Genomic DNA, 71,352 nt, shown 5'->3' with positions numbered 1-71,352 from the left:
AGAAGAAGAAGAAGAAGAAGAAGAAGAAGAAGAAGAAGAAGAAGAAGAAGAAGAAGAAGAAGAAGGGAGACTGAGAAGCAGCAGGAACACTGTGTGGGAATCCACAAAGCTACTAAAGTGTAGGACCTTGGCATGCAGGCCAGTTTCCTGAAAGAACACTGATTTGGTCAGTGGTTTTCTAAGCCCTAAGGATACATGAGGATGTCTGAGGGACAGCCTGGGAGATATATGGGTCTCCCCTACATCCTACTTCAATGAAGCCAGCTCTCTGCTTACCTGTCTCACATGCTGGGTTCCTAGACAATATTTATTTTTTGAAATTAAAAAATAGAGGACAGTGAAATAGTTTCATTCTGATATCTACCCAATAGAATTGGAACCAAAATGGAGTAGATAGGCTGTTTAGCTTCAACCAATCAAGACTCGTTTCTAAAACTGATGAAGAAGCTAAACCATTTACATCAGGCTGAAAAGGAAAGGTTTGCACTCAACAGAGCCCAACTACAGATGTTCCAAGGATGAATGAGGAACTCAGAATGCAGAAACTGCCACTGTCTAATGAACTAGTAACAGTAGCCACTCAGGGCTGACCAGCCATTAGATGTATACAATATGCCTACAAAACCAAACAGACTTACACTAGCTGCCCCTTTCTAGAGAAGGCAAACAAAAGCCCAGAAAGAGAGAGCTATGTTCACCCTAGTAAGTATCTAGACACCTAGTGACGTTGTTTCCCACTCGTGGAAAAAACTCAAAAAAAGATATATGAGCTGGTCTCAAAGGGTAATGAGCTGCTAATATCAACATCATGGAACGCAAAGAGAAAATTACAGAGAGGTATTTCTCACAACAGCCAGAAAATAGAAGCAACCCAGGGGCCATCAGTATACAAATAGACAAACAGAACAGGAAGTACGCATACAAGGGGCTATCTTCCAGCCTTAAAAAGGAAGGCCATTGGTACAAGCTACAAGGTAGAAGGAAAGAAATCAAACAAAGGGACAATTATGTGATCCCACTAAAAGGGTGTACCCACAATGGTCAGATTCCTAGAGACAGGAAGTAGATTGGAGGTTGCCAGGAGTTGGGGAGGGGGAGGAGCAGGTGGGTGCTGTGTAAAAGTTGGAGTTTCATATGAGAAGGTAAGAAGGCTCTATAGGTGGATGGTGCTGACTCTTACATCCTTTACGACTCTTCATTTTATGCTTAAAATGGCTGGAGGTGGTAAATGCTGTTATGTATGTTCTCCCCAACCTGTGCTGGCTAGTTTAATATCAACTAGGGGACACAGGCTAGAGTCATCTGAAAGGGGGAGCCCTCACTTAATAAAATGGCTCCAGGAGATCAGACTGTAAGCAGACACACCTAAGGGCATTTTCTTAATTACTGATTGATGGGAGAGGGCCCATTGTGGGTGGTGCCACCCCTGGGCTGGTGGTCCTGGGTTCTATAAGAGAATAAGCTGAGCAAGCCAGTAAACAGTGTTATTCTATGGCTTCTGATTCAACTCCTGCCCCCAGGGTTCCTGCCTTGCTTGAGTTCCTGTCCTGACTTCCCTCAGGAATGAACTGTGACCTGGAAGTATAAACAGAATAAACTCTTAATTCCTCGAGTTGTGTTTGGTTATGATGTTTCATCAAAACAATGGAAACCCTAAGATACCCCACCTCTCTGTCTCTGTCTCTCTGTCTCTGTCTGTCTGGCTCTCTCTCACGCTAATGATGTATTGTTGATGAATATGAACCTAGTTCAGCCAGACCAACTATGGGCCTTTTCAGTATGTATGGGTCCCAACAAGAGGGATCCTGGGAACAATATGGATCTTAGCACATCAAACAAATCAATGTGCAAAATGGTGGGTTTCATAGCAGCATCCTGACTCAGTATATCACATACTTTGACCCTATTTTTTCCCATTACCATCTCCCGTTCCTCCTCCACTCTCACTCACCTCCTTTCTCTTCCCAAATATCTCCCTTCTATTTTCATGTATATGCTATGTATGTATGACGTAGCTTCTATTCATGACAGAAAATGTGCGGCATTTGTCGGACTCTGGTTTATTTCATTTAATACAATGGTCACCAGTTGCATCCATTTTCCTGTAAATAGCCTAATTTTACTCTTTTTTGTGACTGAGCAAAACTTCGTTGTGTCTATATGCCACACTTTCTGCATCCATTCACCTGTCAAAGGGCACCTAGATTAACTCCACAGCCTGCCTACTGTGAATCACGCTGCGGTAAACACAGATGCGCAAGAATCTTCCGTGGCATGCTGACTTGCAGTCCTTTGTGTATATTGCCAGCAGGGGTACAGCTGGGTCTAGCGGTTGTTTCAGTTTCAGATTTTTGAGGAACTTTTATCTTTATTTCCACAATGGTCGTACTAGTTTGCATTCCCGAGTTCCCTCACGCCATCTTTGCCGCCATGCTCATTGTTTGATCTGCCTTTCTCTGGTTGCTGAGAATGTCAGACTGGTAAATTTTTTTCATATATGTGTTGGTCATTTCAACTTCATTTTTGAGAAGCATCAATTCATTTTATTTTCCCTTTTTGTCCCATTGGAGGGGACAGCTAATGTTTATTTTTTATTTGTTTAATATATTGTAAATACTAACCCCAATAAATATATAGCTGCCAAGGATTTTCTCCCACTCTGTAGGCTGTCTCTTCACTTTGCTGTTTTCCTTGATGGTAAAGATTTGATGGATGTTAGAATTGATCTCACGTGTTCATAATTGAGTTGTAGGATATATGTGAGTGTGTGTGTGTGTGTGTGTGTGTGTGTGTGTGTGTGTGTGTGTATTTGGTGGTATCAGAGCTGGTGTCAATTTGCAATGGCAGACAAAGGAGGTAAAAAAAACACCTTTTCCTCTAGTTTGTGTTACATTCCAAACAAGAAACACACCCAGACATGGAAATCAACACCCTAAAATTACCTGGCTGAGGTTTAGGTACTATTAATACCTTGATGAATAAGCTCTGGTGGGAATTTGCTGGGCTCCTCTACCTTGACCCCAGCTTCACACTGTCCTCCCCCGAGTCTTTTGATTTTCAGGGAAGGTGAGCTCCACCTAGGACCTTGGGAAAGGTAAACAATCTCTAGTGGTTTTCTAATTTAACCCTTCTTGTTGTACACATAAGGGGACTCATGGAAGAAGTGACTGGCCCAAGGCCACATTTCTTAGTTCAGGCCACATTAGCACTTGCATAGAGCAGTGTCCTAATTACCCAACTGAACCTTCGTTCCATTTCCCCAACTCAAATCATTCTCTTAAGGATTCTGTCTAGACAGAATTAAGTGACCTTCCTTCTGTGTGTCCCAGTGACTTCACTTCCATCATACAAATTTCCAGGTTCCCCCATTGTTAACCTAAGGGTGCAGTGGCCTCATTTTCTCACATCCTCCCTTCTCGTGTTGTTCATGTTCACAGAACTGCAGCTTTCAAACCAGAGAAGGATGAAGTGGTTGTGATGTATTAGCCAAAGCTGACACACTGTGACTGATGGACCATGCCTGCCCCCTGACTGCTTTTGTAAATACAGTATGACTGGCACACATCCTTGCCCGTCATCTATGGCTGCTTTTACAGTTCAACAGCAGAGCTGAGAAACCGTAAGACTGTGTGACACACAGAGCTGAAAATACCACCTGACCATTCTCAGAGAACACTTGCTGATCCGGAAGGTCAGAGGAGTGAAGGCCATACATGCTTTATATTTGGACCTTAAGAGGCACCTGTTAAATATTTCTGAATGAAGGAGGAGGAAGAGAGAGAGGGAAAGATAAATGTTCCTTCAGCAGAAAAGCTGGGGTAAGAATGCTGTGGAAGCAGAGCAGAGCTCTGAGTAGGGGCTTCTAGGAAAGCACTGCAGGGACTGGAGTCATATGCTGCCAGGGTGGAAACCAGGATATAGTCCAGTCTTTGATGCTTGCCTGGTGTGATAATTAACCTTCACTGTCAACAGGACTAAAATTAGAGGCACTTACCTGGGTATATCTTTGAGGGTGCTTCTAGAAGAAAGCACACCCCACATAGGGCAGCACCTTCTCATGTGCCAGAATCCAGAACTGATATAAAGGACAAGGCTGCTGGGTGCCAGCATTCAGCTTTCTCTGCTGTTGGTCTGCTGGTCTGCTCTTGCTGCCACAGCCGCTACCCACTGCTCCCAACAAGCCCCTACCACCATGATGCACTGTGCCCTCTGAAACTTACATCCAAACTCCCTTCCTCTCTTAAGTTCCTCTTTGTCAGATATCTGGCCTCCAAAAGAAACCATGTCTCCTCAGGCAGAGGAGCAAGAAAAGGAAGAAGTTAACTTGTAGGGTCCAGAGGCTTTCCTCTCGTCCTAGCCAAGAAACAAAGCCCCTGGACCTGCCTGTAACCCAGCCACGCACATATTTGACTCTGTGGGTTTGAATCCAAGCCAAGCCTTGAGAAAGCTGTTTAGGTTGCACCGTGAAAACACTGAGAGGTTAACCACATTGCTACACACATCACATCGAAACTAGCCCCTGCCCTAAGCCAAATTCCTGACTCTCTCAGAACGGCATGCCCCACCCCCGGGCTGCAGACATAGAAAAGTAGAAAAATCTTCTTTGTCCCTCTGTCTATCCCAAGGGCCACTGCAGTGTCCCCTTAGGAGTGCTTTGGGTTCAACTCCCTGACTTGGTGCATCTTTCTTTGGTACCCCAACTGATCCCTTTCAGGAATTCCCCTGCCACCGTTGGGGGGCGGCAGTGAGCAGATGGAATGTAACTGCCTCTGGCTGGGGTGACACTGCTAAGGTTTCTACGGGATGGGGGCGTGGCGGGGGGAACCCTGCTAGGAGTAAGCCAAGGGCTGTAGAAGAAAAAGCAACCTTGAGACTATCTATTTACCCATTAATCTCTCACAGATGGGAAGATGTGTGTTGTATACTATATATGTTTTGGAAACAAAAAAGGAGAAATGGGTGTTTATTTGGTGTGGGAAGTTATAGGAACCGAGCATGTCCAAAGCACTTAACTTAAAAATGCTAGAAGGCTGCAGTGGCTCTAGGCACATACTCAGGTCCATGAGTCATTAACCGTCTGACAGAGGTCAGAAAACTACAGGTATGAGCCAAAGCCTGCCCGAGGCCTGGCTTTACAAATGAAATGTAATGAAACAGTCTCACCTATTCGCTTGCACTTCTGCCTGTTTGTATGCTGCAACAGAGAGGCCATAAGGCCACAAGCCCTAAACTATTTCCTCTCTGGCTTTTAACAGCAAACATTACTGGTTTAGTCAGGCAGGCAAAATCAAACCTAAGCTAAATGTGTCCTAAATGATGGAAAGCACCTGAATAAATGGTCTCTAGGTTCAGAGTATGACCAGGTCAGACAGTCTGGCCTTGAGGTTTCAGACAAAGTGGTAAATTAAACAAATAGAAGTCAGCGAATTTAAGTTCAATAGAGCCAATCCATGTATTCAAGGCAACATCTAGGAAACCCCAGAGCCACATCTGGACTCCAGCTAGTATGGGAAGGTGGAATGGTCCTCTGGACCCGGGGTCATGGAGTAGTATAAAGTGGGCTACAAGTCAGCCCCACGGGTTCACTGGATGGCTCCTAAGGTGTGGCCAACTGGGAGCTGCAGCCAGTTTCAAGTTGGGGATGTTAGAAAGAAGTCTAAGTTATGAGGTGAAAGATCTGGGTCAGCTGGGAGAGGTTTGAAGAAAATGGCAGCTGTGTGGCCTCTGCCATGAAGGAACATTAGGAAAGATGACAGAGACCCTGGGCCAGAAAAAGAGAGAAATGACCCAAAAAGGAAGCTCAAGAAGGCAGTAAAGAGACAGGATATTAAAAGAAGGATGACAGATCTGATTTTTTCTAACTTAGTAAGATGAGCCATGCTGGACACAGCTCAGTAAGGTGACAGAGAACAAAGAGAATCCAGTTCTCCATTATTCATTAGTTCATTCAGCACTATGTATACAGTTCTGTGCAGGGCATTAAGGATAGGTGCAGCAATTTCCCAAAGAGTCTGGCGTGGGGGCTGGCTTATGACATAGTGTGTGTGCTTTGGAGGGCAGGATAGGAGGGATCCCAAGAGTCTTGTTGGAGTTGTCCAGGCAGATAAGAGGAAGAGGACAAAAGAGTATTCCTGGAAGAAGAACAGTGTTCAAATCAGGCAAGTGGGGACAAAGAAATCTGGGGCAGATAGGGAGTTTTGGAGAGCCATGCAATCAGCAAGTGTCCATAGCTACTGGTCCTGACATTTTCTCTCTCCCTACCCCTCACTCTCTGTGAGTGTGTGTGTGTGTGTGTGTGTGTGTGTGTGTGTGTGTGTATGTCTGTATGTCTCTCCCTCTTTTTCTGTGTCTGTGTCTCTGAGTATGACTATATGTCTCTCTGTCTCTGTGTATGTCTGAGTCTCTTTGTCTCTCTGTCTCTGTTTCTCTCTCTCTCATATACACACACAGGACAAGAAAGAAAAAAAGTACCCATTGAATGATTTTTAAGCAGGAAGATGATCTGCTGAAGATTTTCAGGAAGCATGCTCCCTGGAGGAAGATGAGGCTGGAGGGAGCAGACAGAAGTAGCGCCCGCCCCTTTCCTGGGTCCTCTTGATAACGTCACACCTTCAGAGAAACTTTCTGCTTTCCACTTCTCTTAACATAACCCCATCCCCCTCCCTTCATCAGCGTACATTTCTCCACAGTGTGCATCCCTTCCAAACATCGTACCCGTGGATTTATTGTGCTTCTACCCTGTCTGCCTGCACTCACCAGAAACTGTGCTTTGTTCCAGCTGTGACTTTAATGCCCAGAAGAACAACTGACACACAGGAAAATTTCAAGACAAAAAGAGTAACAAAATTCCTATCTTTTTAAGAAATGAGAGCCTGGGGCTGGAGAGATGGCTCAGCGGTTTAGAGCAGTGGTTTCTCTTGCAGAGGACACCGGTTCAATTCCCAGAGCACATACAGTGGATCAAAACCATCTGTAACTCCAGTTCCAGGAAATTCAACACTCTTTTTTGCCCTCCACAGGCACCAGGCACACACACGGTGTACAACCACACAGGCAGGCAAAAACAAATCATATATATATATATAATATCTATTATACATATAATATATAATTTGAGCAAAAAATAGAAAATAAATAGAAAGCTTGCTGGGCTGCCAATGGGCAGAATAGACTTGAACTCTCACGGCAGGCACTTAGGAGACAGTATTTCAAAGACGGTTTTGCCTATAGTACCGGGTGGACAGAGCACTTTTGCGGGGGTGCACAACAAACCTGGAGGGTTCACCCTTACCAGCTGCCCAACGCGCTTCCAGGTTAGTAAAGTCCACCTTCCTCCCCTGAGCTCTGGCTCACAGGCCAGTGACTGTGGCTTAGGGAGGTCTGCAGCTCCAAAGAAAATAAAGCATTTAATTGAGATAAACAGGCTTCTCTGGGCAGATCCCATGGGGAACCTTCCTGGTTCGCCTGCAAGCTAGTGACATTACCAAGAAAAGAGAATTTACCACCTGCCATATTTTTTCTATAGTCTCCTAAGCATATAGATTCAGAACATTTTTTTTTGGTATTGAGAGCATTTAAAGAAAGGTATGCATGCATGTATGTATATATGTATATATATATACATGTTATTATTATTATTGTTGTTATAAATTAGAATTTGTTGACGCTATAGCTCAGCGGTAACAGCTAGAGGCCCGAGTTCAATAGAGTTACCAAAAGGGAGAAGAAATATGAGAAGGAGGAAGAGGGGGAGGAGAAGGAGAGCAAGAAAGAAAGGAATGAATAAATTAATTAAGAAATTAATTATTTAATAAGAAAAATATAAATAGCAAGTAATACTCTATGGTGGCCAGGTTTACTTGCATGGCTTGATTGCATTCATTCACTGGCTCTATAGGCTTGTTGGTTGGTTAGTTGGTGGGTTGGTGGGTTGGTTGGTGGGTGGGTGAGTGGGTAAGTGTGTTGGTGGGTGGGTGGGTGGGTTGGTTGGTTGGTTGGTTAGTGGGTTGGTTGGTGCTACTGGGAATTGAACCCAGAACCTTGCTATGCAAGTGTTCTACCGCTACGATACATCCCTAGCCTTAGCTCTATAGACTTCTTCAGGACTCACATATGGCCAAAGGATTGACCTCAGTATTAGAGATATACCAGTTAATAAGACTGACCTCCACAGCACTAAGCTGAGGTAATAGAGAAGAATAAGTAATAGAGATGGGCAAACTGATGGCTGTTGCGTTCAGGAGGTGCTGGCAGGAGCAATGGGTACACTGATAATGCAGTTGACTCAGCTCCTAAGACCAGGTTCCAGACTGTGCCGGCTGCCTCTACCACTCCTTTAGCTGGGTGGCTGTGATCCCCAAAACAAGAACAAAGAAATACACTAGAGCTGGCGAGACGGCCAAGTGGGTAACGGCATTTGTCACCAAACATGGGGGAAAGAAGTTGTCCCCTAACCTCCACATGTACTGTCCGCCCCTCCTCCCCCCCCCCAAAAAAAAAACAAATTAATATGTAATTTGAAAGAAGGAAACAAGAGCCACTTTCCTCACAAAAGTATTCAAGAAAGATGATGTGTGTGCAGGGACAACCAAAGGCACAGTGTCGGGGTGACCTTCCAGTGTCCTGAACGCATGCGAGGTACCAGGTTCACAAGGTGCAGGCTGACTCACGCCGCCCATTGTTTTTCTGGGACACACTCTAAGAGGGTGTGTGGCCTCTCAGAATGGGAGGTGGGCACAGAGAGGTGTAACCCGTGAGCGGTCAGTCTGCATTGCTGGACATCCTAACGTACCACTGGCCTCAAGCATCCTAAGACGGGAGGTCACAGCCGGAACTAGGTGGCTCCCAGGGGTTCTAGAGACTCTGGAGCAAAGCTGCCCGAGGCGATTGAAAATCAATGTAATTTCCCTGCAAACTCCGCCCATTTCCTCAGTCGACCTAAAAGAAATCCAGGGTGAAGCTGGCGCTCCGCTAGAGCGGTTTTGAAACTGAAGATTGGATTTTTTTTTATCTTATCACACTCACTTTATTAACTTCAAAACCGATTTGCCTTGGCTCCCAAGTAGAATCAGTTCATTAATATACTCGCTGATCACTTGCGTAGATACGCACCGTAAAACTAAGCAATGAAAACATCAACAATCTGATCAGAATATTAATCATTAGGTAGATGATAAGCAGATATATAGTTAATAAATAATTAGATATAAATATAATATAAAAACAATATAGATACAAATAAAATATAATATAGTATATAGTATAAAATAATATAGATATAATATAAAAATAATATAGATATAAATAATGAGAATACCAAAGACATGTCACATAGTAAGTGTAAACTTGGATAAGTCCTAAGAATTTTGGAGTTTATTGTCAGCTTCCTCAGAGTCACCTGGGAAGAGAACAGCATTTGAGGGATCATGCAGGCTAGATCTCTTGTCTGCACAATAGCTATCTTTATTATTGATTGATGTGAGCAGAGCCAGCCCACTGTGCATGGACCTGTTCCTCCAGCAGGTGGTCTTGGGCTAGGTAGGGTAGATAGCAAGCCAGTAAGCATTGTTCCTCCATGGTCTGTGCTTCAGGTTCCTGCTTTGACTTCCCACAATGATGGACTGTAACCTGCAAGTGGAAACAAGCCCTTTCCTCCCCAAGCTGCTTTTGGTCATGGTGTTTATCACAGCAAGAGAAAAGGACACGCGCAAACTGAAAAGATCCCATTAGAGAAGACTAGTTTATTGAGCACCTCATGTGTGGGGTCTTTTGCGCCAGACTTTCAGACACGGCACTGCTCCTGTCACTGCAGAGTTCTTTCAGCAACCCTGCAGGTGGACCCCCACGTATCGCACAAAATGCAGCACCAGAGAGAAAAAGCAACTTGCCCAAAGCTGTGAGCTAGCCAGACGGCTTGCTTCATCAAAACCCTTGTTCCCAGTTACCCCTCCCACGATGCTTCCCGGCTCTGAGCTGTCTTTGTGATTCTTGGGCCTCTGTTTGTGTGAGAACATCTTAGAAATTCCGAGAATTAGCCTCAAACCATGGTCACTCAGGTAGAACTTGAAATTGCTGTTTAGTCATCCCTGTTCTGGCCGCCTTCAGGTTGCCAGGTGAAAGTGGGGTCACTTGGGAGATGTGAAAGGGCTTTCTCTTCTGCATCCACTCCCTCCCCGACAGCACAGAGATGTTTGGGGGCTTGGCCAGGCTCCAAAAGAACACTAAGCAAGTTGGTCTGGGGCCAGGACCATCTATAGTACATTGTATCCTACAATACGCCCCTCCTGCCCACTTCCTTCTGCTTCCTGCAGCTAGCTCCCACTCCCTGTGAACGCTCCTCCCACTGTTTATTCTACCTCCCAGCTCCAAGCTGGGCAGGGTCTGCACAGGAGCTTGGCCCAAGGTGGCCTTGACATTGCCAAGAAGGAAGGCAATGTCCTCCCACAACCTCAGCTCTCTCCCTGCCCCTCCCTCTGGCTCTCAGCCCTCTCAGGCTGGGAGACCAACTTCCAGAGACTTCTCTCTTTGTGGACAGGTTCAAAAGCTAGGTCCTTGACCACTGGCTATCATAAGGAGAGAGACTGGGGGAATGGTGTGAAAGCATGCATATCAAGCAAGTTCAGCTAGCCTTGGAAGAGGAAAGCCTCCTTCCATCACTGGAAGTTCCCTAAAGGCATTTTCTGGAGACCTAAAGGATCTTCTTGGGATCTGGGATCCAGGAAAGGAGACAGGAAAGCCCCCAGAATCATCCCCCACCTCTTCTGAGCTCTGCTTTTTCAATCCTTTGGATTTTTTATGTCTCTGTAACTGGACAGTTCAGATAGTCTCTATTAACACTGAGCTGACTCTGTTTTTCCCAACTCAGTCGAGGCAAAGCCAGGACTGAGGCTCTCAGAACAGAACGAAGTTGTTTTGTGGATGTGAATGTGATGATTAAAACTGAGTGAAAAGCCCAAGATCATAACTCAACTGTCATTCATTGGCCCTGTGTTGGGGGGATGTCCTCTGAAAGCAGAGCTTATCATAGTGGTTGGGGCCACCTACTGAACTCTCAAGGCACCTTGGATGGCAGAAGTCTTTTTTGGCTGAGGTTTGGGAGCATGGCTGAACCATGAACCCAGAACCACGCCTCCGGTATCCAGTAGCCATAGCAAGGGCTGGCTGATTCTCACAAACAACCCAGGACCAGTCAGAGTTTCAGGAAGGGAGGAGCTGGAGAAGACCCGCCCACCTATACCTGGTTCAGCTGCTCTGCCTTCTCCAAAGAGAGAGCCACTCCATCAGCGAGTGGATGTATACCTACATCCAAGTGATCAGGGCTGAGATGGAAAGGACCCTGGGGACCCAAAAGAGTATGCCTTGCATGAGAGTGCTGCCTGGTGGCCCAAAGTACCTGCCATAACAGAGCCTCAACAGCTGCCTGGTAAGCTCTGCTGGGTGAGCTCTGCTGGGGTGGGTGGGAGGGAAGGGAGGCAGGCCCGGAGTGTGCCGAGCTCTAATTCTGCCTCGGGTGGGTCTCAGAGTGTAGAGCAGTACCTCCTGTTAAAGTGCAGGAAAGTAAGCATCAAGGAAGACTAAAACCATCCAAGAACAAGAAAGGGGCCCAGACCAGAGCCCCCTGCCCCACCCTCGAGCTGTCACTGTTTGCCTCGCTGCTGCCAGACTAGACCAACGGGCGCAAGGCACACCTCCATGATTTTCTTGGGGAGGACCCAGGCCAGTAAGACCTTTCCTCAACCCACGCCTGCTTCCCCATGCATGACTCTGAACACACCGAAGTGACTGAGGGTGAGGAAACAGCGAGAGTGTGGAGGCAGCTAGGGTGTGACACTCCGGCCTCACTGTGTTTCTGTGATGAAGTGGAGGTGGGAATCCCCATCAGAATCGCCTCTGCTTCTCAGAGCCAGTCTAGAAAAAAACAAATGCCCCTGGCCTCCCAGGTGACACTCATGTCCTGAGTCTGACCTGTTCTTTGTGAGTGGTGCCAACCAGATATGGGAGGAAGAGCTTCATCTTGGTATGTTTTTGTCCTAGTGAGATTACTAACCCCTCAATGGAAGACACAGAACATAGAGGGAAATGCATGATACTTATTGTTTGTGTTTATTCCCGTTTGTCAGGTGGGAAAACTGAGCCTGAGAGGTTCACTATGTTTCAGGTTGGTCTAGCTCCAAAGCCTAGACGCTCTTCTATATAAAGAGATGAGCCAAAGAGGTCCAGCTAATGCAAAAATGAATAGGCTGCCATTACTCAAGAAATTTCCATCCACTTCTTGTGTGCAACTGCTGAAGGCTGGAGGGTTCACAAGTCAGAATCTCCAGCTACCCTCTAGCGGTCTATGATCACCACTAAGCGCTGGCTCCAGTGTGTATATCCAAGAGGGAGGCCTGAGTTTCCAAGACCAGTAAAATAGTGACTTGAAAATTGGCTGGCCAGCCACATGGGCTGGTGTCTCCCTCTGCACATTCAGCCTCAGGATCTGGGGACCTTCTTCTTCATAAAGTGTGCCCAGGCATGCCACAGTCTAGCCTCCTTCTAACTCCTCTAGCTTTGTTCTCTTCTGCTCAGTTACTTTCAATGTGTTCTGAGTTCTCTATGCCAGGCTGGAGTGAGGAAAGATGTTAGCTGTGTGAGCCCTCCCCAAGTAAAGTGGCACCAGGTGTGCCAAGTACAGAGCAAGGACTCGGGAAACGCTGGCTCTGACAGTGGCCGCTTAATTGCTAGGGGATCTGAGGTAAGTCCATCACAAATCTGAGGTTCCTCTCCTGAACCAGATAGCCAAGTTAACTAAGTGGCTGAGTGATAGGTGTGGCATCCGGGCTTCCCCGCTGCTCTTCATTCTGCACTGAGGCATGCTCAGGCCCTAGCAAAGCCAGCAGTCAGAACACAGCCACACTACATAGCCTGGGAGTCCTTGGGGGGGGGGGGGGATTCGGAGGCCCATGTTATGAATATGGTTTTTCTAATATAGACTGGTCTCCAGGTAATCCCGATTTCAGAGCAAGCTTGACGATAAAGACTAAAGGGTGCCTCAAATGTATTTGATCAAAGGTAGTTTCTTATAGATGGTGGAATAATTAAGGTATCTCCCTAAATAGGAACAGAGACAGTTCAGGGTACACTGGGGAAAACTTGCAGATACTAAGGGCTTGGGGAAAAGGCCGAGTCTGAGTAGTTTCCAGGGGCCATAGGCAAGTCCTCCATTTCTTTACCAGATTCTGGTGGCCCTGGCCTCCTACGTCCAGCCAATACAGCACAGTCTTCCAGAAACAAAAGAACATCTCTGCAATCCCCACCCTGGCCCTGTATCATCCTCTTGAGGGGAGTTGGTGGCTCATTACCCAGACATCTGCTGCCTGGGCCCCTAGGTGGTGACAGGGCATATGACTTATGGCTTGCATGCTTCTGATGGAACATGTACCTTTCTGCTCACACATCTCTGCCCCCAGCAAGCAGGACCTCTGCTGGTCATTTGTCTGGCTTATAGGAGGAGCTCATTCAATCTTTAAACTGTTAAAGAGATGGAGGGTGTACAAGCCATTCCAAGGACCCTCTTAAATTTTATGCTTGGGGGCATGAAGAGGAATAGGGACCAGGGAGAAGCACTAAAAGGAGAAAGTATGAATATTGGTTTTATAGCTGATATTTTTGATGAGTGAATGAGCTCCAGCGGCTGTGGCAAACCTCCATTTCTTTATCAGCCTTTAGGAGCCAGCGCTGCTTCACTGTGAAAAGAAGCAGGCTAGAGTACATGCCAAGATGGCCAGTGATAACTTCATAAATAGGACACGTGGCATACAAATGTTGAACATTCATGGTATGAGCTACCTTGCTGTCTTAAGTAAGGCCTAAGGAGGCAGAGCTACGGCTGACAGAGAAAAGCACGGCTGAAAGGCGTGGAAGACAGTTTCAGGGTTAAGGGAAGGATTCAGACCAGCTAGTTACATTCAAGCTGCCCCCTTACTTGCTGTGTAACCCTCAGAATGTCGCCTCTCCTCAGATCCTCAGTGCTCTCCTTTGAAAGTGAGAATAGTCTTAATTATTTCAAAGATCTGTGGAGACTGTAGAAATGCTTCGCTCAGGCGAGTGAAGGTAAAGCATCCAATAAAGAGCAGCTATTACACTTACTGTAGCCTTGGCTGTCCTGAACTCGCTTTGTAGACCAGGTCTCAAACTCACAGGGATCTGCTTCCCCAAGTGCTGGGATTAAAGGTGTGAGCCACCATGCTCTGCCCTTTTTAATTTTTTTTATGTAGAAATCTGTGTATTTGTAGATATAGACTACGTGGGTGTTAAAACAATTGTTAACAATGGAAGCACCTGAGGTATGAGGCTAATGAGAAGAAATGACAGAGGGTCTAAACACCTTTTTGTGAAACACGTCTTTTTAAATCAACTTTATTTTTTTAAAGAAATTTTAGGATTACACTAATATGGAGCCCCACGGACTTACTACTGCCCAACTCTCAGTATCTTGTACCAGAAGGACATGCCTGTTCCCATCTGCAAATCCACACTGGGGGGCTAGAGAGATGGCTCAGTGGTTAAGAGCACTGACTGCTCTTCCAGAGAACCTGGGTGTGATTCCCAACAACCACGTGCAGCTAACAGCTGTCGGTTCCAAGACGATTCTAGGCGCTTTTCTTGCCTCTGTGGGTGATGCATGCATGTGGTGCATAGATGCTCATTGTGCATAAACACACGTGAAATAAGAATAAACCTCATAAAACTATAGATTTGCACTGGCACGTGCTGGGCACTTCTGACTTATGAACAGTGCATTTTCATGTCTGTGATGAGCAGATATTGGCTTCATGAGCAGCACACTTTAATAAATAAATTGCCAAACCTGGCCCAAAGAGCTAGATCACTTCGATTCTAGAAAGCGGGAAGACTCGCCAGGGTTAGCACAGAGAAGTAGGTGCCCACAGTGGGCTACCTGGGAAGGGGCCTGAACTTGAGGCCAACGGCCTGCCATGTCACCAGCAGAGCAGGTCCTGAGGCTGCCCTGCCAGCAGCTCCTGCTCTCTGAGGGTTGTTTGGCTGCAGATCCCACACCCGAGGAAGCCAGGCCTCTGGAGCGTGCTGTTCAGCTGCACTCTGGATCACAGCAGCTGAATGGCTTCAGAGCTCCGTCTGTTGGGTGTGAGAGGTTATGGGGAAGATGAGGATCTTCAGGCCAAGGAAAGCCTAGGCTGTTGCTGGACCTGCAGGAAAGGGACAAGGCAGCCAGTTCCAGAGCCAAACTCGCCTATGGCTTTCACTGGTGTGGTGTCCTTTCCACAAACCTGTTTCCTCACTATGAGACAGGGATAAGCCTGCCCACTATGCATGGGGAAGATTAAGTAAGAACACAACCTTCCTGGAAGGCCTGGGACCCTGGATTAAATAGGTCAGGTATCTGGTTTAGTTGGTATGAATGCAGCGCTGGACAAGAACACAGTAAGGACAGTGTGGGACTCCTCAAATCTACAGACAAATATGCACCCCAGAATGGCTATGAGTGCTGTTCTCAGAGAACCACTGTTTAAACTCCACCGATAGCTGGGGTGGGTTAAAGATATTAGCCTCCCAAATGACCATGGACCTGGATGATGCCCAGGAAGCAGGTGCTAGCCTAAAAAGTGTGCAAAGAGGCTGTTCCCACTGCATGTTGGGAGAATACTGTGCCTGGCAACCCGTGGGCTGGAGGGCAGTGAACCTTTGGACTGTCCCCTCACCTTACCCCATCTGTCTCCCCAGGTGATTCCTCCTCTCTGTGTGTGAATTAGCTCCTTCAACATGAGCTGCAGCCTCTACTTGGCCTTTGTGTGTCTGAGTCTCCTCACTCAAAGGTGAGCGGTGCTACCCCAAAACGGCTCAGTGCAAACTGCCCTGGTGTGGCTACCTGATGGAATGGCTTGCAGGCATTTCCCACTGAACTTACCGAAAGCCAAAACCTAGTCCCTTCATTTCCCTGAAACACCACAACAATGAAATGTCTGTGATTCACTCTGTTCTAGAGAGTAAGTTTCTAAAATTCTCACACACTGATGGACTTGTGTGTTTTCATAAGACACTTGGTGAAAGGAAGCTGGGAAGAGGGCTCAGTGGTTAAGTGTGCTTCCTGTGCAATCATGAGGACCACAGTCCAGATTCTGATATCCATATATCAAGACTGGCATCCCACAAATGCCAGTGAATTTTGGAGCTGCCAAGCGGAGAAGAAATAGGATCTCTGGGAGGTTCTGCCTTACAGCCTAACTGAGAAAGCTTGAGCCTCAGGTTCAGGGAAAGACCCTTCCTCAAAGGAATCAGTAAAGAGAAATAGAAAAAGGCATCTGTCTGCATGTTCAGGTACACATGCCTGTGCTCACATGCACACACACACACACAACCAACCAACTAATCAGTCAATCAAAAGAAAAGCTACTTGAAGGGTTCCCAAGTTATCATGACAATTTTCTCCATAGAAAATGTGGATAAGAAAACGGAAATGAACCGAGTGGTGATGGCACATATGTTTGATCCTAGCACTTGGGAGGCAGATACAGGTGAATCTCTGTGAGTTTGAGACCAGCCAGGTCTACAGATAGAGTTCCAGGAAAGCTAGGGCCACACACGGAGAAACCCTGTTTCAAAACAAAGAAAAAAAGAAGGAAGGAAGGAAGGAAGGAAGGAAGGAAGGAAGGAAGGGAGGGAAAGAAAAAAGGAAGGAAGGAAGGAAAGAAGGAAGGAAGGAAGGAAGAGAAATGCTAGCTCACTAACAGAAAGAAAGAAACAAAGAAAGAGAAATACTAACTCACTAGCCAGAAAGTAAGAAATTTCTCATTAGAAAAGCCACCATGTGAACACACACACACACACACACACACACACACGCATAGGCACACACATGCACACATAAGGGGAAGGTTAGTCAAGTTCACGTCTATCTATGTTTATCAATATTTGAACAATATAGGCAACAAAGGTCACTCTCTTTTCCAGGTTGTGCATCCAGGGGAACCAGTTCAATGTGGAGGTCAGCCGAAGTGACAAGCTTTCCTTGCCTGGCTTTGAGAACCTCACTGCAGGATATAACAAATTTCTCAGGCCCAATTTTGGTGGTAGGTTATCCTTTCTGATCAGGACATCAGTTCAAAAGGGCAGGCATAGAGATAAAAGGCAGCAGAGGGCTTCAGCAGGCTTTACTGACTCCACCCTGCTCCAAACCTGTTTTAAGGCTTGGGAAGAATGGATAAGGATGCACGCCTGGGATTTCTCCTGCTCCCTTAAAGAAAGTACTTTACCTCTTGACTTAAAGGTTTTCGTCTCCACCACTGTGGTGGGTGCAGGGAGCCTCTGGCAACATGCGGCCCTCTCTTCCTTCTCCCTCACTTCTATGGGTCCCTGTTCCAGGAACACACCATGTTCCGCCAGCATTCCTCCACCTGGCCTTCCTGCCTGTAACCTGCCATGAATAATCCTCTCCCATCATTTCCACGTGGATCTCCTCTGGGGTCATTCGCCTGCTCAGAACATAAGCCTGTGCCCCAGCAGCCTAGCCTGAAGTCCAGGCATCCCAGGCTCTTCTCAGTCCAGCCCCTGTCTGCCTGTCGTTCTCATCTTCCAGCAATATTCTGCATTATGGCCCCAGGCACACACACCCCCACCAAGCGTCCCGAGCCTCCTGGCTTCTGTGTCTGCATAGGCTGCTCATCTGCCTTGGGTCACTCTTCCAACTTGCCTCCCTAGAAACATGACAGTTTTCCATCATGTCTTGGCGACAAGGTTACCGTCCTCTGAAAGGCTCTTTTTGATTCCTCCACAGCCCATCCCCTTGCTTTGAACACAGCTCTGAGTCACATGGTTCCCCTGTTATACTGTACCTAGCTTTATGTCCCTTTTCCCCTTCTTCTCTCTTCTGATGGTGACAGTTTCTAGTCAGATCTAGGACAGCGTGTCAATCCAAGTCCACTGGTAGTCAGATGAGGAGGCCATTGCCTCATCAAGATGTGTGTTGGTCTGTAAAGAGTAAGGGTAGAGGAGGTAGAAGGCTCTTGGGCTTTAAGGTGAGAAGCGAGAGGGGCAAGGAAGTCTGGGTAGAGGTGTCTTGGAGAGGAGTACTGATGGGAAGTACTGTTTGGGAAGGCCACAAGGAAGTTCCTGAGTAAAGCTCCCCAGCAGAGGAGTCTCTGCCTCTGGGCATCCGGGATCACCCCTGCCTCAGTGTGCTGTCCTATGCAGATTTTTGGGTGGCTGAGGTCCATACTACCACTTACCTGCACGGCCTTAGGGCAAGGTTGCTGGCAGATTCCTCTGTGCAGCCACTGGGAACCTCCGGCGATCTCACCTCAGCTCAGCTGGAGATCTGGACAATGTCTAGCCCCACAGTCAGGATCTGAGTTCTTTATGTCAAGGACTTAGAGAGCCACCACCCGCCCTGGATTCCCACACCCTCCTGCATGCTAGCAACAAGCACATGAATCTAAAGAGCTTGCTTAGATCAATTTCTCTTGCCTCCCAAACCACAAACAGCTAAGCCAGTACAATATTCTTCATGTTTGCACAATAACAGGCCAACCAGAGGAATGGATGTTGGGCAAGGAGGTTGTTCTGAAAACAGGGCTCCTAGGGTGGGCTTAAGGGAATATGAGGCCCAGTTCTACCTGAGGTAAATAGGCAGAGGCACCTCACTTAAAAGGAGAGAAAGCACAATGCCATGCCCAGTGACTTTGTGCACTCCATCTCCCAAAGGAACCTGTCTTGCTGGGCACCCTCTACGCCCATGGATGCATCCTTGCTTCCTTGTGGTATTTTTACATCCAGCTTCTTGGCCACCAAAGCCCTTGAAAGACAGAGCCTCCATCGTATTTTCCAGGGACTAAGCTGGGTAAAGCAAAGGTCATCAAATGAGCACAACACGCACTGCCCAGCAGTTGACTTTCACCTTTTCCCTGGGAAAAAGGTGCCCTCTGGTGGCACAGCTTACTTGTATAATTTCAGGGGACAGAAAAGCAAGCTGGTGATCCATGAAACAGCCAATGGTGACCAGGCCTGGACTAGACCGTGTAGGTGGAAACTAAGCCATAAAACACAGTGGGACTCAACCCCTGTGTGCTTTCCACTGTGTGGTCTTCAGAGGAGTCCAAGGGGACCCACTGTTTTTCATGCTTTCCAGCTTAGTACTCTGATGGGCTCTTGTCTTAGCCTGTTTTGTTCAGCTATAACATAATGCCTGGATCTGGGTAGTTTATAATAAACCCAAATTCATGGGCTTGTAGTTCAGTATTAAATGCTGGCATTTGGCAATGGCCCTGTCACCATCGTGTGGTAGAAGGTGTGAGGGCTGAAGAAGACAAGGGAGGGCTGAGCTTGCCCTTTCCATATAGCACCAGCTCTACTCATGAGGCTGGAACCCTCACGGCCCAATCACATCTTAGTGCTTCCACCTCTTAATACAGCTACATCAACTAAATTTCCACATGAGTTTTGGGAGTGGAAGAACAATGGGGATTGTAACAGTGGGTTACATATCATTTACCACACAGGGAAACAACACAGAACTCTCTCTGAGTTCACTCTTCATGCTGTGCTTTGCTGTGTTGAATGACAGAAAGCCACCTAGCACCACGCCCTTCCAGCTCCACCCTCAAACATTTCCCTTTTCTCATTAACCATTAACACTTATCTTTCAACTGCATTGGCTCTATAACCCCATTTCCAAATTCCGGCCTACATTCTATGGCGTGGTTTTCCTGGATTACTAATCCTTTAATTATTAGGTTGCTTTGGCTAATTCTGACCAATTAGATGATTAGGTGTTTTTTCTGGTTTCCTCACAATCCCACCTCTTTTCTTCCTGGTTCATTGCCACAGTCCCCTGGGGGCTGTCTTAGCTACTTAATGTAAGTGAGAGCTGTTGTATCCATTAACCTGGTTAGCCAAGTTGTGTCTTCCCAACTTCTGGAATTACAGAAGACAGTGGGAAGGAATGGAGGACACTGATGGTGGGGCTGTGTCAAAGCATGGAAGGTATGATGCCAGAGCTGTATGAAGGGGACCATTTCTGAGATTCCTGGAAGGAATGGGCGGGCACTTTGCATGTACTTTGCCTTGCTGTCACTGGCTAAGACACTGTCACACCAGTAATGTCATTGAAATCCCTTCATCACCCTCTTGCAGGTCAAAAAACTACAGTTCTAGAAACTTCAATAATTTATCCCTGACAGCAGAACTGGACGATTTCAGAGCTGAGATCTGAATTCACATGGTTCGCACTCCTGGGTCCTTCTTCCATACCTCCCATCTAAAGAGAAGAAATGGGCCTGGCCTGCCTGGTTGGCTTCTGAGACTGTGCTCCAGTCTCCAAAATAAAAAGAGTCCTGAGTGGAGTCTTTCAATCTCCCTAGACTCCAGGACCATGCACAGGACCAACCATGGCGACACAGTTGTGGCATTTTAAAGCTTAGGGCTCCTAAGAGCAAAGGAGGAAGGTGGGCAGGGCCAGCAGGTGCTCGGCTTTGATCAGTCTTCAGTGCCATCTTACGGTAAACTTCCTTAACGGAAGGAAAGGAGTCGTCTGTGTACAATCACATGAACAAATCTGTCCCACTCTACACAATTATGCTCCAACCCACACCCCACCCCACCCCACCCCCCCCCTCCAGGCACCACAGCAAAAGCCCACATAAGGAGCAGATACCTTACCACTAGCCTCTTTAAAATACAAACTAATGGCCAGGGAGAGGGCTCAGCAAGTGAAAGTGCTTCCTGAACAGCTGACTGCCTGAGGTCCATTCCCTGAATGAGTGTAAAGGCTGGATATAGAGACACACATCTGTAACCCAGAACTCCTGTGGCGAAGCTGGCAGTGGAGATAGGAGAGCTTTCAGAGCTCTCAGACCCGGTAACTTCAAGGTAGCTGTGCGGCACCAAAATAACGGGAGAGACCCTGCCTTAAAGCAAAGTAGAGGTGAGGACCACCAATTCCACTAGTGTGTGGCACACATTCATTTCCCTCCCCTCTCTCCCCCCAAAATAAGTAAATTAATCTTAAAATGTTTTTTAAATACCCTTTAGTTAATAATGGTGCGACCTCTCTTATGAATCATGATGTCCCTATGTATCTGCGTATATTTTTCATACCAAATGGTTGCTCCTGGGAAGATAAAATTAATTCTCATATTTTTATAGCTCAGATTATTTAAATATTTCTAATACGTGTATATTGCTTTTATAATTTTTAATAGCTTTTTGTTTCCAACCCACTAATGCAGAAACACTGGCTATGGAGTCTGCAGTGGGGCAGGGGATGGAAGCGGTGATTGGAAGGAGACCCTGTGTTTGTGTTTCTATGTAAGTCTTTCTGGTTCTTCTCCATTCTCAGGTGACCCAGTTCGGATAGCACTGACGCTGGACATAGCAAGCATCTCTAGCATCTCAGAGAGTAACATGGTAACTGTTACCCAGTGGCTGCCCCCCCCCACCCCCACTCCCTCTCCTTGCTTCCAATGATGATGTCCTCTCAAGTAACTCAGAAACAGAACGCAGATGCCTGAGTCCTGCCTCCTAAAAAAAGATAGGAGAGGACGTTTGTACACTAGGTCTTCTAGGTGCCAGGAGTGAAACAGACTCAAAGGCCAGGAAGAGAAAATAGAAAGGGAAGTTTACATTTACTGAGGAATAAAAATTGAAGAAAAGAGGCCAGGTGGGGGAGGCACACACCTTTAATCCCAGCACTGGGGAGGCAGAGCCGGGGGGAATCTCTGTGTATCTGAGGCCAGCCTGGTCTACAGAGAGGGTTTTAGGACAGCCAGAGCCACATGGAAAATCGCTGTCTCGAAAAGCCAATATATATATGGAATATATATATATGGAGTATATCAAGAAGCTGGGAGTGTTTTGGTGGTGGGGGAGAAGACTAGAGCCACTTCCTTCACATTATCTTGTTTCAGTACTTGAGTGGAACCCTTGTTTCACGTACCTCACCAAACTATATATTGAAATAAGGAATTACTAAGTGGCCCAAGTTGGCCTTGAACTCACTCTATAGCCAGGCAGGCCTTGAACTTGTGAACTTCTTATCCCAATCTTCCCAGTAGCTAGAGTAACAGATTATAGGCTGTGTCACTGGGTCTGGCTGGATCTTCCTAAGCTGTGTACATGTGCATGAATTCTATAAAAGCCAATATATGTAATTCTATAAAAGTCAATATATATATATATATATAAGTCTATAAAAGTCAATATATATATATATAGAGAGAGAGAGAGAGAGGAACTATATAAAGAATGTAGATAGATAGATAGATAGATAGATAGATAGATAGATAGATAGATAGAGGAAAAGAATAAAAACATGGTACAGACAGAAACCTGGACTTCACATGGTCATTCAGAAAAGGTGACAGCCAATGAAAATTAGCAATCTAATGACCAACTTGAGAGGACACAGGAAAGACAAAGCCAGGAGAAAGGCAATTTACCAAGGGAGCCCGTGAGGCATGATGGGTAAATTCTAGGCAACCCTGGCCACCAAAACCCCCATCAACTGTATTCTCAGGCAGTGTGAGCTGTTATGCCAAGTAGGTCAAGACCCTGAAAGTGAGCCTTGACAGTTGGAGTTTTCTAAATTAAATAATGAACTTTGTTCTTCCATTGCTGCACATAAGTATCACACCAACTTGACTCCTTTCCTTCTGTTTTTTGGGGGTCCCCCTACCCACACCCATCATTTCCATCAACGGCTTTCCCCCCTAGGACTACACGGCCACTATATACCTCCGGCAGCACTGGACAGATCCCCGGCTGGTGTTCGAAGGCAACAAGAGTTTCACTCTAGATGCCCGGCTCGTGGAGTTCCTCTGGGTACCAGACACTTACATTGTGGAGTCCAAGAAGTCCTTCCTCCATGAAGTCACGGTGGGAAACAGGCTCATCCGCCTCTTCTCCAATGGCACAGTCCTGTATGCGCTCAGGTGAGCAGGCCTATCTGGGAGACTAGGATTGGAGGAAAAGACACATTTAAGAAAGATGCATACATCCTGGGTACTTCCGACCAGAACCGAAGTGGCCAGTCTGAGCCCCCATACCTCACAACTTCCTCTCTTCTGTTTTGTTTGTTTCTTTGGGATGTTCTTGTTGTTGTTTTGGGAGGATTGGGGGTGGTGCTTGTTTGTTTTGGCTTTTTGAGACAGGGTTTCTCTGTCTAGGCTCGCTTTATACACCAGGCTGGTCTTGAACTCAGAGAGATCTGCCTGCCTCTGCCTCCCGAGTACTGGGATTAAAAGTGTGTACCACCATGCCCAGCCTAGTTCCCCTATTTTATACCCCAGGGCCATTCAGAAGGACTTCTCTCAGTATAGCCTGGCTACAGAAGCACCTTTGGGGCAGATGCTGGGTGCCAGGCAGGCCCTTGCAGGATACTAAGGGAGAGCTAAGTAAGACAGGCCCCGCCCCTGAGAGCACAGCCATGTAAACAAAGGAAGTAGTGGGTGCCAGGACCCAAGTAATGTTAGGGGTAATGTCAAAATATGCTTTCAGAGGATTGTGAGCTGAGCCTTTCAGAGTGAGGAAAGCTAGCAGAAAAAGAGGAAAGGAGGCTAGAGAGAAAGCATGAGGACCTGAGTTCAGAGTACCAAAGGCCGTGTAAAAGCTGGCATGAATCTAAACTGCAGTGCTGAGGAGTAGAGAGACAGGTGGATAGATCTAGCCTTAAGTCTAGCCTTAAGCTGCAAGCTCCAGGTTCAATGAGAGACCCAGTCTCAAAAGGGTGTGGACTGGATGGCTTCCTGAATAAAATGATTGCAACCCAGGTGTGGATTAGAGTTCTAAGTCCTACCGTTCACGCAAATGCAGGGTGGACATGACAGCCCAGCGGTACACTCAGCCTTCGGAAGACAGAGACAAGATCTCTAGAGAAAGATGTCTGGCTAAACTACCTAAATCCGTGGGATCCAGGTTTACTACGACTTACCCTGACTTAATATATAGGGAGTGATTGAGAAAGATATTCCATCTCTTGCCCCATGTACATACTCACAGGCAGGTGCCCGCACATGCTCACGCTTGTGCATCCACAGACACAAACAAATATAGACATAAATAAATAAGGTGGAAAAGTAATCGAAGAACAAATCCCAATGCCAGGAACCCACGTGAGCAGGTACACCTGACATGCACACAAACACACACCAAACACACACCGAATGAGGAAGGAGGAGGAAGGAGGGGAGGGAGAAGGAAGGAGGACCAGGAAGGAAAAAGACATGAGCAAACAGAGAAGTCTATGTAAGCAATTTGTCTTTCGTGGGGTTCAGTGTGGCCGGGAATCTCTACAGTGTGCCTCTGCATGTTTGAGACACGTTTGAACAAAGAAGCCAGGCGTGTGTCCCAAAGACCCTACCTACTTGCAGCCACAGGCCACCTCCCCAAATTGCCAGGGCCTAAAGTTTCCTCCATCTCATGGCTTCCTCTCAATGGTGGGAACAGGAAAGAGGCTCCCTCAGTGTTGCATAAGGCAGCCTACACAAATTATTTCTTGCAAGGGCTATACACACTTGGACTCCCTGAGTCCTTGGGGAGCAGATCAAGTAGGAAATATGAACGGACTAACCTTTAATCACAAGAAGAACCTAAAGTTATAGAGCAAGGACTGAGCAGCATTTCTGATCAGTAGCATTTCTAGGCATGCCTCAGCAACACTGGGTTTTACAGAGACCAGCCCAAACCCCAAATCCTCTTTCAGGAAACCTAACAGTCCTTTGTTTCTCAGTCCACGTTTTCCCAAGCTTCCATGGGAATTTGTTTGCACAATAGGTGTGTGCATATACACTGTGTGCCTGTGGTATGTGTGTTGTGTACCTACTCTGCGTTACAGCGTATACCACAATCAGCCCGGGTGAGAATTAGTAGTGGATCACAGTTGTTGGGCAACTCGCCACTAGAATCTTGTCCTAAATAGCTCTGTGAACTTAGGCGAGTTACTAGACCCTCTGAGCCTCAGGTTCCTAGACAACAAAATAAAAATGGTAGCAGTTCTCAGATCATAGGCTATTCAGAGGGTTAGTGCAGGTGACGTCCTCTGCACAGAAACTGGCTTGCAGTAAGCAATAAGCAAAGAACTGTTGTGTTTGTCTATCTCCCTTATGGGGATGTGAAGGGCCATCAAGTTGGATACTGTGCCATGAACACAGCTGCCCACTAGAGTACCCAGCACTGTACATAATAAATTGGGGACCTGGTAAAAATGTATGAATTTTAAAAAGGAATACAATGGCCTGACTTTTAAGCTCTCCACTATGAGGACCTCACTGATGTTTATTTTAGTTGAGCACCCTTAGGTGAACCCAACAGCCATGAGCTGTGTGTCCCCTGGGTTCTCTCCATCCTGATGCCATCAAGGAGACAGGAGACCAAGACTCTTGTTCGGGCTTCACCACTCAGAGCCTTGTGAGCTTAAGCCAGTCCAGTGATCACTGTTCCAGCACTACAAGGGGTTGTCATGAAGATCACACTGAAAACCAAAGTGCAAAAGCATCCCCAGGAAGAGAAGGGGGCAAAAGTCCCACTGATAACCATAAAGCTATCTGTAATTGATAGCTGACGAGAGAGGGAAAGATTCACTGTCTCCAATGAAGTGACACTGGAGTAAACCATACTCCAGAGCAGGCCTCATGCTCAGGAGTAATTGACCCATAGGAGACAGGTTCTGTGGTGGTTTATTTCATTTTGCTTTTTCTGTGTGCTTTGCTGTTGTCATTTTGGTTTGGGGTTTGGGTGTTTGTTTAAGAGAAAGAAAGACTGTCAGGTTGGGTAGGTAGGAAGTGAGCGGCATCTGGGAGTAGGTAGGGAAAGGGAAAGAATATGATCAAATTAAATTGTATGAAAAAAAATGTAATTAGAATTTTTTTAGAGCATCTCCAGAGTGGGAGAGACGGCTCAGCCCTTGAGAGAACTTGTCTCTCTGGCAGACAAATTCTCAGCACCCTCACAACCATTCCTAACTCCAGTTCCAGGCACCCAATGTCCTTGATTGACTAAAGTGAAAAACATATATTTTAAAAATGTCTTCAACACGCTGGAGAATGAGTCTGTTCTGTAATATTGTGGATGTTTTACATCTGAGCTGCCGGCATTCCAGTTTCTTCCACTCTGGATCCAGTTTTAACTGGCTCTGATGAGTGTTGTTGAGCACAGAAAAAAAAAAAAAAAAAAAAAAAAAAAAAAAACCCTCAGGAATGCTTGGATGCATGCTCCAAGCCACAGGTCCCTGTAAGAGTCTGAGAAAAAGTCCTCTTGGAGCGGCCCTCTGAAGAAACGTGAACTCAGTATCTCTTTCTCACAGCCCTCTTTCATATCCTGTTTGTTTCTTTGTTCTTTTTTTTTTTTTTTTTCTTTTTAGAATCACAACAACTGTTACATGCAACATGGATCTGTCTAAATACCCCATGGACACACAGACCTGCAAGTTGCAGCTAGAGAGCTGTGAGTATACATATCTGAAGAAAGCCCCCCCCCCCCGGGTGACCTTCCTGGGTGACTGGGTGACTTCCCATCTCTTTTTGCAGAGTACCCCATATCTGTGACTTTTCTTTCTTCATGTTGATCCACAATGGATTGAGCCATTCGGCCTGTGCTTCCTGACAGAGTCAGATTCCTCTCAAAGGCAAACTGCAACGTTGCACCTTTGGGGGAGAGCTACTGTGCATTAGTGCCAAACATCTCCGGCGATGAGTAGAGAGATGATGGAGGAAAATGCTTTAGCATAGCTGATGGTGTAGATCGCAGCCAGCGAACTGCATTCATCTGCCAAACCCTGGCCTATCACCCGCTTCCGGAAGTGCAGTTGTATTATAGAGAGCAATGCAGATTGTCTATGGCTGCTCGCTGTCACACTGTAAGAACAGAACTGAGGATTTGTGATAGAGGCTGTATGGTCCACAAAGCCTAAAATAATAACATTCTTCATCACTGCAGAATTTTTAGGAGCCTCCAAGAACTAATTCCCTGTGAAATTCCAAGGAGTGTATCCTTTCCCAGACTTACATAACCATAGAATCTTGCTTCATGACTATTTCTATTTTATAGAAAACATCTTGATGAAAATGGATCTAAGCTAGCACATGATGTCTAGAACTTACAGTATTTTATTTATGCCATCTCTCAGGCTACTCATTCTCAGGGTCTGTGATTCCAGGTGAGTTCTTGGTGAATTGTTCTATGGCTATGACCTTTGTCCTCAACCCACTCTTGCCCCACCAAAACTAAATCAACCCCAGGTCCCTATAGAAGCTGATGCAGAAATTCTGGGCCTTACCAACTCCCTTTCTATGTGTTACTAAATATGCTTCTGGCTACTCTCAGGCTACCAGAGGCCTCAGAAGCTCTCTTTTCCTAATGGAAATGCACCGTGGCCTCTAGCTACACCTTGCATTGTAGCTACGGAGGAGATAGGGAAGCTAGTTAGAAAATAACCACAGGCGGGACAGCTAGTGTGATGACCTCAATCTGACTCTGACCTGGTCCCCTTAAGCAAACCACTTTTCCATTAGCAACCATGAAAATAATAATTAATACTATGGCTCTTTTCCTGCTCAATATCATTGCATCCACATGCTAGACACGCTCACAGATAACTTCCAAACAAACCTGTAAGTGTTGTTTTTCCCACCTTTTGACCATAGAAATTGAGGCCCATTACAATTTTGCATTTTCTAAAGAGACCTGGGAATCAGAAACACTGGGGAGTAAGCCCAGCTGGACGGACAGACAGTTCCCAGGTTTCTTCTAACAGACCAGCAAAGCCCATGAGGATTTTGTTCCAGTGATCTCTTTGTGATCTGAGATATACAGTTTTCCCAGATACACCATAATGTGGTCTTAAGCAATTGTATGAGATTTCTAGGTTCTCTAGTACCCATTGAAAATTATCATTTTTCCTCCAGACTGAGGGGCCATGTGACACTTGTTTGGGATTCTCAAATCCTGCCAAATATGAAGCTGAAATACAATGTGACTATCAGACAGCAGTTCCAAGTTTTTTCCATGCCAGTTCCTTTTGGTTCCTTAGGACCAAGGCCAGTGTTTTTCCTTTCCTCTGTATCGTAAGGAAAATATTTTGACTCAGTCTAATACTTCAGTTCTACATATTTTCCCACTAACGTCTCCAGCTAGTCTAGATGGCTGATTGAGTTCCGTCTGCCTGCCCTCAGTTAGTCCATCCATTCAACAACTACATGCCTGTTTGTGTTAAACACTGTGGTGAAGGTTTGAGATACAAAAGACAAAATGATTTGCCAGCCTTCAAGAAGTGTCCCACATGACAGAGACCACAGGACTTAAAATAATCCTGAAAGAATGAATGACAACAGTAAGACGTAATGGCACCGTGGAAGCCTGGTAAGGGTCAGAGAGGCCCAGAGGGAATTGGGAATTGCTACCTGAAATCAGAGAAGGGATCAGTTCCAGCTGGCTGAGAGGGCAAAAAGCATGGCACAGTACCACAGGAACAAGAAGGAATAGAGCAAAGGTTAGCAAGAAACAAACAGAGTCAGAGCCTGGGGTGGGGGTGGAGTATCTGTCTAGCATAGGAAAGGCCCTGGCTCAGGCCGCAGCACTGAGGCAGAAAAACCAAATACTGAAAACAGTCACTGATGTGTATAAGGCAGCTGCCTCCAACACTTAAGAGAACTTATTTGGTATATGTAAAGCTTCATAAAGTGCTGTGAGTTAATGAGCACCTAAATTATAACCTGGGAATTTCTTAGAATGGAAAATGAGGGTTCACTCCAAATAGATGTAGGTCAAATCAATTCCTTGGGATTGTTAAACAATCTCCATTGTTCCTTCGTAAGCTTCTCTGAATATCCACCAGGTTTGGGCACCTGTGTTAGGGAAATAATGGCACCGGTATGACTCATTAAGGCATCAAAGTGGAAAATAACTACAGGCAAGCCTTGGGGACCACCGGGTACTCTACACATAAGGGCACAAGTGGGCAACTCCAGGAGAGAAGAGCCATTTTGAGAAAAAGCCATTTTTCAGAAGTACACATTTAATTAAAGACTTCGGCAGATTAATTACCCTGTTGAGTCAGTACATGCAAACCCTTCTTGAAGCAATGCAGCTGTTTGGTGGCAAAATGCAATTGAGGTTGTCAAAAAGAGGAGTCATCCCCATGCAGCACAATAGAAATAATTGCCCTCCATGTGTCATGGCCGGGCTCATCCCAAATCCCAGGAGCAAGGTTTGCCAGCAAACTTCAGCACTCTACGTGCACAGACACCATCCCCAAGGAACAGAGGGAGCTAACACAGAATGCTTTTAGCAGGCATTTAGGTATTTTTTAAAAAATCACATATATATCTCCACTAAAAATGAATTGACATCATCTTAATCCACCATATTCACTCAGGGCCAAGAATTGGTAATAACTAAAAACTATGACTATTCTAAGGGTGAAGCCAAGTACCCCAGTAGAAACTTGCGCTCCTTGTTTTATAGAAACGTCTTCAATCCTTCAGGATTCCAACCTAATTTCAGTGGCTAGTTTTCATTCAGTTTTGGATGACCCCGAAGGAAAACACACGACTTTACCTGGAGGTCCTCAAGGAGTTCAGGCATCATAGGATAAAGTCTACTGGATATTGGCTCCATAACGCCGCTTCTTAGCGCAGTATGGACCCCAACAGCAGGACCATAGTCTCAGTAAGCTTTGAAGCAATGGCAGGAGACGTCTGTGTTTGCCACTGCAGGTACTGGACCCGTGGGCTATGTCACCAGCTGTATGGCTTTGGCTAATGACCCTCTCTGAATCTCTGCTTTCTACTCATTGACATGGAAAAATTAATGGTACCTGGCTCAATGAATTGCCTTCTATTAATCAGGTTTATTGGTCTCTAATTTATGCACCATTAAATTCATTTTTTTTTTCCTGAGACAGTTTTCTCTGTGTATCCTTGGCTGTCCTGGAACACATTCTATAGACGAGGCTGGCCTCAGACTCAGAGATCAGCCTGCCTCTGCCTCTTGAGTGCTAGGATTAAAGCTGTGCACCACAGTTGTTGTAAATAAAATGGGTGTTGGGCTAAATACTGTTTATTATTATTTCTATAATTATTGTGGATATATTATTTTACCTGCTATCACAATTAATAAGACATGCCTGTTAACTTTTATAATTGCCTTATTTACCTTGGGCTGGGCAGATATTTTACCTACGCTGTCTCAGTAACCTCATCTTCCACCTCCCAGGCCCCATCCAATGCCATCCTCCTTAACCATCCTCATCTGGGCTACCTTCCATCCATAATCTTATAAATACTTGCTTTTATTTTTCATCTGGGCCTTTCCATGTCACTATTGGAGTCCTTCCTCCAGGCCCGGGTGGTTTCTATTCGATCCATCTGTCTGTTTCCCATGGTTCTCCTCTTCCCAAAACCCAGGAACCTTAGTCACACCTACCCTGTTCTGCTCTGCCCATGTTTTAGGCCTTTTAACCAACCAATCAGGTATAATGTCGTAGGCAGGTTTACACAACAAGGATAGGTGTATCTGGGCAGTAGCCAGATCTTGAAGGCCAGTAATTAGCATCAAAATACAAGCATCAGACCAACCTCCTACACACCAACAACAACCAACTAAATTCGCCCGTTTTTAACTTACGAGCAATTCAAAGTTTTCAGTAAACTTACCAGGTTGTGTAGCCATTGCTAGCTTGCATTGTTAGAGCATTCTCATGACCCCCAAGAAGATCCCTGGTGCTTATTGCAATCATTCCAATTTCCCACCACCAACTTCAGGTACCACTAACTTACATTTTGCTGTTATGAATTTGTCCCTCCTGAACATTTCATATAAAGTAAGGTCAATATGATATGTTCCCTTTTGCATCTGGCATTTTCCACAGAACACAGTACTCCATTCCTTCTGATTGTTCAGTACTGTTTCTTTCCAGCTTTTCAGTGGATGGACTTCTGGGTTATTCTTACATCTAGCCATTGTAAATAATGCTGCTGTGAACATTTCTATACAAGTCTTTCTGTGACTGGCACTTCATTCCTCTTAAGTACATACCTTGGAATAGAGTTCTGATTAAAATAATTATTACTCTCATCATCATTATTATTATCACTTATTATTTAGGGTTTTTTTGGTAGTCACTTTGTTTTCCAAAAGTGGCTGTATAGCTTACAGTCCTACCCATGAAGTTCCAGCCTGTCAGTATCTTCATCATTTTTCTCATCTCTTCTTTATTATTGCCGTCTTAACAACTGTGAAGTAGTCTGTGGTTTTGCTTTGCATTTTCCTAGTGACTGATGACATTGAAGCTCTTTTTTTGTGCTTATTAATGATACACACATCTGCTCAACAAGGATTGTAGAAGATGATAATGTTGCAAGGGAGTTAAAAATTGCTTACTAAGTAATAGATACTACAGTTACGATCACCATCATCCATGGGTTTTGAGATTAAGCTTTTCTGAGCAGGACACCATGCTGGCTTTTTTTTTTTTCTCTTATTTGTCTATATCTTGAGAAAGTAAAAAGACGTCTTAAAACCCGAGAGTTTTCACATGAGCAAATGACTCCTCAAGTCTAAGGTACAGTATTTCATAAGAAATATTTTAGAAGAAAATGCAAGCTCTTCTTCACACACATTAATTGATGATAAGATCCATCACAATTTTAGATATGCAAAAACAAAAGTCCATCTCAAAACTGAAGAAACACAGAAATGTCTACCTTCACAGGATTGTGAAAGCATTAGATACGTGTTGTGTGGTGAGTAAGAGACAACATGAATGGCTCATAAAAGGTAACTGTTATCAGTGCCATCAACTGATAGTAGCTAACATTTATCAAAAGCACATGTTGACAGATATTCATAAAGCAGCTGATTACATGGGTTTTCGGTTTTGCATTCATGCAAATGGGAACTATTACTAGACCACTTCCAAAGTCCCAGACAACATTACTGAAGCTCAGACTGCTCTGAAAGGCAGCATCTAACATGGGTCTCTTTGTGATACTATGCTTTATAAGTGTCACTCAGTGGTGAAGGAAGCCATTCTTATCATCCACCAGGCTTGGACAATGCTTAGCACAGAACTACTTCTGAACCAATGAAAAAATGATCCTAGCAAAGAATTTCATTCTGCAGCGCTTGAGAAACATTGCCAACTTTTACTTGGTGTATTCCTTTAGACGTAATGCCACCAGGATAGAGCTCTTTGCTACACTGAAGCATTTCCCAAACCGTCTAAGTCTGTAGCATCCATGCACTGACCCGGCTCACTCTTGCTTGCCAGGGGGGTACGATGGCAATGACGTGGAGTACTCCTGGCTGAGAGGGAATGATTCCGTGCGTGGACTTGAAAACCTGCGCCTTGCTCAGTATACCATCCAACAGTATTTCACCTTGGTCACCGTATCCCACCAGGAAACAGGTAATTCCCATCACCCAGAATAAACATTCTTAAAGAAGAGGCTGGAGAGATGGCTCGTTGGTTCAGAGTGCTGACTGCTCTTCCAGAGGACCTTGGTTCAATTCCCAGTCTCTACATTGCAGCTCACAACTGTCTGTAACTCCTGTTCCAGGAGGCCTGACACCTGCACACAGACAAACGCGCAGGCAAAACACTGGTGCACATAAAGTAAAAGTACTTAAAGAAAGGGTTGCGCCCTGAATCATAAGTAGCTTCTCCACCTCTGCTGTGGAGTGCAGGCATTCTTTAGTGGTGTGGAGTAGGGAAAGGAGATTGCCATGGGACCTAGGTTTCTGTGCACTCCTCCCTCGGGGTTGACATGGTCTCTGGGCCAGCACTGAAGCTTAGCTGATTGCCTTCCGGGATGTTCCAACTGCTCAAACGCAGCAGGTCATATGCATAACGGTCACTCATGTTTCTAATGTGTACACTGGTCACTGAAGGATGAAGTTAAGAAGGAACACCCGGGGGAAGAAGAAAGTAGTGAGACCGCATGATCACCTCATTACTGAAATCATTGCTTCATCATGTTCAGGGCTGAATCTGTGGGAGTTGGTGATTTTCAATGGGTATTTTCTAAATGGGATGATTTCACATACAAACAGTTGGCATTTTCTTCTCACTTCCTCCTGGTCGAGTTAGAAATGCTTCGTTGCAACAATATTTATATTCTTTAAAACCTTACCGTGTACTTTAGTTGAGTCTAGATGACCTAAAAAAAAATCAAATGTGTGCCAAAATAAAAGAAACTGTGCCTAGATAAAAAGAAGGGAAGGAAAACAAAAAAGAAGGGAAGGAAGGATACAGCTCTCTGTTGTTTATCTTGCCTGCCTGTAGCACGTGTGCATTGGTAATTTCATTAGTATGATCCTGGAGTGATACCTCTGAAATTAACAAAAATTAAATTATAGGGGCTGGGTGGATCACTCAATCAGTAAAATGCTTTCCTTGCAAGCATAAGGACTTGGGTTCAGTCCCCAGAACCCTCTGTGGGGGAAGGGGACAGGAACTGGGCATACACACTGCTTGTAATTCCAGCGCCAGAGAGGCAAAGATGATGAGACTCTGAGGCTCACTGGCCAGATATCTGGCCTACTTGGCAAGTTCTGGGCCAAGTAAGAGATCTCCAGTAAGAGATCTGACCCAAGATTGCCCTGTTTGCTCACACAAACACACGAACACACATGCGCATACACAAAAATTAAATTATATTTAATAGTCCCATTCTACAGTAGTCTTAAAAGCACTGGGCTGTCTTAAGTAATCTTTATTAAACAGGTATTCATTAACAACTCACCTTGTGAGCGCACCACCGAGAGACAGGGAGTTTGCTCCGTTGGGGTTCACAGTCTAGCGATCTAGCTGTTGAGAAAATCAGCTCTCGCGATGCTGCGATGCTGAAGGGATTCTGTGATAAAGGAAAGCATATGAGGAAGCAGATGAGTGTGGAGGTTAGTGAGCAGCAGCCCTGTCAGTCCCACGCCACACAGCGTTGACACCGGTGTGGAAAGCGGAGTGGCAGTTCACAGCTGGCTAGATCGCGGTCATGGAAGACAATGTGTGTGAGGTTTGGTTAAGCGCCTCACAGAGCAAATATTCTTCTGTATGGACAAACACAACTTCTTTTCTCCCGTTTGCGCTCGCAGGGAACTATACGCGACTGGTTCTGCAGTTTGAGCTCCGGAGGAACGTCTTGTATTTCATTCTGGAAACCTACGTTCCTTCCACGTTCCTGGTGGTGTTGTCCTGGGTTTCGTTTTGGATCTCTCTTGATTCCGTTCCTGCAAGAACATGCATCGGTAAGCAGCTCCCGCAGGCAGCTTCTAAGAACTGGGAGCATCGGACGCTTTTAAGAATTCTATCATTGTTTTCATTGATGGTTGTGGGACCACTAAAAGAGTTGACAGATTTCTTGAGAAATGGATCCAGAAATAGAAGGATAACGTCAGAAGGATTTTCTTTTAAAATATGTTTTGTAGTGACAGAAGAGGTCACCTTGTGATTAAACAGCCCACTGTCAGTTACTTTACGCACTGGCCATTCATCTCTAAGAGGAGACAGAGGATGACATATTGAGAAAACTGTGTCAGTTATATCTGTTCAAGATGAATAAAATCATCCCTATTCCAGAAGGTCACAGACTCTTTAAAATGAGATCTGTACTGTTCCTGAGTCCTGCCCTCATCTTGCTGGCTCCTGGGTGTAGTGAAGCAGCCAGATGATGGCTGGCAGGCAGGGTGGTTAATGGGACCCCAGCATGGAACAGTTTCTGCTTATCTTCCCAGGGGTGACAACAGTGTTATCCATGACCACGCTGATGATCGGCTCCCGCACATCCCTACCCAACACCAACTGCTTCATAAAGGCCATCGATGTGTACCTGGGGATCTGCTTCAGTTTCGTGTTTGGGGCCTTGCTGGAGTACGCAGTTGCTCACTACAGCTCCTTACAGCAGATGGCGGTCAAAGATAGGGTAAGGATTTCGAGGGCGTTGCCTCTGAGCCATCACTTGGATGGACGTGCTCCAGAGAGCTCACCAGGGTTTGGTTCCCATCCCCAGAGTAATTTACTTTGTTCTAATAAATCTTCTTCCCACCAAGGTAGGCACTTTGGAAGTCATGGTGTCCCTTGGCCAAGGTTGTTCTTTTCACTGAAGAAAATAGGATATCAAACTTTAATTCTCTGGAAGAAAACTGGCCCCGACCAGCGGGGCTTGAACGTGGATCCTAAGGGAGGAGAGTGGAAGGAATTGGGGGTGGGAGGGACAAGAAGCACAAGGAAGAAAGCCAAGTCTGTTTGTCTGATCAAGGCTTCCATAGATATCTTTGGCTCCCGGCATCTCCTCCCTTCTAAAACAATTTAAGAGGCTAGCAGGTAGGTTTTGAACATGAGGTCTTTTGCAGAAGGTGGGCATTAACCAGAGGGGGGAAGTAGTGATGTGATCCTCCCAAGGCTTTTGCAGCCTTTTTGGGTGCCTTTTTGGGGAGGAGAGGAAGACCCCATCAACACCTGAGGGCATCCCCAGCAGGTTGTGGTTAGGGGTAATCAGACACCAACCTCTATGCAATCAGGTTTGCTCCTCAGGGGACTCAGAAGCGGGCAATTGGGCCCTCCCCTTGCAATGTCATCTTGCACCCCATTACAGGTACCCAGAAAAGCATTTATCTGAGTTTCATGCTGTTCTCATGAGAGCCAAACATAAGCAGTCAAGACCTATGTGATAGACTGTCAGCAGTCTTCCTCCGGCTCAGCTAAGCCTCTGTCAGCCAAATCAAGTCTGTGATAATGAACTTGTATGGGTTTAGATGCCAGGAAGTCAATTTGCTGTTTTACAAAGCCAGTGAGTCTTTTAATGGCCCATGAGCCAAAAGATACGAGGAGAAGGAAACCCACCAAGGGTTCCAAGATTGAAGGAAGGAGGGTGGTGAGCCAGGGAGAGGTTGAAAACCAATTATGAAACCAACTTTCCTCTTGTTCTCTCTGTCTCTTTCTCTCTTCTAAGCCTCCTCTATCCTAGTCATGCTGTCCCTTACAATCCCAGTATAATCTGTGTAAAAGCAGCACTCTTCCTTAAGGGCAGCACATAAGCAGTCATCTTGACTGGAGGGGTCTTCTTTGACATCATTATCATAGTCAGGAGTAAACTCCTCATCCACTTGTTGCACCGGGCATCCCAGTAGCCATCAAGCTGCATCCTTTTCCTGTGAAAGAAACACAGACAGCTCCTCGTCCCCATATGAGTACAGGGTCGGGTCTATGCCATTGATTTGTTAAAGGATTTCTCCATTTTACTTTAGCAAAAGTTTTTTGGCTTTTGTATGCCAAAATCTATCTGTTGCAGATTTACCATGCTTATCCAAATTTTTTAGAAAACTTAGGTATCCAAGGGAGTGGCTCCCCCTTCTTTGTTTTTTGCAAGTAAATCTTAATTGTTCAGTAGGCACACTCTAGCATGCCTTGTCCTTGAGAATTGCAAGGTATTTCAGTTATGTGAGAAACCTGAAAGTGTTGACAAATCTTTTTAAAAGATTTGTTAGTATATCCTGCTCCATTGTCAGTTTTAAATTGCTTAGGAACTTGTAGAACATTAAAAGCCTGTAGACAATGAGCAATAACAATTTTTTTGCAGTTTCTCCTGGTTGAGGAGTGGCAAAAATAAATCAAGAATAGGTATCAATGCAAACATGTACCTATTTTAATTTTTTAAATTTAGGAATTATGAGTAATGTCCTTTTGCCAAATCTGATTTGGAACCAATCCTTTAGGACTGACTCCCAAATGAGAAACAGGCTGAAATTGAGGACAAGTACTGCAAGCCTTGACTATACTACATGCCTGTTTCTTAGTCAACCCATATTTAAGTCTCAAGGTTTGACTATTAAAATGATGCATGTTATGGGCATCTTGGGCTCTTTAACTGTAAACAATAAACTTTGGTGGCTTTATCTGCCAATGCATTTCCTTTTAGACAGGGGACCTGGCAAATTAAAATGAGCCCTCAAATGTCATATACAAAAAGGAAAAGTTTCTTTTTTGTATCAAGTTTTGAATGTGTAAAAATAAAATTCCAGCAGGAGAAAATATCTGGATTTGACCTGCAGTCTCTAACCTAGGAAAAGACAGAGCTACATATGCACTATCTGTAAAAAAAAAAAAAAAAATGTTTAAAGACTATTTATTAAAACTTTGAAACTCAGCCAATACTGTAGATAACTCTGCTATTTGTGCAGATGTGCTAGACACTTGAAAAGACATTGTTTTTCATTATAAGCACAGGCAGCAACACCAAATCTCACTATAGATGGTTCTGAGCCACCATGTGGTTGCTGGGGATTGAACTCAGGATCTGAGAAAGAAGAGCCAGTGCTCTTAACCTCTGAGCCATCACCAGCTCTCTGTTTGTGACTCTGTTATAATAAGCTTACATATGTTAAAATGCCATATTTATTAGATCTTTTACAAGTCTGAGAGCCAGCATATTTGAGTTACTCTCTGTCTACCTTTATTATCTGCTCTAAACTGCATCCTATAAAACAGGATGTTATAATCTCTAATTTTAGCATATATATATATATTTTAATGTATGTTTTAGAACCAAATTTTAGGTAGATCTACATAGACAAACTTTATGGTTATCCATTTTAAATTTAACCTTAAAGAAAAAAACAACCTAAACAAAAGGACTAGGTAAAACTCAATCTTGTACTCAACTATAATCTTTAGCATAACTTTAAATCTGCTCTTTTTAAAGTAAAATCAAAGCAAAACTTTTAATTAAACATAATTTGTAAAGGGGCTAGCAAATCTTATTAATCCTATAATATTTTATTAAAACTTAACAGCAAAAAATTAAAGGACAAAAGTTTTATTTAGCATTAAACAGAGAACTAAACTTAGCCTGCAGCCTTTAGCAAAAATGGACTATTCTGGCCATACCAGATCAATAGGACAGAAAGAAACAGCATTAAATCATTTATTTAGGTAATGTCAGCCAGGCATAATTTTGACCTCCCCCAAAGGGTTGAGAAACTGTTTTTAAGTTTTTTGTTAGACTCTCCAAGGGTTATTATTTTAAAATATCTGATAAATTTTAAAATGTTTTATAGAATTTAACTCTGATGGTCCAAGACCAAACTTAAAGGTGTTGATTTAAATTGTCTCATATCCAAAAATATTAATATCATCAGTCAGATTTTAAAATATCATCAATTGAATTCCAGAGATAAACATATACACATATAGAGACACAGCTAAGGAACACAGAAATCTGAAATTGTCCCCTTGGAGTAACCAGAATACCCAGATACCAGGATTTGACTGGCCTGGAAGGAGTGGACTTCCTCATGATTCCTCTCCACAGCTCCCAGATGGAGAGCAGGCTCTAGCAGCCTTCTTTCTACACAGAATAGGGTCCCAGATTAGGGGAGCAATTTAGGGCTCTTTTTCCGGGAACTGGGGTGTCACCCAAATTTCCTTGATCAGATTGGAAACTCTCCAAGTTTTTTAAAAACAGAGACCAAAACAGACAGCCGGCACACAAACACAAAACACAGAGACAAAGACAAAAATCAACCGCAGTACCTGCTTTTTAAACATTTAAATATATATACAGAGCATAACCATGATTTTAAAAGTCAGAACTAGAAAAACTCAGAATTTATCAGTGAACACAATTTAATCTTTAAAACTAGAAGTGGCTCCATCCCTCTGGTTTCTGTCCTAGGTCTGGCTGAAGCTGACACTGGCTGAAGCCTGTGGGAAGGGGCGGGGTAAACTGCCCCTCGGCTGAGCAGTCCTGCTCACCTCTGCAGCTAGCAGAGGCAGGTCTTAGGCCAATTTTGAGGGTTTGGGTGAGCAAGCGAGAGTTCTCATCCACCCATTTCTCCGCAAGCCATCCAAGCCTAGCCCGCAATAGAGGAGTGGGAAGGAGACAAGTAGTGTTCCGTTCCTCCTGCTCACCTCGCTAAGGCTCTGCTCGGCACCTTCTGCCCCGGCCCACTTGGGGGCCTTTTTTTCTTTGTTTTGGGCAGAAGGGAAGCAGCGCAGGGAAACAGGCTATGGGACTTAGCAGTTTCTTCCCCTGACTCTGTTTTATCCTCACTATCTAGCTCCTAAATAATTTTCTGCTCTCAAATTACAGAAATCTGTTTGAGCTCCTTTATGAACACTTGAAATAACCTTAGAAGTACCTCTCTCTCTCTCTCTCTCTCTCTCTCTCTTTTTGACTGCTCTAATTTTACAAGTAACTTTTTAGCTTTTGAGATTCCCTTTTGTTTACCCTTACTCCTTGCGCCTTGAGGGACTCCTTCAGTCCCTGTAAGAATAAATCTTGTTTACTCAAATCTTGTCCCATGACTCGTCGTTCTGACTTACCTCTCAGATCAAGCTCACAGATGGGCGGCTCTGTGGAAATCTCATGTAGTTTTACTTCTCGGTGGAAACGCTGAATCCTTGTGTATTTTAGTGGCCACTTTGAAGAACGACGTTCAATCCAGATCTCCGTACCTTCAAGTCACGTTGGGCGCCAGATATGGCCCCGACCAGCGGGGCTTGAACGTGGATCCTAAGGGAGGAGAGTGGAAGGAATTGGGGGAGGGACAAGAAGCGCAAGGAAGAAAGCCAAGTCTGTTTGTCTGATCAAGGCTTCATTTATTAGAAATTTTTACCCAACTTATATAGGGAGAAGGCAGGAAAGGGGGAAGGTAATTAGCTGCTGCAGGAGACAGGAAGAGTGCTTTCATGTGTTAAATAGGGTGCCTGCAAGATAACTTAGGGATGTTTTCTCACGGATGCTCTAACAAATGGATGTCCTCACCCATGAGTTGGGGTCCTAGATAACTTTCACTAAATAGCTTTAGGTCTCCACTAAATGACCTTTGCTCACTATTTGGCTTTGGCCTAGTAAACACCTTTTGTCTCCACTAGATAGCTTTGACTCACTAATTGACTTAGGCTTCAGTAGATAGCTTAGTCTTCACTAGATAGCTTTGGCTTTGGCTTCCGTAGATAGCTTTGGCTCCCTGCAGAAAACTATTATTTATATGCAACAGGAAAGCTTAAGAGTGAGCATCTGAGGAAAAGCCCATTATCACACTGGACATGCTTACATGCTCACACACACTTCAGATTAATCTATAGTTCTACTTAATCCTTTTGATGCAATTTTATGTTCTTAAATTATACACGTAGCAGTTTATAAAAAAAAAAAAAGAAGAAGAAGAAGATGTATGGAAGAAATTAACTTGTAAACAAAAATCCCAGAGACAAGGCAACTAAAAGGTAGAGTTGGGAGTCTCACCTAAGACTCCCTTGCTCCAGTATAATGGGTTGTTTTCCCTTCACACAATACGCAACAGGCTCTCCCATTAACGATTACTCTCTACAGCCCCACTAGACCTTGAGGTCATTTGGAAACTGAGTTTGATAGACATTGGCACACTGAAGTTCATACTAACAGATAAACAAAAATGATAGGGATCTGGTTCAGAAAAGTGCCACCCTAAGCAGTGTCCTGGGACCAAGAGGGACTAACAGTGAGGATACGGGCAACCCAGAAGATCCAGTGACTTTGTCATTGTGTTTGGTTGTTGTGACCAATGCGCAAACACCGAACGTTCCAGCCAGAGGAGAATATGCATTTTATGTGTTTTCTTCCATATAGGCTTCCCTAAATAACAACACACATGAATCTAGACTTAACAAGATTGACAAATGAGGGTTGGAGAATTCCTGAGATCTCCTGCTAGTGTGTACCCCCATGCCCCCATGCCCATGCATATAACAGTAGATGCTCTGTGGAGTATATGCTGTTTTGTTTTGTTTTGTTTACATCTCTCTGAGTATCCCAAAACTCAGTGAAATGAAATCATCATTTTCCTTATTTTATTATTGAGAAAATTTCCCTCAAAGTTGTGAAGCAACTCGGCCAAGACCCTACATTCTGTATCATCAGCACCTTGTTGGATAGTGGAAATTTCTCAGGTTTTCAGGGAGCACCACTATTTCCATATGTGTAGCAAAGACCACATTATATTATCTCTCATAATCTCTTCTCTCTGGAACAGACTAGAACTTTACCAAATACCTCCTAGGTCCTTTACAAAATTTATACCACTAATCTTACCCCCTAGTCTCATGAAAGAACAATTCATGTCATTAGTATGTGGCAGACAAGGTAACTGAAGTTTCCAGTAGTTAACAGACTAAAGTTTAAGCCCAGGTCTGCTGCCTTGACAGCACACTGTTCTTCATAATATCATCTGTGTACATTGTGTCCTGTCTTCCGAGCTAACTATTGTCTATGAACCAGGGGACGGTGAAGGAATCAGAAGACGTCAAGATCACTAACATCATCAACAGCTCCATCTCCAGCTTTAAACGAAAGATCAGCTTTGCCAGCATTGAACTATCCAGTGACAATGTCAACTATAGCGACTTGACAATGAAAGCCAGCGACAAGTTCAAGTTTGTCTTCCGAGAAAAGATCGGTAGAATTGTTGATTATTTCACAATTCAAAATCCCAGCAATGTGGATCGATACTCGAAACTACTATTCCCTTTGATCTTTATGTTAGCCAATGTATTTTACTGGGCTTACTACATGTATTTTTGAGATGACATTGAACTTTTGCATGCCAGGTGTCTTTAACAGAATAACATAATGATGTTAAGGGTATTCCAGGACATGTGTATGCACTTCAGCTTAAGAAGCTACATAACGATTTTTCTAAGTTGTGTAGAAGTCCTACTGTGACAGGATTCTGTAATGGAATCATTTTAAGGCAACCCTTTTCTTCTTCAGTTTGGACAGAGCATCCCCACAGAAGATTGCAAATCTGCTCAGGGCTATTTGCTCTCTGCATCCCTGGTCTGCATTCAATGCACAAAATTGTGGGTAGAAGGGTGATTATATAGAAGGGGTTTATTTTCTAAAGAACCCATCGTGCCATTTACTAAATCGCTGCAATGTTTATAGGATATGTTCTTGCCTATTTAGTGAGAGGCATTTTCTAATTTTTGCTTCTCCTTGAAATGAAATGTAGGTTTATGTCAATTCACTGGTGATCACACCTCACCTCATCAACTCAGTGCCAGCTAAGTTCTGAGTATCATTTAATACCACAGAATTCCAATAAATCCTATTATTGAAAAATCAAATGTAAATTAGTAAAACTAGCAGATCAATAAACTGAAACATAAGTCCTTTAATATAGTTGCCCAGGCTTGAGGAACCCCAGGCCTGTATCATGGTTACACATATCTCGTTATTTTATTGTTATACACCTTAGTCCTACACTGTATAAAAACCATTTTTCTACATCAGGAAAACAGGAGGAGGTTTTGAAACTTTATTCTAGGATGCTTAATACAGAATGCTGCCGTGAAGACTTGCTGGGTCAAGTCTGTTTTCTAGCAAGCTTTACTCACATACTGGCTAGGTACCAAGTAGACCAGAGAGTGTTCTGTCCTGTGATTGTGGATCTCGCATTGGGGAGCATTTTGCCAGGGGCAGATCCCCTAAATCCTTCCAGGAGGAGCTCTCATCCTTGTGCTCCAGTGACCAGGCAGGAGTGATGTCTATCAGATAAAGAGCCATATTACCCAGATACGAGTAGCTCAGCTTAAATAGATTCCTTTCTCCAACCTTTCTAGCTACTCATTTAACCACTTGAAGCAGCTTATCCTACAAGAGCAGGAGACACTGTCCCTGAGTCCTGACTGTTTTGAACCATGGTAAGACCTGTTGCACAACCCACACGAGCTATCTTTTCTGAGTTCAGCCAGTGTCACCCTGACCCAGGAGCTGGTATGTGCCGCTCCCTCTTGCTCCTTGGGACTCGGCTATGTAATTCAGCCTCAATTATTTCAAAGGCTCTCCTCACCTTCAGCCCTTCAGCCTCCTTTTCTAAGGAATGTGCAGCTTTGCCTGTCCTTTCTAAAGCAAACCAGAAGTTTAGGTGGTCTTTCCTTTCACGTCCTTCACCTACGGGCTCTCCTTTTAATCATCATGCTACTTCCCATAATTCGGGATTTTTGAGCTTGATTGCCTGGAGCTTAACAAATATTTCTACCTTAGAACTCACTTTGCTTGTTGGAATATACTTTTAAGCTAGGTGTAGTTGCACCATTAAGAGCTCTTAGTAAAATCGCTTCATATTTTATATCTGTGTATTTTATATACATACTTAAGGGGAAGGGGTAGGAGAAGGGAAATGTGGTTGAACGATTCAATCATATTTGTATACAATTTTTTTATGAAAATGTTTAAAATGTAACTTCACTGAGGCCTCATTTAAGCAATTGAATAATGACAATTGTAAACATGTGAAACTATAAAATAAACACATCACGTGAACCACCAAGTGGTAATCGCAAAGCGATGTTGACACATCCTACAAGTAAAAGATGTGTATTACAGTGCTAATTCAGCGGCCTCACACTCCCTCCCACCTCACACAGCGTGCAACAGCCAGTCACGAGCACAAGAAGAGATAGAATTTTTAGTGTGACAGTATACTCTGGGAGAGAAACAACTTTTAGATTTTAAAACCACACTGTACTTTGGGTAGCAGGCAGCAGCACCAATTTCTTAATAATAACTGCTAGTTCCTTACATCTGTTCCAAATATTGTGCCTATTGAGAGTATTACCGGAACAGACTTTTTTTCAAGATACTAGTTACAGAACAGTGGTTCTTCTTCACCTTCCTAATGCTGCCACCCTTTAATACAGTTTCTCACCTTGTAGTGACCCCCAAACCATAAAATTATTTCATTGCTACTTCATGCTGTTACGATTCGTAACAGTAGCAAAATTAGAAATACAGGTTTGTCAGAGGGGTCGTGACCCACAGTTTGAGAACCTCCGTTTTAGATCTCTATATTAAAAAGAACTTTGTCAAATACCCAGATGAATGTTAACTGGGGGTGGGGGGGCAGTAAGAAATATTCTAAGTCATAGAAATATAATTTTAAAAAATATTTTGTTATTGAGAATATCCGAAGTCTCCACAGATGGAGTTGTGTGAATATAGGAAGGCATGCAATAACACATAAATGTCAGAAGGTTGAGAGGCGGGGAAGAGGGGAATGAAGAAATCAGCACATCAGAAGAGAGCTAGAGAGTGCTGCAGACCACAAGCTGAAAAGTAGCCATGCAAGGAGGGAAACGGGGGGGGGGGGGAACAGTGCGGTGTGAGCCTGGTACAGGCATGGACAATGACCTATGACCTAGTGCCAGGGGCAATTTGATGTCTAGGGTTGAGATATGACCTTTCTTCAAAGATGGGCCTTACTGTTTTAGGAGCAGGACTATCCTCAGCTGCTGGCACATAATGAATTTTCACTAGTTCATGATACATTTTGCTGCGAAACGCCCTTAATTCTTAAAGTATACATTTTAAGAATTTTAATGTTTTGGTAGCAGGATTTGAAATATAGTTAATATGATTTCTGTACCACACCAAGGACTTAAGAAGAACATTTTTAAAATAAATAAATTTGATCTATTTTTAACTTCAAGAATATAAATATAAGGGGCTGGAGAGGTGGCTTCTTGGCTAAGAGCATGCACTGTTCTTGCAGGGGATTCAGATTCCACCATCCATGTGGTGGCTCACAATTGGCTGTAAATCCAGTCTCAGAGCGTTTGATACCTTTTCTTGGCCTCCACAACAAATACTACATAAATGTGAAGCCACCTACAAACAGGCAGAACGCCCATATACATCAAATAAAAATCATTTTAAAGCCGGGAGTAGTGACACATGTTCTTAATCCCAAACTCAGGAGGCTGAGGCAGGCAGACCTCTGAGTTTGAGGCCAACCTAGTCTACAGAGCAAGTTCTAGGGCAAGCAGGGCTACACAGAGAAACTCTGTCTCACAAATGTTAACAATTTAAAATAATATGTATATTAATCCAGGCATGCACTGCATGCTGGATATCAGTAAGTTGGAGGCCAGCCTGGTCTACACAGCAAGTTCTAGGTCAGCCAGGGCTACATTATGAGACACACTGTGTCCAAAAATGTGTATTAAATACTATTTGTAAAGAATATATGTATCAGATTACAGTGAGTTCAATTCTGGCCTACACTTTTAAAAATAATGTATAGAGTGGGAAAAAATGTCAGAGGTCATTTAAAAAGTCCAGGGGTTTTGCACCTTGAAGCAAAAGGCTGAGTGGTTAGGCCTGTCATTATTGGGTTTTCTAGAGTGGTTTTGTAAGGGGCAGGCTGCTCTACTGTTCACCTGAGTCAGTGAACTGAATACGAGTAAACAGGCATAAATGAAAGTACAAGAAAGTCAAATTGTCTAGAAGGAAGAAAACTTGCTAGCTGAATAACAAAATACTCAGATTCGCCATCTGGAAACTTCCTTTGGGAATAAACAATAAGTAATAATAAACAATCAGCTCTTGCCTTTGATCTTGCCATCCGCCTGCCATAAGCAGATGGCTCTACTCTACCAGGTAATCTTGGGAGGTTTGTAGATACAGAGTGGTGCTTCTCAGGGATGAAAATTAAAATCTCGTACAACACATTGCTAGCATAGGAGCAAATGCTTATGAATATTCCTCGCAGCCCAGGAGACCGAGCTTCACAATTGTGATTTATTTGGGAGGACTTAGAGTGGAGTGGAGGGGCTCATGGCTTTCAATGACCATCCATCTAGTTTATCTGTAAGGGCGGCTTTCCAGGATCTAGAGAAAAGACTATTCTATTTGGAAAATTAAATATAAATTTTAAAAAAAATACCTGCATAGCTGAATGCTCATATGCATCCCTACAGCCACCAAAGGCTTACGCACTTGAAAGCACGCTGCCTATTCTTCTATAAGTGAAAACAAGCCAATAGCCAAGAGGTCTTGGACATTGGGTGGTTCACATCTTTCTGCCGTGGCCTGTTTCCTTCTGATAAGGGCAGGTGGATGATGATATTAAGATCCTCAGGAAGGTCTAGGCAAATGTCTTGCCATGAAAGCATGAGTGTCTGTATCCAATCCCCAGCACCCACACAAGAAGCCTGATGTGACCACATACTCTTATAACCCCAGCTCTGTGAAGGGTGGTGTCCACATAGGAGCATTGCCAGAGCTCTCTGGCTGCCAACCCAGCTCCTGATTCAGTGAAAGATCCTGTTTCAAGGGAATAAGCAGAGTGACGGAGCAGGACTCTAGACACACACACACACACACACACACACACACACACTATATGTGTATGTGTACACATATATGTATGTATATATATATCATGCACAAATGCACCACAATTACACACACACACACACACACACACACACACACACACACACACATACACTCACCTACATGGACATACAAACACAAAAGCCAAGCATGATGGCTGTAATCCTAGCTCTGAGCAAGTGAAGATAGCAGCTAGTCTAGCTGAGTCAGCAAACTCCACATTCAGTGAGAGACCCTGTCTCAAAAAAATAAGGTGGAAAGCAATTGAGGAAGACACCCGATATGAACCTCCGGCCAGCACATGCACACACACAAATGTATACACACAGACGTGTATACACACACACACATATATATACGTGAACATGTACATATACATACACACAACCAAAAGTATTCCCAATGAAATAAGATTTAATATTTCATTGCTAGAATATCCTTCATTCACCAGTCTCTCTTTCTGCCTTTTATGGTTTGAAACTGAAATGTTCTCTCAAAGGCTTAAGTTTTGAACACTTGTTCCCTAGTTGGTATAACTACTGTGAGAGGCTGGAAACCTTTAGAAAGTGGGACTTGGGGCTGGAGAGATTATCACAACAGTTAGGAGCACGGACTGCTCTTCCAGAGGACCCAGGTTCAAAACCCAGCCCTCACACGGCTGCTCATAACTGTCCGTAATTCCAGTTCCAGGGGATCTGACACCTTCACACCAACATACCAAGCAAAACACCAGTGCACATAAAATAAAAATTAAAAAAACGCACACACACAGAAAGTGGGACTTATCTAGAAAAAATAGGCCCCAGGGGTAGCCTTTTAAAGGTTGTGTTTGCCTCTAGTTGTAACCTGCTTTCTACTTCCTGTTTTTGTTTTTAATGTGTTTGGAAGTTGTGTGTGTGTGTACACACATCCCCTAGAACTGGAGTCACAGGCAGTTGTGAGGCACCACATGGGTGATGGGAATTGAACCCAGGTCCTCTTGAAGAGCAGTAGTGCTCTTAACTGTTGAGCCAGCCTTCAGCCTCCTGCTTTTTACTTCTTGGTGCACCTGTCACATACGGAACTCTGCCACATCCCTTCGACTCTTCCTCGTCTTCCCCACCATGAAACCCTCCAAAATCAAGAACAAAAATAAATTATCACCCCCCCCCTTAAATGGTTTCTGTCAGGTAGTAAGTCACAAAGATACACAAGTAACCAGGATACTGCCATTACTTAACAGACTTTGAAAGTATTTCTTTTACCTCTTTTCTATACAATCATGTAGAAAAGAGAGTGTAGTAAGTCTAGAGCTTAGAATGCTGTCTGTAGGATTGGCATCTTGGCTGGCATTTGGGTTTCGGGGAAGCTCCATCATTTTCTAGCCAATGAAAGCAGCTTAAGGTTACCTAAGTCACCTGCCAAAGCCAAGAGTTCCTTCCAGCAGTCTAGAATGTTGGTGCACGGTAGGCAGAAGGTGAGTGACACCAGGTACAAGTCAGGGAAACTGAGTCTTTCATGAGCATCTAAGTGCACACCATCTCCTAGTTGCCTGAATTCTATACCAGAGATACTGGCTGATTCTACTGAAAAGGGCTCTTGTTTCCTCTAATCGTCCCCCATGATACTATTCCCTTTGCTGACTTTCCCATGAATCCGTGTGTGTGTGTGTGTCTTCTAAATATACCCATCCATACAATTATATACTGAGTCTTGTAAGTTTTCATGGAGCAGTGGCTCTCAACCTTCCTAACTCCACAGCCCTTTAATACATACAGTTCCTCATGTTGTGATGACTCCTAATCACTACTTTGTAACTATAATTTTGCTACTGTTGTGAATTGTAATGTAAATATCTTATATGCAACCCCTGTGGGAGTTGCACCTCAAGAGTTGCACCTCACAGGTTGAGAACTGCTGTTCCAAAGACTCATTCACCCTGGAAATTGTGTTGAAGGCTTGGGTACATGGGCTTGAAGCCGTGCTTCCCAAATCTGGCTAACTAAAAGACCCATCAACGTAGCAACAGATCCCAATGTCTCAATGTAGGCCCCTGGGCTGCGAGATCAGGGTATTTCAAAGCTTCCAGACTTCCTCCCTCCATCTCTCTCTCCATCCCTCCCTTCCACCCTCGTTCTTCCTCTCTCCCTCCCTTCCTCTCTCCGTGTGTGTGTGTGTGTGTGTGTGTATGTGTGTATGTGTGTGAACAAATGCCAAATGCAAATGCCTCAATAGAAAGGGAAAACAGCTGGAAGAAAACTATTTTAAGAGAACTTTTCAGGGAAGAATCATACCTTGTATCTGCCACCTGGAAGACTCTAGCTGAATATATGAATAATGTATATAACAGATGGGAAGCAGGCTTTTTTTTTCTTTGTCTCATTTGAATCTTCTATGTTAGTGTCAAGAAGGAACAGGTAAATGTCTATTTCTGAAACGGCTGCAACATGACAATGTGGCATCCAGTGATAAAACTGCGATTGAAGAGTAAGACAGGTATACAAGGGTAGTGTTGCTCTTCATTACGATCCCCAGTGTTTGAGACACTGAGTTGTAAGTCAAGCAAAGGAACAGACAGACATCCCAGGCAAGCAAAAGTTAGACTCAGTGTACCCTGATGTTTGGTTTTTACAGTGGGTGGGAACAGCAATTACCTAGAATACCTTGTAGCTACCTCTTGAGGAGAGCAAGGGTACAATTCCAAAACCTACTTAAAAAAACAACAACAAAAAAAATGACAGACAAGTGTGTGTGTGTGTGTGTTTGTCTGTGTGTGTTAAATATAAATGACAAAGAGCAGTGTAGCTGAGAAGCATGCATTCTTCAGATCTATGACTAACAAAAGAGGAAACCCCCAAACACTAAGATTTTTCTCATTCATTTTTGTTTGTTTTTCAAGACAGGATTTCTCTGTGTAGTTCTGGATGTCCCGAAACTCAGTCTGGCTGGCCTCAAACTCAGAGATCTGCCTGTCTCTGCCTCCTGAGTGCTGGGATGAAAAGCTCCTTTCTCACTCTTTTGGCCTCTGGCAGTCTGATCTCAGTTCTTTCTCTGATGCATCAAAGGCAAAGGCCACACAATCTGGATTTTATTGTGCATGTTACCTTGTGAACTAATTTTCTAAATGTTACAAGATGCCTTAGCTGGGTGTGGTGGCACATGCCTGTAACCCCAGCACTCTGGGAGGCAAAAGCAGACAAATCTATATGTGAGTTTGAGGCCAGTCTGGCCTACAAAGCGAGTATAGGACAGCTAGGGCCAAACAGAGAAACTCTGTTCTCAAAATAATAATAATAATAATAATAAGTCTTAAAGTCAGTCTTTTGTGCTGGACACATTTTCATAGACAAACAAAAAAAATATGGTTATGTCCTCATAAAATCCAGGTCTGAGGCACTAATGATGAATAAACAGTTTCTAAGAGAGACTTTTTGAGAAGTAGGCAGATACGTCCCTGATGGATTTTGCTTTTCAATAACAAGTTATTGAACCAATTCACCGAAATATAGCTTGAAGAATCAAAAAACTCTCATTCATAAATCATATCGTGTCTATGGAGCAGAACAAAGGAAATGAAGAGGATGACAGTGGAAACTGATAACCACAGGTGTCACCAATAAAAGTTAGACTCAGATGCCATGGCATTTAAAGCCAGAATCCTTAGAATGCAGTAATAAAGTGAATCTTCAGAATGTAAAAGAAGTCCCGGGAGAAATTATCCTTTTAGAAGGATATGAGATGTGTACCTTTTCTGGATTTGTACATTGCTTACATCCTAACAAAACGTTCTAATCCATTTCACAGTGGGATTCAAAGGCAAATTCTCCACAAGGGAAATAGAAGTTTGTTTTTTATCTACTGTGGTAATTTAATGTAATTTATCAAGTTATTTTTTTTTCACAAAGAATTCAGCTGCATACCCTTTCACACTGATCCCAAAAGACTAATCCCAGGTTAATTTAGTGTAGGAGCCCAGAAATGAGAGTCAGGAGACCTGGATTCTGCCATTAACTTAATCTCTATTTGCCTAAGTTGCCTAATATGTCAAATAGGACAAAAACATTTACCCGTCCTATTTCACAGGGTTTTTGGTAGGATTAAAAATGACATTAAAAATATGAAGGTGAAAAAAAAATATGGAGGTGTTTTGAAAATGTGACAAAGATCATATAAACAGGTGCTGATTCATTTGACACTTGGTAACACATTATACATCACTAGAAAGTTAGACTTTAGAGATAGCTGGGACATCATGAAGTTCAATCAGCTCATTTGCCCTATTAATAAATGACGGTCAGAAATCACAAGACACAGCCCAGACGAAGTACAGCACAACCAAGTCAAGCAGCCATGCTGCCTAGACCCAGAGTTCTTTCCATTCATTCCCATCATCTCCCACAAAGGATGCCATGCCTGCGACTCATGCTTTGGCTACTCGTGCCAGGGTTATAAGACTGCAGCATATTTGTGTGAGGAAAAGCTACGGCCCCTCAAAAAGGCAGAACAATTATCAGTTACCTATGGCTCCATGCTCCTTCTCAATCTGCCAGAACTATTCTACCCCAGAAACCAGAGGTACCTCTGGACTCTTTGCCATCAAACATATCATTCTCCCCAAAGGAATTTTAAAGAGGTTTTTTGTTTTTTGTTTTAAACATAGAGGAGCCAATTTTTCACCCCTTGCCTTTAAACGAACCTACAGAGATCACAAAAGATATCTTTGACCTGGCTAAGCTGCTCTAAGAATACAGTTCACAAGAACATCCTATTCTGCTACCACAGAGGGAAAAGCCTAACAGCTCGACCCCTTTGGCACCACGCAGGTGATTGTTTTAAAGATGCTTTTGTTGTCTTCACAATGCCAGCGGTGAATCGTTTGCATTCTTAAAGGTAAGTTACATGTTCTGACACTGTAAACGGTGGTAAAAGTATTTCAAATTATCTCCCATTTGCTTACTGTTTTAAACGAGAGTACATAAACGGCAATAAAGTTATATCTTTATCAGAAAAGCATATGGTCCTTTGGCAAGCACTGTACTAACATGCCATTGTCTGCTCAAAGTTTTATAATGTTTTCCAGATAGAGCACGGGCATAAAACAAACTGTATGCAGTTTGCTGAGGGGAAATATTAAGAATGATCACCGTAATGCAGTCCATCGGTGGTTTCGCATTGTACTTCTTCTCCGATATTTTAAATAGAGTTGATGTTATGTGTCACGTAAAACAAGAGTCCAGGGCGCAACGGCACTAGTCAGTAACGATTTATTAAAAGCCAACTACATAACAAGTACCTCATCGGCCCTGTCTCTGGTTCTGACTCTGACCCTCTAAGATTGATGTTATTAACTCATTTTACAAACCCAGAAGCAACGACTTATCAAGGCTAAGTGGCTGGCTGAACGTTATGTTCAGGGGAAGTGGCAGAACTGGGATTCAAACCTGGTCTGTTTGGAATAAGGATTTCACGCAGCACATTTACTTATCTAATTCTTACAAGTCGTTAGAAAGTCTCCCAAACGTGAATCTGTCAGACAATAATGAGAGTGAGCGGAAAGCAAACAATAAGGACACACCTCCTTCTCCTTACTACCTTAGACATGCCTGCTGAACTTACCCTTCCCCCAACCGTAGCCCCTCAGGTTGGCGTGGACAAAGTGACTCTGTGAGGAACTCAAGCCTCACAGAGTGGTTCAGAGTGATTGACCTGAGTCCACTTGGGTTTAAGTCCAGGTCCTGCCCTCCGTCACACAGTTGTGTGGCCTGATTTAACCTCTTTCAGCTTTATTTCCTTCTCTGTGAACACCCTCACGGGCTTCAGTGATACAATACGTCTGATGTACACAAAGACTTGAGGTGTGCAGAACTCTCGCTGCTGCTCCAAGCGTGCTGCTGGGTGCACAGTAAATGATAGCTCTTTTCACTGGGGCTATCGTTGAGAGGCTGCTGTATAAAAATAAAAGACACATTATTGGGGAAACAAAACAAAGCTCACATGTTCTGGTTTAACTGGTTGTTGTTAGCATCTAGTGGCTTCACTCCTCTAGATTTAGGAGCATCTTAAAAACAAAAAGTGAGTATCAAGGGCCAGGTTTCTATTTTCAAAAAACAGATGCCCCTCCCTCTCTCTCTCTGCCCAGCAAACACTAAAGTCGGTCTGACAGCTTAAAACAAAACCCACTTGCTTTCTCCTGACAGTTGAAGGAGAAGATTAGCGCCGCTAAGAGTGTGAAGAGTTCCTGGAATTTCTAATTAGGGTGTCGGTTCCTAAACTGCACACCCCACGCTTTTGTATTTTTGCATAATAATCTTCTAACCCTCATTTACACCATTCCCAAACTCTTCTAAAATAAACAGATGACAACAACAACAAAAGAAAGACAAGATCTACTGAAAATAAAATAGCAGACTGACTGCATGCAAAGCCATACGTAATGGAATGGAAACCAATTTGCATGAATGTGCTGCCCAAGGAAACTCTAGGAGACTTGCAGTTCTTTTCTGTTTGTATGATTGATTTTTGGTGTTTTGAGGCAGGGTTTCTCTCTCTATGTAGTCCTGGCTGTCCTGGAACTTGGTATGTAGGCCAGGCTGGCCTTGAACTCATAGAAATCCTCCTATGTCTACCTCCCCAGTGGACAACATCAAGCCTGTCCAATGTTTTTGCATATGCCATGCTGCAGGAGAAAATGCAGATGTCCTTAATAAGAACACTTTGATTAGTTTGTTTTTGCATTACTGTAATAAAATTCCTAGAGCAGGCCAACATTCTGAAAAAACAAGGTTTGTAACTTAGGGTGGGGCTCTGACAAGGCTGGATTCGTGTCTACCAGCAGGAGCGCCTTTAAGGAAACAGATCATGTCACAAAGCAGGAAGCAAGAGGGTGACCAGGGCTTGGTCTTACGCTTATTAAAACTTGCTTTCAGGTGAGCAGCATAAGATCCCTTAATAGTTTTGAAGAATAGTTTCCCTAGTTTATCCAAAGACCTCCCATCAGCCACCACTCCTCAGAGATCCCACCTCCCAACACAGTCACACTGAAAACTTGCTTCCAGCTCATGGACTTTAGTGGCCACACTTAACCCATGTACAAACCATAGACTTTTAAATACCTTGGGATAAATGAAGAGAGGACAACATCTGGCCAGGGAAGGAGGGAGAAAAAAAAAATGAGTCAGTAGTCTGACAAGGAGCCAATGCAGAGTTTTGCATTGAAAGAGGATAAACCTACTAAAATCTGTACATCTAAAGAAACTAATCAAGAGAGAAGACCCTGACTAAAATACTCAATCCCCATCCTGAAAGGCAAAGAGGAAGGACATCAGAAGAAGAAGAAAACAGGAAACAAGCTAGGAACCTGCCACAGAGGGCCTCTGAAAGGCTCTGCCCTGCAGACTATCAAAGCAGATGTTGAGACTTATGGCCAACTGTTGGGCAGAGTGCATGAAATCTTACGTAAGAAGTGGGAAATAGTAAGATTTGGAGAGGACAGGAACTCCCCAAGGAGAGCAACAGAACCAGAAAATTTGAACACAGGGGTCTTCCCAGAGACTCATACTCCAATCAAGGACTATTCATGGAGATAACCTAGAACCCCTGCACAGATGTAGCCCAGGTCAGTTTAGTATCCAAGTGGGTTACTTAGTAATAGGAAGAGGGACTGCCTCTGACATAATCTGATTGGCCTGCTCTTTGATCACCTCCCCCTGAGGGGGAACAACCTTACCAGGCCACAGAAGATGACAATGCAGCCACTCCTGATGAGATCTGATAGGCTAAGATCAGAAGGAAGGAGAGGAGGACCTCCTCTATCAGTGAATTTGGGGAGGTGCATGCATGAATAAGGGGGAGGGAGGGTGGGATTGGGAGTGGAGGACGGAGGGGCTTATGGGGGGATACAAAGTGAATAAAGTGTAATTAATAATAAAAAATAAAAATAAATAAAAAAGAAAATTAAAACTCAGAGTTTATGAGTCTAACAGAAGTCGTTATGAAAGGTTTTGTTGAAATCACCCACAAGGTTGTGTCTCAAGAGAATTAGTTTTTGCTTAATTTTTAGCTCCCAGGGAGTCCTTTTTATGTTTTCTGTGCAGTTCAAGTCTCCTGTTTCATAGACTGCAGTGGTTCAGGTATATGAGAAAATTCTGTCAGAACTACGTTGATACTTGAAACATGCTTTGGGAAAGAGTAAGACACAATCTTTGATAGAAACATACTTGGGAAGAAATGTTTTTAAACCTTTAGATAGTAAAAAAAAAAATACTGACAAGTAACTCTTTCTTAAAGCTTAATAAGACAAAAGACACGTAAAAGCTGGAAGCCTGACTTCAAATCTTTGAAGCCTTTCACATTGGGTGAGGTACTGGACTTCGGGAGCTTGCAGGTGAACCCTGATATAGCCTGTAGAAGAATGTGAGCACAGGGCATGGAAGGGCTCAACACTTAATACTTCAGGCTTTGAAAAGTGGTACCATGGCGTGGAGAGGTTCTGAGCAGGTAGAAACACATACTACTCTTCCAGAGGACCTAAGTTCAATTTCCAGTACCTACTTCGGACTGCTCATAAACCACCTATAGGTCCAGTTCCAAGGAGTTCTAACACCCTGGCCTCCATAGGCACCTGCACTCAAATGCACAAAATGCCTCCCAACACACTCATATACATAATTTTTAAAGACCTGTAAGTGATACCACCTGTACTTAGTAGCACAGTCATAAATCAAACTTCTTCCCTCCCCCCTTTTTCCTCCAAATGACCTAGGAGTTTGCTAGCACTGTCCTAACGAAGTTCCATAGGTGGGGTGATGAACAGGAAGTTATTGTCCCACACTTTGGTTCATTAGCTATGATGGTTAATACTGATTTACAACTTGATAGGATCTAGGGTTACCTAGGAAACCAGCTCTGGGCGTACCCCTGGGGAGTTATCTAGGTGAGGCTAGTCTCTGAGGAAGTGTGCAAGGTGTCATCTAGATGGGGTTAATTGAGGCAGGAAGACTGAGCGTGGACGCAGCACCATCTTATGTCTAGGGTCCAGGACTAAATAAAAAGCAGAGAGTCGGCAGAATCCTCGCTGAAGATGCAACATACCAGCTACTTCAAACTCCTGCTACCATGAAGCACCAGAGCATCAAACTCTGAGCCAAATAAACCCTTTCTTCTTTAAATTAATGCCGTCAGGCATTTTGTCAACAAAACAAGTGCCTAGTACAGTAAGAGAGAAGTCCTTGATCCAAGGTTTTGGCTGGATGGGTTCCTTCTGAAACCTCTATTCATGACTTATAGGGGACCGTCCTTCTCCTGTGTCTTTACACAGCTTCTTATATTTGTTCTATGTCTAAATTTCTTTTTCCCACAGGGACACTGGGCATTGTGTGTTTGAACCCATTCAAATGCTCTCATTTCCAGGAACTTCATCAGTTCTCTACAGGCCTTATCTCTGAATACAGTCAGAGTCTGAGGTAATGATGGTTGAGACCTCAGTGCCAAGTCTGAGTCATAACTTCTCACTGATCTCTCAAAAGAGTGAGCCGTTGCTCTGGGCCCTGTTCAATTTTCTGCATTATAAAAACAAGAAAGAAAACATCTTAATCCCTCTACTAAGTTATTTGCTGCCCTTACTTCATGTCCAGTTTTGGCTGGTTGGTTTGTTTGTGCTGTTTTAGTCTAACCATTTAGCTTCTGCTGTATTTCCCCAACTCAAAAAGCCCATGTTCCTTAGCCTTTCACAGCACCCCCTTCCTTTCCAAAGAGTTGCAGAGAGCAACATGGTGTTGTACCAAAATGTGACAATAGTTCTCATAATTTCACTTTAGCCTTAGCCTGTAAAGTTAATTTGACCTATGTTCCTTGCCCTAAATATGACCTTAGACCTAGCCAATGAGCTTAAGACTAGAGAGCACTTCTTTGTCTAGATAGCCTAAATGTTGCAAGTGTACCTGCTTTTGGTTTTTCCCATATAAAAACTAGGCTTGGGAACTGCCCAGGGTCACAGTCTTGGCTCCAGAGGCCAACTGTGTCCCCAGTCAATAGATCCGTTTGGGAAAGAACATTCGATAAATCATCTGTTTGGAATCGATTTGTTTGTTTGTTTTTTGAGACAGAGTTTCTCTGTGTAGAGAAAATTTGACTTGCTTTGTAGACGAGGATGGCCTTGAACTCACAGAGATCTGCCTGCCTCTGCCTCCCTGAGTGCTGGGACTGTAGGTATCAGCCACAGCACCCAGCTTGGAAATGATTATTGAGTCTTAGTGGTCTGTGGACTATTGGTAGACCCCAACAGTCGTACTGCTCTACAGACTCAAAGGGTCCATCCTTGAAGGGTCCTTGTAATGCCCTCTGAGGAACCTGCCTGACTCCATTTTGAAGGCAGAAACCATTATGCTGTACTTACTGTTAAAAACAACTTTCTGTCTCTATTTCCTGGTACCTGACTTCCCCTAACCCATGATCATGACTTCTTTTGGGGAACACCCAAACCATCCCTAACTCTCCTTAATAAAAAAGCAGTGATGTGGTTTGTTTGCTTGCTTGTTTGTTTTTGTTGGTGGTGGTTTCAGATTTTTCCCTGCTTTCTCACTGCTCCATTGTCTTCTGCAAACCTGGACTGTACCTTCTAGTGATTTTCCTCCTTAGGAGGTTTCTAAGAAATGAACTTGAGATTGCTCTTTTTAGCCCTGCTTAGCAGGCAGTCACTGGCTAGCTCTCAGTTACACCCCAATAAAAATCAAGCTTGCTTCAGATGTCACTCAAAATTGTGGTAGTGGTCTTATTCTTGCCCAGTGGGATTAACATTATCTAATATTTCCTTTCTGGATCTGTAATTCCCTGACTGCTGAGGTTGTCCCACCATATTGCCAAAATTTCAATCCCACGGAACTCCATGGATCTCCCCAGTACTGTTGAGTAGGACAAGCTCTCATAGCTGGAACAAAGAAGACCACCCCAAGTGGGTGGGGCAATAGAGACCCCATACCTAACACAGCTAGCGCTCTTGTTCTTAAACTAGCAATAACAGACTTTGGTAGCAGTTCTCCTCAGAACCAGGACCTTAGCTGAAAGGCATGACCAGGCACTCCACTTCCATAAGGGAAAGCAAGAGACGCCCCCTCTTTAAATTACCTAGTTATAAGATGGGAATCATAAGAGAAAAAGAAGTGTGGAAAGTTGCTCTTCATGTATCTGACCTTCTAGGAGCCTATATGTTTTAGGGACAGATAACTTCCCAATGAGACTTTTTATAATAAAGCTTTCATTGCTTTCAAAAATATTAACTTTTGCAGTCCTTCCGGGTAGATCAAAGGGACCCTGCAGTTACAGTTACAATATCCTAAAGATTTAGCTTCTCCATAATAATAGGTAGGAACCTAAACATTGCCATGGGCCAAAACTATATTATTTGAAATGAAAGCTCTCATAAATATCCAACTATGAAGTCACTATCTATCAACTGCTGTTATATAAACAGGTCAGAGCTAAGTCTCCCATGTGTCAATATTGGAGAAGCCACAAAGAGTGATTTTGCATCCAAAACTCACAAATTAAACAAGCCCTTGCTCTGTCAGCCAATTTTTGGGAAGCCTAGTTTGGTTTGGATAGTTACAGAGTAGGAGGATCCAAGCAAGGAGGCCTGGTAGGGCCTGCATTCTTCACAACGGTTCCCTTTTTTGAGAAGGTGGCCCTTCCTCCTCCTCCACAACTTCCCCTGGGTAACAGACTATCTCCTTCTAAAGAGCTCTGCGGTATCCAGGAGCCCACTACTTTCTTCTGCTTTCCCATAGTTCTTTCCACAGGCCTGAACAGAGAAAAGCCCTGGATTTCCAGGGACAGAGACCTTTGTTTCTCCGGAGCAGCTTTTTTTAGAGCTACCCTCACAACACAGACTAAGTTCTCTGAGCACTCGGGCATCTGGTTTATCACAGTTATATTCAGGGCAGAAATGCCAATTGGAGCCAGGTAGAACACACTTCAGTGAACACTGCTCCAAGCAGTGTGAAACTATCAACATATATACTTCTAGGAGCAATGGTTTAACAACAATAACAACAACAACACTAATAATAACTTTTTGCATTTCCCATCCAGTAACATGACAGCCATATGTGTGTGACAATCTGTGCTCAGATCATAATTCCTTTTTTCAAATCTGAGATTTTTTTTTTTTTTAATCAGTGAGGTACCAAGATTTTGACTTTAGAAAGTGAATGTAATAGGCACCTCTGTGGATGAAAAAAAGAAAAAAGAAAGAATATAACTGCTCCTAGGTATGGAAGAGGAGAGAAGGTTTATTGTGATAAAAGAGAGAATATAGCCATAGGCCAGGACATCTGGGAGAGTGCAGGGTGAACCTGGCCTTAGGCCAGGCCATCTGAGAAGGGAAGGGGAGAGCCAGGAAAAGGTAAGAAAAGGGCCAGGTAAACAAAATGGCTGGATTATAATGGTGAAGCATAACCAGGAGAAAGCAGCCCAGTCCCTGGGCTGGAGAAGTTTAGGGTGGAGGGTCAGGTATGCCAGCCATACCCTGTACTCTATTACAGTGTGACTGGCAGGGACTGAGGAGTGCTGGGACAACCTGGCTGCCATCTGCTTTGATATGTTAAATAGATACCTAAGCCATTTGTCCTGGGTTTGAGGATATGTTACAAGACTTGCAGAAGATGCCTGGAATCACGGTTAGTACTAAATCTACATATACTATTTTCTTCCAAATACATACCTGTGATAAAATTGATTTGACCAATTAAGTCTAAAAAACAACAACAATAAAATTGAACATAGAGCTGCGGCATAATAGACATTGTGTGAATGGGTTCACCCTCTCCCTGTTAACATCCACTGGATACATTTGACCAGCAGCTAAACGTGAATAAAGAAACTGCAAAGGTGAAGCTGTGGCTAAGAGGGAAGGTATGGAACAAGCAGGGCTGGAGAGATGGCTCAGTGATTAAGAGCACTGGCTACTCTTCGAGAGGACCCATTCCCAGAACCCCCATGGCAGCTGACAACCATTTTTAACTCCAGTCCCAGGGGACCTGACACCCCTCTTCCAGCCTGGGTGGGCACTGCACACGTGTGGTGCACAAACATACATGCGAGCAAAACCCCCTCACCCATACGAGTAAATGAATAAGTAAAATAAAAATGAATTTTTTTAAAGAATGAGGTGAGGTACTAAGAAGATGGAAGAGAGGGTGGTGGTGCAAATCTGTAATCCAAGCGCTCAGGAGGCAGAGGCCAGAGGCTCTAGCTGAGTTCCAGATCATCCTGATCTAAGCCGAGAATTCCAGGTCAGTCAGAGCTTGAGATCTGTCCCAAAAGAGAAGGAGGAGGAGGACCCAACTGAGAGATAAGGACTTTTATTATCCTCATTTCAAGACAGGAGACAACAAACTATTTCTAGTAGCTCTTGTGGCTAGGTAGTAGCTGTGGGACAGGGGATTTGGGGGGTGGGAAGAGTGCTCCGGCAAGAGAGGGATTCAGGTGTGTCCAAACCCCGGAAATCTTGACCTGAGATTGGCAGGAGTAGGACGGCTCCCTCCTGCCTCCGGGGCTGCATGTCCTGGAAAAGGTAGCCCTGCACCCCCACCTTTGCCCCTGGTAGCCACGTTAAACTTCCTCTCCATTCACTGCGAAAACCCCTGCCTACCCCACAAAGGTTTAAGTAGCCTTTATTCCCCCTCTCACCCACCCCCACCGCATTAAAGGAGCTGTCTCAATTAATCCCGTCTCCTGAGAGTTTGTTCTCACAGGCTCGCCTACAGCCATTCAGGCCCCTGCTTCTCCTCTCAGAACCCACAGGCCGGTCATCATGGGTAGGGAAGCTACTGAAAAGCACGTTGCAGAAGTGAGCTCCCAATAGGTCTCCTGACTTCTGGATCCATCCCTATCAAGTGGCCGCCAGCAGCTCCTCCCTCCTTTGCCCTCCCTCCGTTCACTTCCTGCTAGCTTCACCTCTCTGCTCAACCACTGCCAAAATTTCTCTGAGCTCCACGCCATTTCTGTGGGCTCTCCGATTCAACCTATTGGCTTGAATAGCCTTGGGTTGCGAACACTACCATGACTCAAGTTGTTCTTTTCCTAGAACACATATTGATCGCCTGCTACGTGTGAGGCATTGTGTTAGGTGTAACAGAGGCGTCAACACCCCACCTGCATTAAGGAGAAGACAGACCATAGAAAAATGAACATGTACATGAATGGAATAGTGGCAGATTCTAACAAGTCCTTTTGAGGAAATAAAGAGGGCTGCCTTTGAAAAACGACCCACCCCCTTCCAGACTCGACCTTTCCCCACCTCTTGCACACTCAACCTAGACAAACTGAAGACAAATCTTCACCTTTACCTCTCTACGAGCTGTCCCCTTCCCCACACTCACCTGAATAACCCCTATTTTATCTTCGCATATCCCGGGCTGGCATTGCCCCTCTGGGAGCTCTCCTGCTCTAGGCTGGGCTCAGTTCTCCACTTTGCAAGAGACTGAAAATGGGCTCAGTAAAGAAACCCAAATAGCTGCTCCTTGGGTGAAAAGGGAAAAGTTAATTCTAATCTGCCAAGGCTGCCTTCTGGGAAAGCAAGGAGAAACTTCCAGAGTTAAGTGAGAATGGAGAAATGGGGGCTTGTGATTGAACAGGAACTGGGGGAGCCTAGAGACTAGCATTGACCTTAACAGGTTAATAGGCACCTGTTGGTATAATATTCTTGTGGAATGCACCCTTGTTCATTCAAATGCTGATTTCTCTACCCCACTATCTGGGTTCAATCTGGACATTGCATTTAGGATGCTTATTCTAAGCATCACCTGTCTCAAGTTTGTGTAAACATGCCACCCTTTGTTCTCTGTAATTGTCAATTAAACAACCAGCCAGTGCTGTGCAATGAAGAGAATAGGGTGGGACATCCTGGTCCAGAGTGGAGGAGAAGGAAGCGAGAAGGGAGGAGGAGAGAGAGATTGGCAGGAGAGAACTTCAAACCCTGTAGAGAGATGAACCAAACCTAAGATATAACTAAAAGCAAGTATAATGGGTGAAATCTAATGATAGGAAACTCTGCAGGCTTGGAGGTTTAGGGTGGAGTAATTATTGCCCAGCATTGCGCTCTAGGTTAATTAAATGAATCTTAGTCTCTTTGTGGTGATTTGGGTATACATCTGGTTTAGGAATAACCACTGCTTAACTAAAAGATAAAGCAATAGCAAATATTAATAACCCACAACAGACACCACAATCATGTTAATGGAGAGCCACACGTCCCTTCTGCTAGAGGTAAGAGGAATGATTTCCAGTTTTTGTTGTTGTTATTGTTTGTTTTTAACAAGTAGGAACTTTCTTTAAGTCCCCCAGGGAACCGTAGCTTTTGTCTAAATGCCCAGCCATGGGAAAAGAAATTTCTTGGGGACCACACAGTAAGTCCTTTAATACTAGTTACTGAACGGTGTTCCGTAAAATCCCCGTGTTGAAATTGTAACCCAATTACATAAGTATGTTTTTGGAGATAAACTTTAAATGAGGTCATTCAGGTAGATCTCATGAAGTCTCCTTATATGAACAGAAGGTCTAGACACAGACCCAAAGACAGTGGAAAGATGAAATGAAGACACAAAGAAAAGACAGCCATCTGCACGCTACAGAGAAAAGCCTCTGGGAGCCTTGACCTTGGACTTGTAGCCTCCAGAGTTGTGAAAATGAATTTCTGTCAAGTCGCCCCCACCCATGCTATATTATTACGGCAAGCCTGATAAAAGTAATCTGCTTAACATCCGACATAAGTCTCTGTGATAGACTTATTCCTGGGCCCAAGACAAATAACACCGTCTTCCTTTTCATCCCTGTGCCTCTAAAGTTGAGCTCAGGGCCAAGTGGCTGGTTCATTCTCAACGCGTTTGCCGAATGACCGGAGGAATGAATGAGCCCTATACTCTCCTCATGCAGAAGGCATCTTCTGTGCACGTTACTTCTAGAAACTGGAAATCAGGCCGGGAGAGAGTGACCATGCCAGGGGGAGTTCAGCCTCATCCAAAGAAAGAGAAAAGAGAACCCACAGGACAGTTCCCTCTGCAGCAATCAGGATTTAGAAAAACTGAAGCAACTCCCCTTAACACAGATCGGTGGTATTTCCCAGTTCTTTCAGATACATTTAATTCTGCACATGGAAAATAATGGCATCATTATTTAATCCAGAATACAATAACAACAATAGATTGCTCTTGTGGGTACACAAGTTCCCTGCAGAGAATTCAATGTGCATGTTGCTCTTACCCACATATACAGCCAAGGCAGTCAGACGGGGGCCAGTCCATCTGTGTGGCCTGCAACGAGAACGTGGATGCCTATGGTGGTTATCACAGCAAAGGGGAGGAAAGAAAAAAAAGAAAGAAAGCCCAAGGGTATGGCTGGGACTCCACTTACAACTAATACATACCTTCATTTTAATCCTCTAATCCTCTGCAATGGTCCAAAGAAATATCTGCTGCTGCTGAAAGACTGCTGTCATCCCTGGTAGATAGTCATCAATTATTATTAAGTATTGCATGGTTCAGGTCAAGATATAATATGTCTGAGAAAAACCATGGCACCTCCTTTTAATCTTGCGTAGAAAACAATTAAAGTATATAAAGCACATTATTAAAATATGTAAAATTTATAATTTAATTATAAGATTGCATGGCTTTATGATCTAATAGTTCTGCTGTATTTTGCATATTAGTGAACAATTGCTTTCTTAAAGCACACAGTAGAATCATTTACTTGATGCTGGAGAATAAGTTAATTATGGATTCCCAGTATATGACTAATGGATTTAATAATCACTTTACTGTAGAATTAACTTATACTTCCCTGTGCTTATAGCACTAATGATGATATTCATAAAAGTTATATTTTTTTAAAAATGTAAGATTGGCACAAAAAGGAAAACCAGTGTGTAACTTGCCTTTAGAGCGAGCAGTTCTAAATAGGTAGTTTTGAGCTGTCAAGGCCCCATTCCTGCCCTGACATAAATCATTCCTGTCCCCTTTACCCCTCACCCCCGCCACCAACTCTGCCTCCATTGGCTTTATTAAGGGAATTTATTTTATTTAAGGGAAGACGAAATGCTTGCCAGATGCATTCAGTAGAACTCCTGTGTGTGTTTGTAACCTCAGTTGTGGGCTGCAGTGTAGATTCCTCTCTTCCATCCCCTTTATGGCACACTGGGAAGACCCAAAAGGGCCAAGAGCACATTGGGATGCCCCAGGCCCTCTCTTTGTCCTAGTTTTATTGGTTGAAGCCACTCAGTCTTCTCCTTCATCCAGAACAAATGACACTAGTAAAAAAGATAGCAGGGATTGTTTTTGTTGAAGGAAGAGAGTCCCTACTCAGTCTTTTCCATCTTTTATCCTTTGTTACCTCCAGGTGATGTCCTCACCCCCAGAACTGCCCTTACCACCACCACCACCATCATAGCACCATCATCTGTGTTGCTTTCCCTCATGGAACTTAGCTGATTTAATTTCCAGCTTGGCCAGCTGACTAGCTGGGTGACCTTGGGTGTGTTATTAAAACTCTTCGACCCATTTCCATACTTCTAAAAAAAAAAAAAAAAAGAAGAAGAAGGAAAGAAAACTGATTCCCTACATCACCATCCCCAGCTCTGAATGAAAGGATCCTTTGTTAAGATCTCATCGCAGGCAGTGAATTACATGACATTCTCTTCTAGCCCATCTATGAGGGAGCATCACAGCTCCTCCATCTAATAGTCTATTGTTTCTGGCATTTCCATTCTCTTCAGATTTTTCAAATCCTGAAATAAATACAAATAAGGCTTATATTTTACTAGGCCACGCAGAACTGTTCACAAAAGCATATTCTGTCTAATCATATGCTGATAGGTTGATTGAAAAGTCTAAAAAAAAAAAATTCTTTTCTCCATGTAGCCTTGGCTGTCCTGGAACTTTCTCTGTAGACCAGGCTGGCCTCGAAATCACAGAGATCTGCCTGCTTCTGCCTCCCAAGTGTTGGTATTTTACATATCAAAGTGATGGCTCATGATCAGCATCTCAGCTTTACCTGAGAATGCAGAATAGGTGCTCAACTGAGTTGGGATGTGCTTTTTTTTAATATTAGTTTTCATTTATTTATTATGTGTACAGTGTTCTGCTGGCATGTGCACCTGCTGGCCAGAAGAGGGCAGCAGATCTCAATATAAATGGTTGTGAGCCACCGTGGTTGCTGGGAATTGAACTTAGGACCTTTGGAAGAACAGCCAGTGCTCTAAACCTCTGAGCCATCTTTCCAGACCACAGGATGTGCTTTGACAGTGGAGTTTTGTTTGACATTGCATGCATGCTATGTCTCGCCTGGTTTTAGGTTATTAATAAAAACTAAAGGTTACAGATAAAGTGGAAGGGGCATAGAGTTGTGCTGTCAAGGCAAAAGCTAGGGCAGTGTCTGGGACATTTAGTTTTAAGCTCAAACAAACCACACTACACTCATACAATTTTGTAATGTAGGAAACAAATGCTTAAACAGAGTATTTTCTAGTACCAAGAAGGAATCTTATGATTATGTTTTTCCCTTGAAATGCTAAAGCTCACCACCTTCCATTTGTCTCCACTTCTCTCCATTTGAGACACATATTCACTTTGTCTTCCCAAGCTGTCCCACTAGCAAAAAGGAAACTAAATGCACTTGGCGTTACCTGACTCTCACTGCTCCTCTGACGTTTAGGTGTCTTTTGGTTTTCAAATGTGAAATAATACCTAAAATGTCTTAGATTTATATGCTGCATTATGCCTTACAAAAGATTGCATGCACTTATTTCATAAAGATGAATCATGTCCTGGAAAAGAGAGTGTGAAAGAATAGAAAAAGGAGATGGACTTAGAAGTGAGATTCACCCAGGCACAAATCTCAGCTCTGCTTAAGATTTCAACCATGGACAAATTATTATTTAGCCTCTGTGCTTATATTTCCTCATTTGTCAAATGAGGGCTTTAAACAGCTCCATCATAAGCTAGCTCTTTGGGTTAAGGTTGGAGTTGTGAGGTTTGGAAGGAAACAGGATAGCCTGGGGTGGGGGACTAGGATCCCAGTGAGTGTCCCCAACTGCTCAGGTCCAGCCTTCCTCCTCTCACCCCACTTCATGCTGCACCCTGCTGTGTCTTGTTTTGTTTTGTGTCGTTTTTTTTCTCTCCCACTCCAGGATGGCAACCGGTGCTAAGCACTACCACTTCCCTTCCTCCATGTGTCTGAAACTTTCAAATCTCCCTGTAAAACCTGCTGCATTTATGAAGCACGAAGTGGTATTTGATACCTAGATCTCAAGTGATCAAAAAAGACATGATGCCAAATCTAAGAAAAATGACACTCACCCTCTGAAGAAAACCAAAGTCAATTCCCTTTTCCCCCTCTTCCTTGAGCTTGCCTCTTTTTCTTTCTTTCTGTTATCTTGCCTCATCTATCACACTTAGGCAGAAATCCATATGTCTAGCTTAAATCACTGTTTCTCAGGCAACAGCTAGGCCACTTAACAAGAGTCTAAAGCAAGCCAATATAATATTCTCAGAGTAATATTCGGCCAAAGGTTACTGGGCCAGAGTAACTTAATTATTCCAAGAGGACTCACTTTTACTATAATTATTGATTGCTATGAACTAATGAAAAAAAAAAAAAGATGCTATTTATTAAGTGTCTCTAGATCCCTTAGAAGCTTTTACATATGGATATCATTTCATCTTCAGCACAACTTTGCAATGAGTTTCCTAATTTACTGGAAAATTTAAGATCAAGTTGGTAAGATTACTTGAGGTCATCTGCTGGTGATAGCAGAACCAAGCTTCAAGTAAAGCTATAAATGATTGTGTTTTCTTGTGATTACTTGTCATGTAAAGCTTACCTAAGCTAAGGGGTATGTGTGCTATCTGAAGGTTTTAGCTCTAGATAGGTCAGTGTCCCAATACAAGGATCTCCCTCTTTCTCACTCAGAAGATGAAACTTGACCATCTGCCTCCTGGGATTCTAGAAAGAAAGCAAGGCTGAGGTATTCCTATTCAAGATGCCCAGACTCTGCAGAAATGGCATGTTATCCCTGAACATTTTTTTTTAATCTTTTTTCTCGTTTTCTTCCTTTTTACCTTGTGATGAGCTACCTGCAAAGGGCTCTTACTTTTCTGTATCGTCATTTTCACAACATCTCATTCTCAGTCCCATGTCATAATCTCCATGTATTCACACCGCTTTAAAGTCTTTTTATTCAAATGAAATAATTAATCAAAACCAGATGTCTGGTGTATTCATTTTTCTGTCCCTTTAACAAACTTCTCTCTCTCTTTCTGTGTGTGTGTGTGTGTGTGTGTGTGTGTGTGTGTGTGTGTTCATCCATCGACATAGCAGCTTCTAGATTGCTGTGGTATAATGTGGCTGGCCTCATGGCATATCCCTCTCAAGATTTATGCATCCAAGTGTCTCTGCCTTTGCCCTCCTTTCTCAGTTGCTACTTGGTTTGTTGTTTTCTAGCTTCCAGCACAAGGTAAGTTCTCCCATTTGCAATAGAGTAGGGCAATCCCCTTTCCTCTTTCTCCTTGTTAGCTCTTGTAATTCCTCCAGTGCTGTTTTTGTGGGATTTGAAAACAGGAATACAGGTGAGAACACATCTTACTAAAATCCTGTTTTATTATTGTTAAGTGGTTCTTTTAGGACCATAGCATGCTAAATAATGACCCAGATCCCGGTTTGATGCTCAGATGGACAGAGGCCAATTAGGCAGGATCCTATGAAAGGATCCTAGAATCCTATACGCTGGTGTTTCATAAAATATATTTTATATGTTAGGTGTTTTTTTTTTTTTGGTTAAGACAGAGAGAAGGAGGGAGGAAGTAAGGAAAATGGAAACTCATTCCCTAAAATATTTTTTTTAATCACACATGATAATAAACTTTATACTTTAAGTAATTTTTCTTCATTAATATGTCCCAGGCTTCGCTATTAGGTGGTAAAGCAATTCTATTCTCATACAATAACTGTCTTGGGATTTGACTTCCAAAGCCACCCAGGAGGCAAAATTCACAATTTGCACTGTCAAGAGCATACTCTGTTTTAAACCCAAAAGCTGTCCTTATAAAACTTGCATCCCAGAAGAGCATTTGTGAATTTTTAAATATCCTATTTATCGTCTCTAGACTTGGAATCTGATACCAATGTTGGCTTAAACTTATCTATGTCAGATTTGTAAATGTGTTAAAGGAAAAGGGGGTGGAAGAAAAGCAGACACAGGTGTCTTGTTTTGTTCTGTTTTCTGAAAATCAGAGATTTGAGGCTATCATCCATTGCCTCAAAAATAAAGTTCATGGCAAGGCAGTGGTGGTCAAAGCCTGGCTATGTGCTTTGTAAAGTCTCCTCATTTTGTGCTTAGGAAAGCTGGCTGAGCTTATTTGGGGAGGGTAATGGTGCCTTGTAAAGTAGGATTTAGACCTCTGTTCCCAGCCCCCAACTCTCTGTGTGGAAACTGGGTTGATTTGCGTGATCAGGAAACATCTGTGCCCACCCTACCCCTACCAAAACAACAACAAAGAACAAAAACCTGTGAGATTAAAACATCTGGGCATTCATGGAACCAAGCTTGCAAGTGAGCGCCAGGAGCAGAATGGAACACAAAGACTGTGGGACCTAGCTATACACAGTACTCTCACCATTAACTGGAAAATTGAAAGACAAATACACAGATCTTCGTATATTTCTCTGTCCCTAACATCCACCATGTGTGCTGAAGAGACATAAATGCCTACTATCTATGATGTCATAATTTGACTCGATCTCTGGGTCATAAAGCTTCCAGGAGATCTAAAATCCTCAGCTATGAAGTCAGCTAGCCAGAGCCTGATTCACTGCTCCTCAGATAAAATTTTAGGAACATAAAAAAAAAAAAAAATCCACTAAAATAGAATTGAACTATATGACCTCACTGAGTAACAGGACATGTTTCCGTGCTTATGAATTTCAAAATAATAGTAGAGTTTTCTTCATCTCTTCTACAGGTGTGCAAAATCACCTAAAATTTTATTTAATGATGTTCAGATAAAATTAAAAATTAGAAGCAATAAAAGATTAAAAACCTTAATAAGTATGAAGTATGTCTATGCTTGACTAACACTTTAAAAAGTGCAGACAGTACATAATTAATCGGATGAAAACTGACTTTGGAGTGAGAGTCAAATATGTATATCCTTTGAAATAAGTAGATGTATATAGGCTGTAAATTCTTATTGCTTAATGTTAGTGGAAAGGACTTTGTATGTCAATGGGAAATTATCTGCATTAATTAGAGAGCACTATAAAGCCATAAGAAGACAAAATAAAGTTCTCCATATGGCTGCATTTTCCTTAAAAGAATAGAGAAACCAAAGCAAACATAAACTTAGAAACTCATCAGGAAGGATGAAGAAAAACAAAGCAATCACATCAGCAAATCTCCCAGGGAGAGTTTACAGCCCCAGTCTCTTACAGGGATCTGCCCCCGTGCCTTCTGAAGTGCTCACAAACACTTCAACATCACAAACATCTCAACAGCAAGTTCCAAGACAACTGTTAACAAGATGGGGCAAGCTCAGCAGTTTCCTCAGCGCCTGGGATTTACCGGATCTCTCTCTCTCTCGCTCTCTCTTCCACCCTCCTCTCTTTTCCCTTCCTTCCCTCCCATCTTCCCTCCCTCTCCCTTTTCTCCTCCCTCTTTCTCCCTGTCTCTCTTTGTGTTTTTCTTTGTTTCTGTGTCTCTCTCTCTACCTCTCTCTCTGCATCTGTCTCTAGCTTGCATGTGCACACACAGGCACACAGGCACACACACACAGGCACACAGGCACGAATGCAGTATAACACACACCTGTGTCAGGCTATGGTCATTTCACTTAGTTTCCAAAAGTCCTCTGCATGTGCCATTTCCCCTCTTACATATCTTTCTGACAAGGGAACATTCAAGACTACAAAAAGCAGATTCTCAGAATTGAATTAAGGCTTCATTGGCAACACCTCCTGTGTAGTAAGACCAGCCCATCCTAACACAGTGTCAGAGTCAGAGGCGTGCATACAGATGAGCAGGGCTTGCAGAACACTGCAGAGAAGAATGTGCTAAACTCAAGTCTCCAGAGAATCACATAGTTTACATAGTTTGGGCGGCGAGCATGTTTTTGCTTATTATCTATGTGTTCAAAATACAAGCTCAACTTAGCTCTAATCTGTTATGAATGTGTTCTGTTGAGAGAAACAAGTCATTTTTTCCAGAACAGAAATACAGTGACACATGTGATCCCAAAGCCCCTGATACCAGTGGCATGTTTATAATTAACGATTTCTCAGGAGGCTAAATTTTCCTTCCAGGATCTACATTTAATTTTTATTGTCTGTCTATCTATCTATCTATCTATCTATCTATCTATCTATCTATCTATCTATCTATCTATCTTGTTTTTTTTGGAGACAGGATTTCTCTGTATAGACCTGGCTGTCCTGGAACTCACTTTGTAGACCAGGTTAGCCTCAAACTCACAGGAATCCACCTGCCTCTGCCTTCTAAGTGCTGGAATTAAAGGTGTGTACCACCATAGTTTAAACATTTTTTAACTCATTAGAGTTCACCAATTATCACTTTTGAAGATCACCAAGTCTGTTTGCAGAAATCTATGTTATTCCTCTCCCTTGGTCCATAACTTTTCGATGTGACCTGTGAGTTAAAAAAAGATGGATCTGAAAGACATCATATATGTTAAAACTTCAGGCTTTTATACTGATACCAACACAATGGCAAGAGAGATGTGCTGAATGACAGACACCACAGGGACCCAATCATCCAAATACAAAACGCAGGATATTTGAGCAGTATATTTATTTCTCCAAAAGATGCATGTATTTATTGTCACAGAAAGTTAGAACAGGAGAAAAACTGATATGGATTAAGAGAAATCTGAAAATACTTATCTAATATAATAGGTGGGCTTATCTGGCTCTTCATTCAGACAAGCCAGATAAATAGGAAGTAATTGGAGAAATTTGAATACTGCCCAGCTATTAAACGATATTGCAAAAGTTTTAAGGCCTACAGCACAAGTATGATATATATATATATATATATATATATATATATATATATATATGACATATATCATATATATGTATCTAATATATATGCATTAGAAAATAATTCTTAACTCCTAGGAACAACCATTAAAGTATTTATAATGTGTATAAATTGTTTTTATTTGTTTGTTTGTTTTTTTGGGGGAGACAAAATTTCTCAGCATAGCCTTGGCTGTCCTGAAACTCACTCAGTAGACCAGGCTGGCCTCAAATTCGGAGATCTGCCTGCCTCTGCCTCCAAGGTGCTGGGATTAAAGGTGTGTACTACCATGGCCTAGCTAGGAACTACTTTATGATAAGCCAACAGGATAAATTTGGATGTGTTTGCTTACCATCACTATGACAATATACCTGGGCTCACAGTCTTTGAGCTTTTGGTCCATGGCTGCTTTAGACTTGTGACGGCACAGTTCATCCTGGCAGGAGTATAGGTTTGAGGAAGCTGCTTATTTCATAGCAGATGGAGGATAGAGAGAGAGAGAAATGAAGAGAGAAGAGGGGTCAGGGTCCCAGTGCCCCTTTAAGAGGATGTTGTCATAGGATTGAAAAACTTTCAACTGACTTTACTGAAAAGTTTCACCCCTACTCCAATCATGCTGCAGATCAAACTTTTAGCACACAAACCTTTGGGGGTGTTTATCCAAACAGCACTTCAGTATGTAACCAATTTATCGATTCTACTGTCAAGTCATTTACCAAGACTATCTCACCCTCCTTGGGCTCTGACACCTGTTAGAGCTTCCCTTCCTGTAGATAACTCCTCACATGCTTCATTCTCTGAATCAGCCAGCTCCTTTTCACTCCAGCATAAATGGTCTTCTCATACCTATTGGGCTTTAGAATCTTATTCTACATCTGTATCCAAGCTCCTGGGCTCTGCAGACTACTGGCTTTATAACCTTGACAAGAATGCCAATTTCCTGTCCACTTCCTTGTCTCAAAATATGTGGGTATACTATTTATACCAACTTACTAGGTCAAAATGCTCATAGACACTTGATGGGGGCCACGCAGGTGTCAGACAGGGAAGCAAACTTCGTGAAGAGTTGAGAATGAGAACCCAGTGCAGATTAATTTGTCAAGCTGGATTAGACTTTGTAGAGTCTAATGCCAGGTG

At 43.5% G+C, this 71,352-nt stretch overlaps 1 protein-coding gene across 1 annotated transcript; it reads left to right on the top strand.

Annotated features, from left to right (window-relative positions):
• The first annotated feature begins 15,743 nt into the window (after positions 1-15,743).
• On the top strand, positions 15,744-41,651 carry Gabrp (gamma-aminobutyric acid type A receptor subunit pi). Its single transcript, XM_055604807.1, has 9 exons — positions 15,744-15,833; positions 16,969-17,087; positions 21,350-21,417; positions 22,723-22,940; positions 26,366-26,448; positions 32,273-32,410; positions 34,096-34,248; positions 34,735-34,922; positions 41,259-41,651. Exons 1-9 carry the CDS (start codon positions 15,781-15,783, stop codon positions 41,559-41,561), a joined length of 1,323 nt encoding a protein of 440 aa, XP_055460782.1. The 5' UTR covers positions 15,744-15,780; the 3' UTR covers positions 41,562-41,651.
• The last annotated feature ends 29,701 nt before the right edge of the window (positions 41,652-71,352 follow it).

The sequence above is a fragment of the Psammomys obesus genome, unplaced genomic scaffold (genome assembly GCF_907164565.1).
Source record: "Psammomys obesus unplaced genomic scaffold, mPsaObe1.curated_primary_1811, whole genome shotgun sequence".
Lineage (NCBI taxonomy): Eukaryota > Metazoa > Chordata > Mammalia > Rodentia > Muridae > Psammomys > Psammomys obesus.
Note: the sequence above shows the minus strand (reverse complement) of the source record. Positions and strands in the feature narration are given on the sequence as shown.

What these genes read in the sequence shown, in the direction of transcription:
- Gabrp (XM_055604807.1), top strand. Translation starts at nt 15,781, where the DNA reads ATGAGCTGCAGCCTCTACTTGGCCTTTGTGTGTCTGAGTCTCCTCACT. An exon ending in TCCTGCAAGAACATGCATCG is followed by an intron (nt 34,249 to 34,734) that starts GTAAGCAGCTCC and finishes TTATCTTCCCAG; the next exon opens with GGGTGACAACAGTGTTATCC. An exon ending in AGATGGCGGTCAAAGATAGG is followed by an intron (nt 34,923 to 41,258) that starts GTAAGGATTTCG and finishes TCTATGAACCAG; the next exon opens with GGGACGGTGAAGGAATCAGA.